Source organism: Phyllostomus discolor, chromosome 5, assembly GCF_004126475.2.
Source record: "Phyllostomus discolor isolate MPI-MPIP mPhyDis1 chromosome 5, mPhyDis1.pri.v3, whole genome shotgun sequence".
NCBI lineage: Eukaryota > Metazoa > Chordata > Mammalia > Chiroptera > Phyllostomidae > Phyllostomus > Phyllostomus discolor.
The window spans coordinates 42,288,033-42,360,121 of NC_040907.2; the positions used below are offsets into that span (position 1 = coordinate 42,288,033).

The following is a 72,089-nucleotide window of genomic DNA, read 5'->3' on the forward strand; positions in this document are numbered from 1 at the left end:
CATTTGAGCATGTCTTTTGATATTGGTGGAACCCTAAAGGAGACAAGTTTTTTTCCTGGCATTTGGGCGGCTGGCTTAACAGGCCAATGAAATCTCATCCTAATAGGAAAGCCCTTGTCTTTCTGGTCAACTACGGAACATTTACCAAGGTGACCACATTGTCACAGACCACTTATTTCTCATTCTGCAAGAAGCTTTGGAAATTATCAAGGATATTTGCAGGCTTAATTTACATTATGACCATATTCCATACTAGAAAATGAAAGCAAGTGACCCGCGCTGAAAACTGGGTTACTGTGGGTTTCCTGTGCCAAGGGGGCCATGAGTCAGAGTTAAGTGGCTTGAAACTGTGAGGGGAAGTAGGCCAATGGGTCTAGAGACCACTGAGGTCATCCGGCTGGCCTGAGTCAACCTCCTGCCTTTCCCACCTACACACTCCAGGGCTGTGTGGACTCTTCATTCATATACTTTTCTGGCCTGACACTGAGCAGCTCTCTCCTGCTGCTGGCCACATCACTGAAACGGGATTTCCAAGTGGCCCTCTTCCCATTGAATCTCCAGTGTTACACTGAAGAACCAGAAGCTCAGCCATGATTATGTTTGCCCCCATGCAGGTTTGCAGGGCCCTGCACTTTCATAGTGCTCTTTCTTTCCCTCCTCACCCCCGGCCCATAACTTGGTTCCATTCCTGTTCAAATCAGGTCTCCCTTTTCTAGACTGTGAGCTTGTTTTGTTCAGGAAATGAGTCTTTATTTCTTGGTACCCAGCTCATGGCCTGCCTTTTGCAAAGCCCTGAGTCAGGCATGGCAGGTAGGAGCACAGGCTTTGGTGGCAAAGAGATGAATCTTAGTTCCCCTATTCCTTTAATAATCAGTGTTGTCTTGATACTACTGACTTTAGCTAAGATATTTCATCTTCCCAAGTGTTATTTTCCTCATGTGTAAAATGGAGATAAAATCACCCTCCTCATCGAGTTGTTAGGGGGATTAAGTGAGGTAGTATATACAAAATTCTTGGTATATCAGCATACACAGAAACTACCATTGTTATCATTATTCTGCTAGATAAAATTTTCTGAAATTAGACATCTACATGTCTGGTTGTCTATAATTTCAAAACAGACGAGGAAATGAGAGAAACATCAGAAGAACTGATCAAAGTAGGAGAAGCATCACACTTCCATTGAGGCATCTACCTGTGCTCATGGAGCAGCCATACCATATCCTGAGGAGGGCTTTGGGTCTCAGGTCTCTGCCCATCACAGATTGCCAGTTTGCAATGGAGGCATGTCCATTCCACATCCATGAGCCTAGCGGTTTTTCTTCTACAAATCTGGTATATTTTCTCATTTGGATAATAATTGAGCACAAGACGCTATTTATTCTAGGCTGCAAATAGGGCCACAAATAGGACATGCTAATCCCTGACCTCACAGGGGTCACATTTTAGTTAGGGAAGGGGCAGGATAAGGCAGACTATAATGAGTAAAATAAATAAACTAACAAGCTAATTTCAGTCAGGTGCTGGTAAGTGTTATGGGGGAGTAAAAGAGGACACTGGACGACAGACTAGCTTTGTGGGGGGTCAGGCTGGGTTCTCTGGCTGGGATGGTCAAGGTGAAACTCAAGAGGAGGTGACTTTTGAACTTAAATAGGAATGAAGAAGAAGAACAAACCAAGGAAGAGTCTGAAGGGAAATTGTTCCAGGCAGATGGACAGCCAGTGCAAAAGTCAGAGGTTGAACAAGATCGTATATTTAAAATAGGTCAGTGTGGCTGGAGCACAGTGAAGAAAAGGGAGAGATAAGGTCAGAAGGTGATGAGTATAAAATAAGATGGCGTGACTGAACTGCCCAGAACAGTGTCAGACACAGGGGATGTGTTTAAAGGGTATCTTTTCCATAAATGTGGGGAGACATCCTGTGTGCCAGTGTAAGATACAAAAATCAGCAAACCACACTGCTATGCCTCAAGAGCTCATGGTCTAATACAGAAGAAAAGATATCCACCTTAAAAATAAACAGATTGAAACCAGGCAGATAATAACTAAAAACAAGTGATAATACCTGGGTAATGATGTAAATATAGAATTGATATAGATATGGATGTGGATGTTGGATGTGGAGATAGATGCTGGATGTAGATGTGAATGTGGATGTTGAATGTGGTTGTGAATATGGATGTGGGTGCTGGGTGTGGATGTGAATATAGACATTGGTTGTAGACATGATATTAGGTGTAATATGGGTATAGATATTAGCTATAGATGTGGACATTGGATGTTGGATGTTGATGTATATATTAAATGTGGATGTGGATATAGATGTCAGATGTTGGAAATGGATGTGAATTTGGATGTGAATGCCATATAGATACAGATATTAATGATAGGGTGAATGAACAAGTGATTGAACGAATAAAGGAAGCAGAAAGTCCTGGGGTGGGTGTTGGGAAGAGGGGCTTCCCGAAAAAGGCAGAGGTGAGCAGAGGTGGTAAGGATGCTGGAGGATGTAGTCACCAGAGGTGGAAAGAAACTGGCTGGGCTGGTGCAGAGAATTCCTGTGGGGAATGATGGCTGGAAATAGGAAGAAGATGGTTGTGGAAGATTTTGGATTTGCCCTGCTATTTATGGTTGTACATTAACAGGCATTTCAATAGCACATGAATGGACAGGCTGTCTACAGCAGTGCTGAGTTATATGAGCATATTTTATTTCCCCAGTTTCATCATGGGAAGGCAGAAGTGTAGAAAATGGCTTCACCTGCCCTTTCTCCCATGACCATTTTGAGTTTAAGAATTATATCTTAAACTTAACAGTGAAAACATAAAAAGGCTCATTTTAGGCTCTAATGGGGGAAAGAAGATGGAGGGGTCAGTGGAGATGTTTAAAAATGCCATACATTTATTTATTTATAGTAAATATTTTAAGATGTTAAAGTCTAAATATGAAACAAAAATCAGGCAGATTCAAAAATAAAATTATTATACATGTCAAAACTGGGGTGACACAGGACACAAATCTGCAGGCTTCGGGGCCCTCATGATTTCTATCAGTGAAATACCCATTTGATTCTTTGAAGCTTCACAGTTAGCACCAATCCCAGAGTCAGACCACAGGAACTCCCCACTTAGGTATCTTCTTGTGGGACTGTGTTTTGTAAAGGAAGTGCTAGGAGGAGCAAATACATACCATCAAATAGAGTCAGAATGATTCAGACCTGCACACTTTTCAAAGCAGGTGTTTCTATTTGTCCACTACAACTGCAAAAAATATTTTAATAACATACTACAGGGTATGTAGTTTTGAGCAATATAACTTGCCAATGAGTCTTACAGTTGCAAATTATGTCACTAAAATTACTGTAGAAAGAAAAAGAAGAGCTATTGTAAGGGTTATGGACTATGAGGCAATTATATTGTATTTTTGTAGTTGTCAGTCCAAAGTGGTTTTAGAAGTGCTGATATTAAGCTAGCTTTGCCACCAACAATTAGATCATTTGCCCATTGGAATAATACTTCAGCCAAAGAGAAGATCCTTTTCCCCAAGTCTCCACAGAAATGTGGCATCGGGCACATTTGTGAATTATCATCCAGTGCTATCTTTGCAGCCCTGGGGTCCACATGAGGAGGGCCCCCCAAATACTGAGCAATGCCAAGAGAAGTTTGCAACTCTAATGAAACAACTGAGTTGAGATGGTAAAACCCTGTTTCATTTAGTTTGTTTAGAAAATGTAATGATCTGAAGGAATTTTAAAATTCAGAGAGTGAGTCCATTTTGCTTTCCCTGTGGTGGGCAAACTGATTTGTGTTAGAGGCACTTGGAAGCTAAGTGATTGGCCCTGGTACAGGTTTTGGGTCAGCCCAGTGTCCTGCAGTTGACAAAAGACAGTCCCTCCACCAGCCCCCAAATCATTGCAGAGGCAACTCTCTTCTAGTGTTTGGCACTTGGGCCAGGATTTCAGTCTGCTCTAGGCCATATTTTCTGCACACACCCCTGCAAAGGGCCCCCACAACCAAATGCCCTGTGTTCACTGAGTGCATCTAGATGAAAACTAACCCCACAATTGGAAGTTTAGGAACTGTGGAGTAAAAAAAAAAAAATGACTCTTTTTTTTCCCTCATGTTTTTTTTTAGGTTTAAAAAAAGCAGGTGCAAATCACAACTGAATTTGAAACCCCAAAAGAAGCCAAAACAAATCGACTTAACAACAAAACATAGCTTATTATAGCAAAATGTAGAGAAAAAACTTCAGCTGCGGCCCCTCCAAGCAATTATCAACTCCCTGCCTGATTGTTCAAGCCCCCTCAGGACCTCATGTGGATTGAATCCCCATGATCTAGTCTCATGTGAGGGCTGAGTGGGCTGTTCTTGAGCCAAATGTCTGTGGTTGTGGGTAAATATATTGATATCCTAGCAACTCACAAAAGCCACAGTACCTTAGATGAGGGCTTGTTTTTGCCTTTTGTTAACAGAAGAGTAAGTTTGAGATGAGGATCTGAGGATATTCTGAGCCAAGCAAAGAGGTTCTTGGTAAACACACGAATTCATTTCCTTCTGTCATCCTGGCTGCCACTTGCAAGTTGGAGTTGTCTTCCCATTCAACTGGCCAGTGTCTCTTGAAATCTGAAGTGTGCTCTCTTTTTTTAAAATGTAGAAACCACTATCATACACTCACCAAACTCCCACTAGTTGGGGGTGCTTAGTTCCAGGCCCTGTGCAGGGTTATCAAAATAGAGTAGTTTAGAACATGGTTTCCACCTGAAGAAAGCACACTGTCTAGTAAGGAAGACTTACCTCAACATCCAAACGAGACTTGCTGCTTAACCCCCTCGGTGTCCTTGCATGCGCCTTTCCTCCACCTGCATGGAATGGCCTTGTTCTGCTTTCTTCTCTATCGGAGGCTTCCCCGAGCCCTACCCACAGCTGAGTTGTCCACACCTCTGTGATGTTTTGTTCTTTGGTCTCACATCTGTTTCACATTTCTCACCTAGCCTGGGAGATCCTGTTTATCACTTCTTTCAGACATATTCCTTCAGCCTGGACCATTTCCTGACATGTGATAAGCACACAATTATTATTGGTGGACTGGATGAATAAATGAATTCATGACAAATGTATAGCACTCTGAAGTGTAACTACCTCAGCTAAATGCTGGCTCCAATGCTTATGGTTCGGTAAAACTAGCCAAGTTTCTTTAGCCTTCTGAGGCTCACTTTTTCTATCTGCAAAATGGGAATAAAATGTACTTCCCAAGGCTGTTGTGGGAATGAACAGATTCTTATTATGTGCTTAGACAAATGACTGCCACCTGGTAAGCATCCTGTGAGTTGCAGCCATTAGGATAGTCATCATCAGTGACACACACATACCGGTTGCCCACCATGTGCCAGGCACTGTGCCAGGCACTGTGCTAGGCACTGAGGACAGAAAATGGATAGGGAAAAGTGCTGGATTTCAATAAATTACCAGCCTGGTTTGGGAGACAGATATGTTAACAGAACATGAAAGGCTGTTTTACTAGTAAGTGGAATTAGGAACACAGATGTGGCACCTGACTGAGTCAGGTGGAAGGACTGGATCAATGAGGAAGAATTCACAGGAGAAGTGATCCTGGGGATTGTGAGATCCAAATGGAAAAAACAAATTTGAGTCTTTAGGGTTTTCTCCAAACCTTAAATATTTCCAACATACTTCAGCATTCCCCTTCCCTTTCCATTTCTCTGACCATATTGTTGATTATTGTAAAGGGCTTTCACACACCATGTAATTGTTTCATTGGACTGTCCTAAGTTCCCTGCAGGTATTATAACCTCCAGTCCACAAGTGAGGAGATTGAGACCTGAGAAACCACACAGCTTCTATGTGATCAGCTAGACCCTGCTCCAGGGCTAAACTAAGTCTGATGCCTTCCCACTCCCACTGTCTGTTAGAGCCAAGAACAAATCAGGGGCCCTGACCTGTGCACCTTTGCTACATTCTTTCCCCACTTGAAATTCCCTTCCCTTTCTCTCTGTTTGTCTGAATCTTTGTCTTCTTGAAGTTCCTGCTCTAACATTCTTGGGAAGTCTCTCCCTGTTCACACAGCATGCAGGGGTCTGTCTCTTGAACTCCAAGAAGACTCACTGTCTAATCTGCAATTGGACAGTGACAAACTCTGGTACCATGCTTATGGCTCATTTTCATGTGCCTTGTTTGCTTTCCCCAACTGGCTGTGAGGTCTTGGAGGGAGAGTCTATACCTTGTTAATCTCTGTACTTGGCATATAGTAGATGCTTAGTAAATACCAGTTGATTAAGTGAATGGCATCCAGGTTGTTAGCCAGGCTTTCTTTCAGGCCAATGGGAACATATTTACAACAGACGCAGGTGGGCTTTTATGCAGAAATGAAAGTGAGATGGAGCATCAATGAGTACCTAGTCTGATCAAGGGACAGAAGTGTATAGATAATAACAGTGCGGATTGGAAAGTTCCAAACAGAGCGAGGTACAGGTGCAATGGGAAAAACCAGGAGGTATGGGGAGGAGAGAGTAGACATATTATAAACCAGCTGCCTTCTGATATGACATCCTTTCTTCTCCACTGTATTGTTCCCTGCAGCCGCCAGGCACTGCCCAGCACAGGCACTGCCCAGCACAGGTACATTAGCGCGGCCTTGGGCAATCGTGGGCTGTCTCCAGCTGATAGGCTATGACAGCACCCGGTCTCCTGGCATCTTCACAGTACTGGTGATCCAGAGCTGTCAACTAACGCAGCTGCAAAGCAATGTCAGTGATGGATTTATGGTGTAAGGCAACGACTTTGTGACCCACAGATGGAAAAGCAGGTGCCTTTAAAATAAGTCTGATCAATGGGGCAAGAGGTTTCTATTTTACTCTAAGGCAGCCATGGAGTTTAGCTGCAGCTTACCTTAGAGTAAAATAGAACCCATTCTGCCACTTCACTGAAACTTTAAATATTCAATGGATCCCAACATTACTTACAGGAAAAATACCACACTTTTTAGCCAGGCAAAGAGGTAACTGATATGGAGGAAAGAGGACTGACTTGAAAGCCTGAAGCCATGGAGTCTAGCTGTAGTTGCTACTCACTATCTGTGTGATTTGGGGAAATTCTTCTTCTTGGGTTTATTTTTCTCCATTGCTAAAATGACCATACAGAGTGTTTGAATAAATGAGTCAGCAAAAAGTCACATATCATCCGAAAATCATTTACTGAGGGACTCCCTTCTGCTGAGGTGACAGAATTGAACAAGACAGACCAGACCCAAACTTTGAAATTTCCAATCTGGGGGGGATTACTTGGGAGTTAGAACATAAAATAATCAAATAGACTGAAATAGTGATAAATGCTCTGTTGAATACTGAGCAGCAGGGATGATAGAGGCCTTCTCAGGGCCTGGGTTGTGTTGGGTGGCCAGGAGATGGTGACTGATAGCTAAAGTAGGCGGTGAGGCTGGGGAGAAACAATCCAGGCTGAGGGAACCACCAGAACGAGGTTCTACAGGGAAAGGTGAGATTGATATTCAATTCACTAAATATATATTTATTGCTCATCCCTCTGCTAGATTCTGGGGATGCGAGGACAACCAGAAAATCTCCAGGCTCCACCCTCACAGGGCTTGGAGTTAAGTAGATTGAGGAGCACCATGATAATGGGCAAGAACTGGGGATGCTTCTGGGAAAATGTGACAAGAGCCTCCATCCTAGCCCATGAAGATTAGTAAGGCTTCCCTGAAGAGTCACCATTGAAGTTGAGATCAGATTAAGCAAAATCAGAACCAAACAAAACAAGCCGGCATGGGACTTGAATTCTAATGTACTAATGATCTACCTGTCCATGCCCACTCTTTGACTAGCCACATCTGGGATTCTACTGGACCCTAAGTGGTGCTGCAGATACTCTTTATTCATGTGGAGGAATCCTGGGACATTTCAAAAAAAAATACATAAAATTTGCTAAAGCATTCACTAAAACATTCATGCTGTCACATTATCACTGATGGCAGTAGTTCTCACACTTCCGCTCACTTCAGGATCCCCTAGTGGACTTGTTGAAACATGGAGTGCTTGATCTTGCCCCCAGAGTTTCTAATTCGGGATCCTGGTGTGGGGTCTGTGAACTGACATTTCTCACAATGGTGATGGAGATGCTGCTGATCTGGGGACCACACTTTGAGAACTCTGCCTTAGAGGGATTGCTTGACTGGGGAGGACTTTCAGGGTCATGGGAGTGTTTTCTAATTCCCCTCAAAGCTGGTGGAGGATGAAAGAAAGAGCAGAGCTGGGGCTCAAACTTGCAGTCCTGTTTATCTGGACCCTTCCAGGATTCTCTCCAGCCTGGTTTCCCCTTCACAGGTTTTTTACCCTGTAGATGCCAAAGCATAAAAACTACTCTTGTTTTGGCATTTGTGTTCTAATATGCAAATGAATTTAGAGATTTTTCTTACTCTCTGAGAGAAACGTAGTGTCACCAAGCCAAATGCACATGTTCCAAATATACATATTAGCCTGTCCTTTCAGGTAGTTTATCCTCAATTCTTTCTCCCTCAGTCATATGACTCCCAAAGTCCATATTGATATTCTACTGGGTCAACTCCCCCAAACACCGCTCTGATGGGCCCTGGACAATGTACAGACAAACCCACTGGGCAGCGCACGAGGTATGACAATATAGCAGACCCCAGCTTTGCTGTCATAGTTCTGGGTCTAAATTCCAGGCCAGCCACTTGGCAAGACCCATCCTGAGTGTTGTCTAATCTCTTGAATCTTAGTAGAAAGGTGGGGGAGAGGCAGTAATAGCTCTAAGGGTTGTTGGGATAATTACAAGAGATGATGGATGTGAAGCCCCTGAAGCATAGGAGATGCCCAGCAGGTTAAGGACTCTCACAGCATTCTGTCATTTAAAGTGGAACTAGACATAGAATCCCTGACTCCAGGCCCATCACACTCTCCCATATTTCCCAAGACTCAAGAGCACACAATAGGGGACTGTGGGGCCCTCACTCAATGCTTACAATGCCTTCTTCCATGGCACAATTCCAGGCCTTTGACACATTTTGCCTGGATTATCGCAATAACCTCCAAAGTATTTCTCTGCCTCCAGAGCACCCCTACAGTCCTGCCTCCTCTTCATCATCAAGGTAACCTCTATGAAGCACCTGATCATGCCTGCCAAAAACCCTTCAGAGACCCTCTTACCACCCAGAGCAGAGATGATGTCCTCAGAGCCTACAGAAGCAGAAGGAGAAATGAGTGCCAATGAGGACCATGGGGATTGTGGTGAATAGTTCCAGTGAGGACCATGGATAGGCAATGGGGAGCCATGGGGATTGTGGTGAATAGAAGCATGGCTATTGAAAGGGATTCAAACTCCCAATTCTATAAAATCCTCTGTGGGCCAAATAAAGCTTGTCCTGATACTGGGTGTAACCTTGGACTGCCAGTGTGTGAGAGCAGGCCTCAAGCATGAAGTCCAAGCTCCTTGGCCTGGTTTACAAAGTTTAGCTGTCCTGTTGCTAAGCTCTGTCTGACTTGTAAGTCATATGATTATCAAACTGCTTGCAGTTACTCTTCACATGCCATGCTGGTCCTCAGTTCTGACCCCATAATAACTTCTACTCTTCATTTGGCAAAACTCTGCTCATCACTTTAAAACTCACTTTGGGCAATGCTTCCTCCAGGAAGCCTTCTTTGCAATCATTTCTGGTTCTGCCAGATGGGTTATGTACATTTTTCTGGCTCTCCAACAATATCTGTTGTCTTTCTCAATCATCATACTTCTCAAGTGATAATATAATTATGTCTTTTGCTTCCCCTGCTAAGGTATAAGCACCTAAGTTTAGGAACTAAGTATTAATCATCTTTGTGTTGAGTTGGCCAAAACATTAGTTCATTTTTCTATAAGATGGCTCTGATAGTGCTTAGTTGTCTTTAAATTCATTTGAAACAATTTTGTTAGATTGCATTGTGACAGCTATCATATTAGTGTGTATTTAAAAAACTTATCAAAATTGGGGAATTTTTGTGTAGCCATTTTAATATTGAAGATGGAAGGAAATAAGTGACATTTTTAGAATATTATGCTTTATTATTTCAAGAAAGACAAAATGCAGCTGAAATGAAAAAAAAAACCCCAATATGTGAAATGTATGAAGAAGGTGCTATGACTGATCGGACATGTCAAAAGTATTTTGTGAAGTTTTGTGCTGGAGATTTCTTGCTGGATGATGCTCCACAGTCAGGTAGACCAGTTAAATTTGATAGTAATCAAATGGAGACATTAATTAAGAATAATCAACAGTGCACCACATGGAAGATAGCTGACATACTCAAAATATCCAAATCAATAAAGTTATTGGTGTAAATGAAAAAATGCGGGACTTCTGGTCAAGATAGAGGTGTAGGTAAACACAGATCACCTCCTTCCACAACCACAGCAAAAATTACAACTAAACTACAAAATAACTATCAGAATTGTCAGAACATCAAGCTGTAGGGCAGTCTGACAACCAAGGAATTAAAAGTCACATTTATCCAGACAGGTGGGAGGGACAGAGGCACAGAGACTTTCAGACATGGAGACTGCAGAGACATGGAATGGGTGATGCCACACACGTGTGGTGGATAAAAATGAGGAAAGATGCCATAGGAGTGAGGGATCCCAGCCCCACACCAGAGCAATGAGCCCAGGGTTCCTGTACTAGGAAGATTAGTCCCCATAACTTATGACTGTGATAGCCAGTGGAGATTGGCACAAAAGCAGAAACTGTGGGATTCTCAGGCATCTCCTCTTAAAAGGCAAGCAACAGACTTAAGGCTTATGCAGACTCATACCCTCTGGGCTCCAGCATCAGAATAGCAACTGGAAGGGCACCAGTGGCATACGGAGAGAAACTGAAGTGTCTGGCATCAGGGCAAGCTTCCTCCCAGACAAAACTTCGGAGGCCAGGCAGCAACCATTGTCCCTTTTCTGAGCCCTCCCCCACACAGAGCCACAGAGTGGCAGCACCCTATCTGAGGTTTCATCAACATGGTTCACAAGGGTTGCCCCACCCTGGTGATTAATTAAGGCTCTACCCCATCCAACTTCAGGGTACATTTTTCTACAATAGGTCTAGCCACTAAGACAGGGAGTCAAAACAGCTCTACCTGATACATAGAAACAAACACAGGGAGGCTGCCAAAATGAGCAGACAAAAAAAAAAAATATGGTCCAGATGAAAGAACAGAATAAAACTCCAGAAAAAGAACTGAACAAAATGGAGATAAGCAATCTATCAGATATAGAATTCAAAACACTGGTTATTAGGGTGCGCAAGGAGCTCAGTGGGTACTTCAACAGTATAAAAAAGACCCAGGCAGAAATGAAGGTTACACTAAATGAAATAAAGAAAAAATTACAGGGAATCAACAGTGAAGTAGATGAAGCCAAGAATCAAATCAATAAATTGGAACATAGGAAGGAAAAACATTCAATCAGAATGACAAGAAGAAAAAAGAATTATAAAAAATGAGGATAGCCTAAGGAGCCCTTGGGACAACTTCAAACACACAAACATTTAAATCATAGGGGTGCTGGAGAAGAAAAAGAGCAAGAAATTGAAAACTTATTTGAAAAAATAATGAAAGAAAACTTCCTTAATTTGGTGAAGGAAATAGATATATAAGTCCAGGAAGCACAGAGAGTCCCAAACAAGATGCAACCAAAGAGGACCACACCAAGACATATATCATAATTACAATGCAGAAAGTTAAAGATAAAGAGAGAAACTTAAAAGCAGCAAGAAAAAAGCAGAGAGTTACCTACCAAAAAAGTTCCCATAATATTGTCAGCTGTTTTCTCAAAAGAAATTTTGCAGGCTAGAAGGGACTGGCAAGAAGTATTCAAAGTGATGAAAAGCAAGTAACCTAGATTACTCTATTCAGCAAAGCTATCATTTAGAATTAAAGGGCAGATAAAGTGCTTCCGAGGCAAGGTCAAGATAAGGGAGTTCATCATCACCAAGCCCTCATTAGATGAAATATAAAGGGACTTACCTAAGAAAAAGAAAATCAGAACTGTGAACATGAAAATGGCAATAAATTCACAACTATCAACAATTGAATCTAAAAAAAATCTAAGCAAACAAGCAGAACAGAAATAGAATCACAGGTATGGAGAACATTTGGATGGTTATCATTTGTGAGGGGGAAGAGGGAGAATTGGGGAAAAGGAACAGGGATTAAGAGTACAAATTAGTAGGTACAGAATAGAGAGGGGGATGTTAAGAACAGTGTAGGAAATGGAGTAGCCCAAGAACTTATATGCATGACGCATGGATGTGAACTAAGGGTGTGGATTCCCTGAGGGAATAGGGGGTACTGGGTGGAGAGGGGCAAAAGGGGAAAAATTGGGACAACTCTAATAGCATAATCAATAAAATACATTTAAGAAAAAAGAAAATGAAAAAGTGCCTTTTATTTTACAGAAAAACCTAAATGGACTTTTTGGCCAACCCAATATTTAGCAAAAAGGTATTGTTCAATCTGAACAGTGTCTGAACAGGAGTCTGAACAGTGGCACAGGGATGCAATCATTGGTGACAGACATAGGGCTGTTCATCCCATTCTTCCTTCCCAGGCATGAGTAACACAGGCATGCACAGAAGACAGTAAAAGCAACAGAACTGAGGAGCAAGAATGCCCTTGACTTTATCTCTTAGTGATTAGACTCTCTCCCCTTATTGCTAATTTGAATTCTCGAGACAGAATATGATTGTCCAATAAAATCACTTTGACCTCAATGGGACAGCTGTTCACACCAGACCACCTCCAGCTGCCAGCCAGACTGCTATTGGCTGCTTGTGGGCAAGGGTCCAGCTGGGACAAGATCATCTACTAGGAAACATGGTGCCTTCATGGATAGAATTTCTCTGCAGGGCCTTTGAGTGTGGCAGGTGTTCTCTGCAGGGTTCAGGGCTGAGACTAGAGTTAGGCAAGTGAAGGACCTACGGTACAAAATTTAAGGATGGTGGATCATAGAATTGTGTACTTGAAACCTATACAATCTTGTTAACCAATGTTACCCCAATTTAATTTAAGATAATAAAAATAAATATAATTTTAAAAATAAGAGCGAATTTAAAAAATTGAAATCACTCCTTAAATTCAAGAGTTGTGGGAATGCCTCACTTGCCTCCCCCTAATCACAGTGCCAATGGGGCTGATTTTCTGCATGACTTCAAGGAAGTCACTGTCTCTCTGACCTTCAATTTCTTCATCTATAAAATCAAAGGGTCAAACCATTTGTCCCGTTAGGTTCTTTCTGGCTTTGAAACTCCTTTATACCCTCCCAGCTTTGGAACAGCTCACCCTCCTCCATCTTACCCACTGGACTTTCTCCCTTTGTCTGAGAGAGGCCTGATTATCTCTTGATTAGCTTCCGTAGCCAAGCCTGGCTTGACTTCTAAGGGCCCAGCTCACAAGCTACTTAGCAAAGGCAGTCATGAAAGAACAACATAACATCTGTTCTGGGCTTCACGGAGGACATGCCTCACATTCCTCCTCTCAAAGCAAAATTGATTGGCCTTGACCTGCGGCTGCACCAGGGAGAAGTAACCCTCAGGGGGGCCTGGGTACCATTCGGTGCCCAGATGAGGTCAGTTACCACATGGTTCTGGGTAGCCCTGAGGAATGAGAGGTATTTGTCTCTCCTATTAATCACTCAGAAGAGTTTTGAATATCTTGGGTCAAATTGACAGTTTGCATCTTGGCAGACAAAGGGGCCTAAGCTTTGACTCCCACTTAGTTAAAGTCCATGTAGCTTTGTTCCTCTGAAATACAGTCAAAGAACCACAGAAATAGGAGCAGGGAGATAGCGGGAAGTGGGGAAAGGAGAGAGGGGGGGTGTTGTTCCTCCAGTCCAATCTCAACTCTGATACTTGAACCCAAGTTAAGAGGGTTCCATCAGTCATCCCCTCCAAAGACAGCTCATTTCACTGTTGGATGGCAAAGATTATTAGAAATATCTTTTACAATGATGAGCCAAAACATATATCTTTGGCATATCCATATATTAGTCAGTGTATGTAGAAGAAGAAGTCAATTTCTCATCCAAATAGTTACCCCTAAAACATCTGAAGATATTATCACATCTTACTGTCATTGCATATTCTGCATGCAAAAATAAAAACAAAAGCAAAACAAACAAACAAACAAACCCAATTTCATTTAACCCATCCTTATATGACGAGTTTTCCAGGCACCCCATCCCCTCTGGCTCATTGTGGCCCCCCTCTTCTGGAATCACAGTGCACTGGTAACCTTCACATGGTTGTGCAAGTGTGCAGGGCAGATCAATCATTTCAACTCACAGATGCCACTGGGTGATGACAGAGCCAACACAGACCCCAGCTGTGCTGATTCCAAGGTACCTGGGGTAAATGGAGAAATGCAAATAAACCAGTGAGAGAAGGGACTAGCCTTTAAAACACACAAATATTTTGCATGGAATTTACCATACATGAATCATCCCTCAGGGATCCTGTGGACAATGCATCTGCACAAAGCCAGTATGCGCATAGATGTGGCAACACTGACCAAATAGATGTGCTATCAGCTGACCCAAACCAATCACAATTACACGGTTGATGTTAAAAAGCAGGTAACATAGTGTAAGGAAAAGGCATGGATGAGGACTCAAGCCTCTTGACTTACACCCATGTCGCCTATACTTCCTTTTCTTGATTAGCAGCAACAACTATGTAGCTGCTCGGTTTCCCGTTATACTACACTTCTAGAAAACCCATACCTACATGTGAGCTCACTTTCCCCAACTTCCCTTAGCCTAATATTCTGGAATAATTATTTCTTTATTTCATATGATACCAGATTTTTTTCCACTTTTAATGGTTTTATGATTTTTCTCTTTAAGGTATATATTAGTCCCATTAGTATTGTACACTACTGCTAGGGGAATGGAAAAGAACTCTCTCCCTGACTTGCCCCAGTGGTTTCAGCTGCTACCTATACAGTGGCACCTCCCAAACTTTCATCCCAAACTTTATCTGGAGGCTTTATCCCAAACTGTGCGGTACACCTCTGCAATGGGACCTCTGCCTTTGGGAGTCCCACAGGTACTTGAAATTTATTATCTCTCCTCCCTACCCAAACTTTTCATAATCTACCATGATTAACCATCCTGTGATCACTGCCAATTGTAGTACTGTGCTGCTGAGAGAGAAAATACATATTTCTTGAGTATCCACAACCGTGCAGTGCAAATAGTATCCCTGTTTTATAAATAAGGGAACTGAGGCACACTCTCTCATGCCCCTGATTCTCTAACAAATACAGTGAGCTCTACTTTCAAAGGACATCTAGAATTCTAGTGCATCTTACACATGTGCAGCATACCTATCTTGGTTCCAGCCACCATCATCTCCTACTGTTGCTATTGTAATAGCTTCTAACAGGTCAGTCTGCTTCTACACTTGCTCCTCTAAAACCCAACTTTGTAGAGTCCCCAGGGAATAGGCCAAGTGTGTTAAAGAAACTGAATCAACAATTAATAACCTTCCAAAACAGAAAGCTCTGGGCCCAGATAGGTTCATTTGGTGAATTCCACTAAATGTGTTTATCTCTTTCAGAGGATAAAATCAGAGGCAATATTTCCTAACTCATTTCTATGAGGCCAGTATTACTCTAATATTAAAGATAGACAAAAACATTACAAGAAAATTACAGAAAAATATCTCTCCTGATCATAGATATAAAACTCCTCAACAAAATATTAGCATATTTAATACAATAATATGTACACATAATTACACACCACAATCAAGCAGGGTTTACCTCAGTTATGCAAGACTGGTTCAGTAATAGAAAATCAATTAATGTAATCCATCACATCAACAGGCTAGGGATAAAAATCACATGAGCAAGTGATCACATTAATAGATGCAGAAAATCATTGACAAAATCCAACACCCATTTATGATAAAAACTCTCAGTTAAACTAGGAATAAAGGGGGGCTTTCCCAACTTGATAGAAAATATCTATAAAAACCCCATAGCTAACACCATATTTAATGGTGAGAGATTCAAAATTTCCTACTAAGATCAGGTACGAGGCAAGGATGTTCCCTTTCACTACATACAATACAATAAGATAAGAAAATAACAGGTGTGCAAATTGAGAAGAAAGAAAAGAAATTGTTTGTTTGCAGGGGATATGATCATCTATGTAGAAAATCTGAATCAACAACAACAAAAAGAATACTCCTGGAACTAATAACTGATTATTACAAAGTTGTAGGATACAAGGTCAATATACAAAATTCAATTGTTTCCTACATGCCAGCAATGAACAAATATCATTAACATTAGCACACCCAGAAATGAAATATTTAGATATAAATCTAACAAAACACATGCAAGATTTACATGAGAAAAACTATAAAACTATGATGAAAGATATTAAAGAAAAATTAAATGAATGGAAACATAGTTGATATTCATGGAAGGGAAGATCAATAATATCAAGATATCAGTTCTCTATAACTTGATCTATAGATTCAGTACAATTCCAATAAAAATCCCAGCAAGTTAATTTTGTGAATATTGACAAACTGATTCTAAAGTTGATGTGCAGATGCAAAAGATACAGAATAACCACCATAATAACAAAGGAGAAGAACAAAGTTTAAAGACTAAAACTAGCCCACTGCAAGACTTACTGTGAAGCTACAATAATCAAAAGAATGTGATCCTGGCAAAAGAATAGACAAATAGATCAATGGAACAGAAAGAGAACCCAAAAATAGACCTCCATAAAGATACCCAACTTATTTTTGATGAAGGAGCAAGGGCAATGTGATAGAGCAGATTTAGTCCCTTAAACAAATGGTGCTATAACAACTGGACAGTCACATGTAAAAAATTAAACCAACATACAGCCCTTATCCCCATCACAAAAATTAACTCAAAATGTATCATTGACCTAAATGTAAAACGCAAAACTATAAAACTCCTAAAAATAACATAGAAGAAAACCTAGATGCCCTTGGATATGGTGATGCCTTTTTGAATACAACACTAAAGATATGACCCATGAAAAAAAATTGATAAGCTTCATTACAATTAAAAACTTCTGTGCAAAACAATATCCAGATAATTAAAAGGCAAGCAACAGTTTGGGAGAAAATATTTTTAAAAGATATAGCTGATAAAGGACTGTTACCTAAAATATACAAAGAACTCTTAAAACTCAATAGTAAGTGAACAGCCCAATTAAAAAATGGGCTAAGATTGTAATAGACACCTCCCCAAGGAAGATATGCAGATGGCAAATAAACATATAAAAATATACAGATGGCAAATAAACATATGAAGAGGCATTCCACATTACATGTCATCAGAGAAGTAAAATTTAAAACAACAGTGGTATATCAGCACACACCTATTAGAATGGGCAAAATCCTGAACACCAATAATGCCAAATGCTGATGAGAATGTGGAATAACAAGAACTCTCATTCATTGTTGGTGGGAATGCCATTTTTGAAGACAGCTTTGCAGTTACTAATAAAATGAAACATACTCTTACTATGTAATTCAGCAATCTGACTGCTTGAGTATTTACCCAAAGAAGTTAAAAACTATTCAAACAAAAACCTGCACATGGATGCTTATTGTTGCTTTATACATAGTTGCCAAAACGTGGATGCAACTAAGATGTCCTCAGTAGGTAAATGGATAAATGGTGGTATAATCCAGATAGTGGACTGTTAACACTAGAAAGAAATGAGGTAGCAAGTCATGAAAAGACATGGGGGGGGGGGGCCCTAACTGCATACTTCTAAGTGAAAAAAGCCACTCTGAAAAGGCTACATACTGTGTGATTCCAACTATATGACCCCCTGGAAAAGGCAAATCTATGAAGACAGTATATTAAAAAAAGCCAGTGGTTGCCAGGGGTTAAGAAATGAATAGGTGGAGCACAGAGGATTTTTAAAGCAGTAAGAATGCTGTATATAATATTATAATGATGGGTCATTACAGATTTGTCCAAACTCATAGAATGTTGTCCAAACAACATCAAGGATAATCAACGGACTTCAGGGAATTGTGATGTGTCAGTTTAGGTTCCTCAATTATAACAAATGTGTCACTCTGGTGGGGGGTGTTGATAATGGGGGAGGTTATGCATGTGTGGGGGCAGAGGTATATGAATCATCTCTGTATCTTCCCTTCAATTCTTCTGTGCACTTTAAACTGCTCTGAGAAAATAAAATCTTAATTAAAACATTCTACCTCTCAGAAGGGATTGTTATGAAATAATGTGTGAGATAAACCATGTAGAGTATTTAGTAAAATTCTTGGCACAGAGTAAATTACCAATGATTTTTAACCATAGAATGATGAAGATAATGGTTATGAGGATATTCTGGATCCAGATGACAAAGCCAAGGACACACATGGCTAATAAGGTCAGCTTAGCAGCTTCTGTTAAGAAACTATTCAGAGTAAGAGCCAGGATCTGTCCTTCACAGTCCCACAGTGAGAAGTGTTTCACCTAAGGAAGGCCAAGGAGGAAGGTAAAGCTGCTTTGCAGCCCACAAGAAGGGTTTGTTTTTATTTTGTCCTAAATCCTTTTTAAATGAATTGTCTTCCTAGAGGAAATACTATGGCCTTTGTCTGGGGACTGATCAGGATGCCTATACATTTATGCATTTAAAAACATTAGTATAATACCCATTTTAAAATTCCTTTTGCTTTGGGGTGCTGATCTGCACTGTGTGTGTGTGTCTCAGCTATGCTCTGGGTGGCTGCTCTAGTGTTTCTGCTGAGGCAGGCAGGATACACCCACCCAAATGCATTTCATTTAAATGTGATTTGGTCTGGGACATCTTGGTAATCAGGGAAGACAAAGCAGATTGAAAGCATGTGAGAGGCCAGTTTCCCAATGGGCTGAAACATGCTGTGTTGATAGAAACCACTTCACACAGGGCATCAGTGGGACATGGAGGGGGGCGGAGGGGGAAGCATTGGGTTAGGTTGTGATGAGGAGGTGGGAGTTTGGTCAAGCCAAGGGGTCTGTCTGGGATCCAGCCATGAGCAAGCAAGCTTCAGCACAGACGTCTGATGTGGAAGAAGCCCACATATTTATATTTCAAAACCAATTTCCTGGGGTGGGGGGATTTGGGGGAATTTACAACATATGTTAAGGTTAGACAGTCCTTAGGGATTTAGTGCCTTCTCCCAGGATTCCATAACATCCAGTATGAAGACATAACCCAAGAAAATGACCCCCTTTGACTCCTAATTGTGAAATGGCAAGGGGAAAGTGAAAGGGTTACATTTGTTAAGAACCTAACACATGCTTTTCTTAATTTTTCTCTAATTATCACAGAAGTTACCATGGTTCTGAGAGGAGCCGTAATTAGTATTTGAAGGCCCAAAAGTCCAAGAAGGGCCATTGACATCCACTGGGGAGTACAGATGCAGGGAGATTACCACTTAAGGTACCTTCTAAGTTGTAAGCAGGGCACTGAAACCTGAGCCAGGGTTCACAGACAGCCAGTGAACAAGGCCGGTTTCAGATCATCTCGGGGAGTTCCACTCCAGTTCAGAAGGCTGTTCCAGGTTCCCTCACTGGTGATTTCGGAGGCCCCAAAAGACCCCCCACTAAGATGAGGGACGAGAGGTCATCCCTATTCCCTTGCAAATGATTCAGTCAAGCCAATCAGGTCAACCTTTGGGGCTAGTAAGCAAAACAGTAATAATACCTATTGAGTCTTTTTGATGGAAACTGCCATCAGTTGTCCTCATTTTGTTGTACTGGAAGTAGATTTGCCAGATGAACTACAAGGTGCCCAGTCAAATTTGAATTTCAGACAATTAAAACTTTTTTTGCTATGTCCCAAATGTTGCATGGGATATACTTACACATACAAAAAATGACTTATCGTGTATCTGGAATTCAAATTTAACCAGGTTTTCTCTATTTTTATTTGCTAAATCTGGGAAATCCTTTCACAAGTCACTAGATAACTTCTTATAAGTGCATTCCCTTCTAGGTGACAGGAGATAGCGTGACATAGCACAACTTGCAAAATGAGGATAATGATAGAATTTGTCCCTGAGAGGTAGTGAGCCTTCCATCACTGAGAGTTCACTTGCCGCTTCCCAGACCTTTCTTGCACTTTCAACCCCTCACTATTCAGCTCCTGGGGACCAGGAGCATAAACCCTGAGGGAATTGCTTGGGTTTGAACCCTGGTTCCATAGCTTATTAACTGTATGACATTACATTAAGTAATATAACTTCTCTGTGTGTTTCTCACTTTCTCATTATGAAATGAGGAGAATAATAGTCGCTGCCCTATAAAGTTGTTTTGAGGCTTGAAAGTACTTAGATCAGTGCTTGGCCCATGGGAAGAAATAAATATTATTCATTATCATTATTCTTTTTATTATGATTCCCTGGTAACTACTTATAAAAGGAGTTGGGCTGGTGGGAGTCCTGTTGTCACCTCAAAGCTGGGACAGAATTTTAAGTCTTGGAAGCCTTTGTAGAACCACTACAGCTCAGAGAAGAAAAAGACTGCAGGGATATCTAGTGCAACCCTCTGATTTTACCAGTGAAGAAGAAACTCAAGGCAGAGAAGCCAAATGGCTGGCTCTAAACTTCACAGTGATTGAGGGTGAAATCTTGGGGTGAAAAGGCAGATACAGATCAAAAGAACCCTAAGGAATAGGGCTAATGCTTGGGAGCCTTTTGCAAGAATCACAGAATTACAGGATTTCACAGCCACCAGAAATGACCATGCAGAATTTGCATCAGAGTTAGCTTAAGTCAAGATACTGACAGGAGCCCAGTTTTCTTGGAGTTCTAGTCTTAGTTTTGTCCTAGTGTTTGCTACATGTTTTTTGGCAAGTCCTCACCTTCCCTGGCCTTCAGTTTCCCATCTGCACAATGGAGGTAATCATCTTAGATCTGTCTGTTTCCTAGGGCTATTGCAAAACTTTTGGAAAAAATGATACCTCGCTATGTCCCAAAACTTCACTAGCCCACTTTGCCCTTATGGCCTTTCTCCAGCTCATCAGAGTGCTGCCTTTCTTCACGTCCTTGGCTCCCAGCCATCAAATGCCTGGGCTATCTGGTCTTCAATGCACTGATGACCAGCAGCAGATGCCAGTAGGTGGGATAAGGGTGGAGATGGTTTCTTCTTGCTGTTTGGCTTGCATTATCCATCATCCTAGATTGAAGCCGCGCAAACAGTCTCTAAGCTCAGCTCTCACCCATTGTTTTTTCAACTGAGCTGAGTGGCCTTGATAAAAAGCAAATCTGATCTCAACATTTACCGACCTAACACTGTGTGTTGGTGTGACACTCATCCAAAATCCACTGCCATTTATTACCTCTCACCCACACTATTGAACTTTAGCTTCTCTGTACCCAGTTTCCCCTGCTCAAACCCATTCTTTATGTAGCCACTAAGAGGTTCTTCTAAAATAAAATCTAATTAAGACACCACTTTGCGTCAAACCCATCATCCATTAAAGAGAACAGACTTCGGAGAATGTGTGAACAACCTGAAATGTACACCCTAGTTCTGTTTGTGTGCATATTTACTTTAATCAGATTTTTAGAGGAGTCTGTGACATTCCCTATCTTCCACCCACTCCCCTAAAAAAATTTATAAACCTCTGCTTCACAGGATAAAGTCCAAACTCATTAATCTGTAAGGCATACAAAGCCCTCATGATACAGTTTTTACCAACACCAGTTTTATTTTGGGGTCTCTTGGTCCATCCCAATTGTTCAGATACATTTTGCTATTTCTCACCTCCTTGGCTTTGCTCAAACCGTGCCCTCTGCCTTGAACATCTTCTTCCTATCCTTCCCACTGAACTCCCTCACTCATCTGGCTGAACCCTATGTGACTATTACAACTCAGTTCAAGAGTTCCTTCCACAAAGCTTCCTCTGACCCTCTTCTCCATCCCACACTAGACAGAGGCCCCTCCATGGGCTGTCACCATGGCGATGCATCCACCTCTACTACAATTGTGCTGGTCCCATTGTGCTTCTTTGCAATGAAAGCTCTGTGAGGACAAGACTATGGCTCACTCATCCTTTACCTCATCTCTTTCCCTAAAGACAGTGGATTTCAGGGGCCAGCCGCATCTACAATCATCTGGGATTTTGCTAGAAATACAAATTCTAGGCCCCACTCTAAGCCTATTCTATCAGAAACTCTGGGGGTGGGGCCAGCAAGCTGTGCTTTAACGGGCCTTCCAGGAGACTCTGATGACCACTCAAGTCTGTGAGACACTGATTGGAGACACTCCCCTGTCTCTTGCCTGGTCTACTAAGATAGCTTCTAACTGGGCTTTCTCATCCATCATCTTCCAATCTATTCTCCACAGTCCAGCCAGAATTACCTTTTTATAACAAAGGGCCTTGCTCAAAAGCCTTCGATATCTTCCTTTTGTCCTTGGAATTAAATCCAGGTTCCTCACCATAGCCTACAGAGCCCTGTATGATCTGGCCTTGCTTCTTTCTCCAGCCTCAACCCCATCTCTCTTCACCAATTCTCTACGCTGGCCTGCTTTAACTTCTTAGACCAACAAGTCCTTCTGGGATTGTGTGCGGGTGCGGGGCAGGGTGGGGAGGAACATGTGTGAGTCACCTTCTCTGTCCTCGAGGAGGAACAGTCCAGTGAGAGAGAGAGATATGGACACGTAAACATGTCAAGTGCAGGAAGCAAAGTACAGAGCTGTGCACATGGTACAGAAGCAGCTAAGATGAATTCCATTTTGGGACTTCCATTCTGTGGCGACTTCCAACAATTTCTAAAGCTCACGGGTATAGGTTTCCCATGCAGATATTCCAACACCAGTCATTTCATCACCCTGAGTCTCAGACCCCATGTCTGAGAAACAGGGGTAATGCCTACCACGAAACGGCATTGGAAGGGTGCATCAGAGTATGCATGATGCACCCTGGAGTTTAGCGCAGGCCTATACTGGGGGCTGAGCAGGTACTAATTCTCCCCTCATCTCTGGGGCAGGTTCAGGTTTAGACCTTGAGGAGACCTAAGCTTCAGCAGGAAATTTAGCATGTCCTGAAAAACTGAGGAGTTAAGGAGCAGCCATGAGGTTAGGCTTTAAAAGAAAGGAAATTTCCCCTCCACATTGAGAAATTTCAACGTGGGTGTGGTAGCGAATGTGAAAGTGGAACCTCCCTCCAGGGCCCCCGCATTTACCAGAAGGGGCAGCAGGGCTTGCAAAGGCCTTACAGAAACAGCAGCAGCTGAACAGGAACTGGGGCCGCCGGTTCTGGGAAGCTGGGGCTTCAGGGTCACAGGCAGCAGGCCCAGTGTTTACAAACTCAGGAGCACCTGCACCCGGACTGTGTTAGACAGAGTGAACCACGGTGAGCTATTGGCACAAGTCCTCCAGAGCTGGAAAGTTGGAGAGAAAGCTGGGATCATTTCTCCAGGCCCCAGGGCTCCAGCTCTCTACACAGACAGCTTCACTGTGAGTGCTGGGAGGAGATGGGGAGCCCAGAGCACGCTAAGTGGATTAAATGTTCATTTGTTTATTCGTTTGTTCACTCCCTAGTTCCTCATCTGTGAGATGAGGAAAGGAATCCATTCCCAGTCTGTTTGGGATGTATACAGTGAGTGGGCAAGGGTGGAGGAAGGGTCGCTATGGAGATCAAATGAGATAATTAATTCAATCATCCATTTATTTAATGTATAGTACCTAAGCACCTGCTATAATAAAAATAATAACAGACACTTATTGAGTGTCTAGTACGTGTCCAGTGTGATGCTAACTACTTTAACCCTCACAACCACTTTCTCAGGTCGCTGCTATTTTTCCACCAACAGATGAGGAAACTGAGGCACAGAGAGATGCACTCATCTAAACCACACAGCTAGTCGGTGGTGGAGCAGAACTTTGATCACAAGCTGACTGCTCACTGGTCCTGTATTTACAGCCACAAATGGGACCTAAGTCTTATCTACTGCATTAAAGTAGGGAATCTTCAGGGTTGAAAATTATCTACTAACTTCTGAATCTGCACTGTCTAGACATGGCCCAGCATGTAGTAGCTGCTCACTAAATGTGGGTGGGCCAAGTGAATATCTATAGAACAAAGTGAAATGCAGCAGTCTGGTGGTCAGACAGAGAAGAAAACAGACAGCATGTGAGATAACACGGGGGTGCTGTGAAGGGTCCCCTGGGGTTTGTGCTGGGTCAGTGTGTATCCGTCAGGGTCTCAACAACCCACCAATGGCTCCCATGAAATATTTAGAGGAGGGCTTATTTGCAAAGGTGCAGACATAGAAGAATCACAAAGGGAGAGAATGGGGTGATTAGTAGCAGCCAAACTTTTCCTGTAAGGGGAGGGAGAATACTACAGAGTTGACCAATCACTCAGGGGGAGCAGCAAGGGACTTGGCCAGCTCCAGTGTCCTTGCAAGGAGGGAATCAAAGAAATACATTTCCTTTCTCCCTCTGGTCACCTTCTGAAGCTCCCAGCTGGCAAGAAACCCATGATGGCTGATCAAATTCCTGGGCACAGAGCAGATGGGGAAAGGTGGAATGTGGTTCCAAAGCAGGAAATGAAGGATATTCTTCAGACCAGAAGAATGAGCAGGTGTTTTCTGGAAAACAGAGCAGGGAAGGGCTTCCTGTCAAGGGAAAGGATGCACAGTCCCACTGTCCAGAAGGTTTGGAATACTCTAGGCACATTGGTATAGCAGACATTGGGGATGAGAGACAGAGCGGCTGGACATGAGATTGGAGAGAGAGGCAAGGGCTGGGTCATGGAGAGTTACGGCAGAGAACCCTATCTTGCTGGCACTAAGGAACTACCAAAGGCATTTAATCAGGGCAGTGTCTCAGGTGGGTTTGCATTCTGGAAGGAATTTCTTTGTCCACAAGGTGGTGAATGATTTGAGGTAGGAAGAAGGGGTCTAGAGACAGGGGGACCCTTTGGGGATCTATTGCAACAGCTTTGAAGAGACAAAGATGAGGGTCTCAATAGGGAGAAACCCACCCTCCTTCAAGTAAAAGAAAGACATACCAGACCCTTGTGCACCACAGGGTCTCGACCTGCTCCCACAAAGCACCTTTATCTGCCTTCAAGGGTGTGCTTGGAGCAGAAGGGGCCCAGTGCTGAAAACCAGAGTGAGGCCACAGTGTCTTGGGGAGAGCTCTGGATTCCATTTCCTTTTTGTGTGGAGAGAGGTTGTAAAGAGGACTCTGGGAGAAATTGCAGATCTCTAAGGGACAAGGGTGCCTTGGCCAAATGAGAGAAAGAGATGGAAAGAAAATGTCAGAAGATGAAAAGGAGCTGCCTTTGTTGTTAGAATGTGTGGGAGGCTATGCTCAGAGGAAGAAATGGATTCTGAAAAGGGCTTCAGACACTAGGAAACAAATTGGAGGGAAATTGGTAGGTCTCTATGATCATTTATTTTTATTTTTGCTGGTGTTGATTACCATGGGGAACTGGGAGAGGAGAGGGGATTAGGAGAGTGGGAAGGATCAGAAGCAAACATTTCTGGGGAAATTAACAATTTGAAATGCCAAGTGGCTGGGGAAATAAGCAAAGAGCTTCAACTGAAGAAGAAGCCTAGAAGAAGACTTCTATAGTCAAGGTCCATTGCAGAAGGGCTGATGTTTCGAAGGTGGGCCATTTTTAACTTCCAGGAGTTATTTTGGACAGTTATGTCTTCTTCACCACTGAAGTATAATTATGTCTGAATTCCTTACACTGAATAAAGTAGGTGACAGAATAACAAGATGGGAGCTGGAATAGAGAAGAACACTACTTTACAGAACACCTTCCTGGCATCAGAACAGCTTCCGCTGGCAGAGATTATGGCTGATGGAGGCTCACAGGTGTCTAACTTCTTTTAAATGGGGAAATAACTCCCTCCAATTACATATGTATTCTCCCATGTCCATTATTTTATTCGACTCTCCTAACGGTATTTTAGGTACCATGGAGAGGAACAGTATAGGGCAGAAGTGGCCAAACTCTTCCTATGCAGCATCAGATAGTAAATATTTTAAACATTGTGGGGTCACATATGATCTCTGGTGCCTATTTCTCTTTATTTTTTATTTGTTAAACAACCCTTTAAATATGTAAAAATCATTCTTAACTTGTATTCCATACAAAATCAGCCACAGAAAAATAGGCCTCTGTAGTATATTTTAAAAAGTATAGTCATTGGATTTTTGACCTGGGTTTAAATTTTCGTTCTGTCCTCAACAGACTGAATGATTTTTGGCAAGTCATTTAATGTTCTTTTCCTTCTTTTGTAGAATGACCACACCTGCTGCACCAGCCTCTTGGGAGGACAGAAAGAGATACTTCCTTGGTTCAAATCCTAACTCTGCCATTTACTTGCATTGTGTTTCTCACCAATTAAACTCTGTGCATCAGTTTCCTTATCTTAAATGAAGATAACAGTAGTCCCAATTTTCTATGAATGTTGCGTGGATGAAATGCTGTAAATGTAAAACTCATAGAATAGTGCCTAGCATGTATAAGTTGTCCGTATTATTAATTAAATTATACAAACACTTAAGGTACCTGGTACAAGGTAGATGCTTGCCAAATGGTAGCTGACTATGGCAGCTACTCTCCAATAAGAAAGCAGATTCTAAGAAATTAAGGATGGCCAGGGCATAATGCAAAGGCCTTGTTTTGCCAGAGTTCAGCTACAGTTCACTCTTGATTTCTGTCCTGCAGGATGAAGCGACCATGACTGGCTGCATGAAAGTGAGCTCTGTCTCTCTGTCCCATGTGCAGGGCTCCCCCCACCATCAGATAAGCACTTTCGTAACCTAAGTCCATTTTGATCTCAGCAGAGATCTATGTACACATGCACGCACTTGGCAGACGTGGGCTGCAGACCTGGTGCGCTTGCTTGTGATTTGAGCTGTGTTATCAATACTTGTGAGTGTAAACTTGGGAGATCAAAGCTATCCAGGTCGGGAAGGCTAATATTTAAATTCCAGACTTGCAGGCACAACTCTGAAATTCCATGGCTCAGAATCAAGTTCACGTACCAAATCAAATCAAACATTTGTTTGACAGAGTTGTAGGGCTCTGGAGTATGGGTGGGGTTTGCATTTAGAGAAATTGGGGGTCTGCCCAGAATGGAATTTCTGTGAAATTCTGGCTGAGAATAGTTTTTAGGTTCAAAGCTCTGTGTGACCCTACTTGGAGCAAACACATTTTCACGGCCCAGCTTTGATATCACAGAGGACATGTTTTCAGTCTCTGGAAGCAATACATTCTACTCCTCTCAGGCAGTACAACCTGGAGATACCACCAGCATGTACCTTGCAAGACATATAAAAACTAGACATAATGGACATATATTTCCCAAACATAACAGGGTCTCAACACATGCTAGCTCTATATTTCTAATTGTTTCTTCTATTTCCATTGTTCTATCCCCCTCACCACTGCAAACATTCAGACCAAAGCCTATCTCCTCTGGAGATATCAAATCATCTTTTGTCTGCCCACTTCAATAAGCCTCTGGTGAGTGCCTTTCACATGCTAGCCAAAATGGAAGGCCCTCAAGGAGAGTAATCTGTGCTGGTTACAATACAATGCAAATGACTTGGAAGTAGAATGTACCTAGGTCTGTGGGTTCATGGGTAACAGAGTCATTCTTCCTAGTAGCAGTGGGCTATGTCTCATGGAGCATCTGGACCTCCAACCTCTTCCCAAATGCAGTGTAATAAATAGCCTTAAATCCCATAAACCTAGGTTCAAATCCCAGTTCTGCCACTTTTTGAACTGTGTCATTGGAGCATATAATCTAACCTCGCTGAACCTCAGTTTTCTTGTCTGTAGAATGGGGATAATTATACTATTTACCTCATGGAGGTGTTGGAAGAAATAATGAGATAATCCATTTAGAGCACTTAGCACTGCTCCTTGTAAAGCTAGCACATAGTAAACCCTTTTAACTACCCTCATTTTAAAAAGGAACAGACTTAACCTTTCATCTTAAACACAGGGTATTCTATCTAGTTCTCTTGACATATAACCAAATTAATCATATCTTACATTCATGTAATGTTTTTAACATTTTTATAGTAAGCTGAAACTTACAAAATTGCCAATATTTGATCAGATTTGACCTATAAAAATGGCAGCTTCATGCTAGCTTGTTAGAGCACCTGATCTCCACAATGACTCTGTGAGAGTGTCAGCATCTGTGGGGTTTCTTCCCACAGTCTTTTCCAAAAGCTTCTCCTCCCCCAATTACATGGATGCTGAGGCAGCACCCCATTCCATGACTACTGTTGTTTGGTCCAAGGGTAAGTGTGTGGACTAGCTGCACGGAAGAGTCCTTTCCCTGAGTTTTTTTTTTTTTTTTTTTTGAGCAGAGTCCTAGAGAGCTTTGTTAGCCTTTCTCCAGTAAATGAAGTTATTAACTATTAAGCTCTGGAGCAGATGATGGTTATGTTTTCTACCATTCACTTATCCAGTTAGTATTTATTGTGCACCTTCTCTGCTCCAGACACTGTGTTGGATGCAAGCGGTTTAGAAATCAACAAATGAATAAGATCCTTTTTCTCAAAGAACTTAATTGTACAAGAATAGATTGAAAGCAAGCAAGAAAACAAACAAACATGTATGTGTGGCAGAGTATGATCAACACTGTGCTGGGGCTGCATGGAAAGAGCTAGACTACAAGGAGAGAGACGCACACAGCCAGCACCCTGACAGAAGCAGGGAAAATGTTGGAGGGCGCCCTAGCGGAATCTGAGCCTCTGGTTCCAGCTGCCCCAGGACCTGCTCTTTCGCTCTCCTCCCAGCACCTAGGTTCCCCAGTGTTCCTTGGATCTCGTGAGCTGCAAACACATTTCTCTCATTGTTGTAGTTGAATAAAACTGAGTTTCTTTGATTTGCAGTCATAAGGGCCCACTCTAATAAGCAGTCTAGATGGGGACACTTATTCTTCTCCCTGAAAAAATTAAGCAAGTAAGGACTTGTTTGGGAAAGTGGGTCTAACACTTGAGCCACACACATCCTTTTTGGATATGTAGCTTAAGTGCAAATCATGTAACCTGGAATGTTGCATGAGATTAAAAAGATAATTAATCAACTTTAGTTAGGCTATTGCTGTCTTCACCATCTTTGACAGCTTTTGATGACCAACAGTATGGAAAGATTGATAGGATTAGAGTGTCTGGAAGCTGAAAAGAACTTTAAGGATCATGAAATCAGACCTCATTTTACAGATGTGGACATAAATGCTCAGCACTGATATACGACCTGTTCAAAGTCACATAGCTTGTGAGTGATCAGATTAAAGTTGAACACGGGACTTCTGTCTCTCAGTCCATGTTCAAACTACCATCGATACATTCATTCACTCATTCAAGAAACATTTTGAATGCTTATTATGTGTCAGGCCCTGTTCAAGTTTCTGGGGTCACAGTGATTCCTGTCCTTGTGGAGTTTTATTCTAATTAAGAAAAGACAGATAAACAGACAAATAGCCAATCTGATGGTTGATGTTCAGAGGAACCTAAAAGAGCATGAGAGAGTATGACTGCGTGGATGAAGGGCAGAAGTCTTGTCATTTTAAATTGAGCGGTCAGGGAAGTCTTCTCGGAAGGGGTATCACTTAAGTTAGGATCTGAGTGGCCAGAGGAATTGACCACATGAAGATTTAAGGTAAGAGGGAGATTAGAGAGGTGAATACAAAGGCTCCAAAATGAATTGACCCATTCAAAGAACAGAAAGAGGAATAGTGTGGCTGAAGCACCATGAAAAAAGGTGAGGAACTGGAGGGTGATATGAGCTGAAGGTGGAGAGGTATGCAGGGGCTAGACTATGTGGTCTCCAGGGCCAAGGTAAGGAATTAGTCTTTTATCTTAAGTGTAACAGAAAGCCATTTTGGCAGTTTTAAACGAAGAAGCAACATGATCTAATTTCAGTTTTAAAATGATTCTGATCACTTGTTAAACAATGAGGGGTGGAAATAAAGAGCCAGTTATGCAGGCAAGAATGCTGGGGATCTGGATTAGGGTGGAGCAACGGAGGTGAAAGAAGAGGATGGATTTCAGATGCACCACGGAGGTCGAATGGACAGGACGTGCTGGTGGCTCGGGTGTGGGGAAAGATGCACCTGATCAGGACCAGTAGTTAAGTCATGGAGTTTTGCCTTAACAAGCTGAATACATGCTGTTGCTATTCACTGTGGGGAACTGGAAAAGATGAAGGATAGTAGAGAAAAAACAAACTACGAGTTCTGTTTTGTGTGTTACTCTGCGCTCTTGCATGACAAGAGGTCCATAACTGACAAAGTAAACCTGAAGAAGAATCAGTAGGAAACCTTACAGGACAGGGATCATTGGTTGCTGCTCAGCTGCTGCACAGCTGGCCATCTGGTCCCCTTATCCCTTATTGATTAATCAATGTGGAGCAGCCTGAAAAGTAATCATCACCATTGTGGCAAACCATAGAGAGGGATGCAGAAACTACCAAGAGATCCAACCTAGCACTCAAAGGTACCAGGTCACACACCACCAGGAGATGCAGAGTTGGATGGGGAGGGGTGGTCCAGGCAGAAGGCTCCAACTGTTCAGAGATGGGCAGGACCATGGAGAGCCAGAAGAGACAGTCAAGGGCACTTGACTGGGTAGACTTACACTCTTAGACAATAGATCAGTGCTTTGTGTTGTAGGTGAGAGGTAAATAAAAGGAACAGCACCATGTAATCAAACTTGAAGGAAAAGCATTTATTCATTCATTCATTCATTCATTCCATAAATCCTTATTGAGCCCAATCTTTGTGTAAAACTGTTCTAAGTACAAAAACATAACAATAAATGGAACAAAGACCCTGCTCTCAAGAAATTTACATGTAGCAGAAAAAGACTGACAGTAAACAAATAATGTAACCACCATATGTCAGGGCCAGCTCTGTGCTGTGGGGAAAGGCTAAGCAGTTTGTGTGTTTTGTGCACTGAGCATTTTGCGCCCTGCCCAGTGCAGGTCAGCCTATAGAGAACCTGTAGAGAAACACAGTCGGAGGTCTGTTCACAAGGTCTGCGCAGCTGCTGGTGGCGTTCACACCAAGGAAGCCTTCTTCCTCCTTGGCACAAATCACTGGGGCTGAATGTACAAGGTTGGGGAGGGCATCATGAAATCAGAGAGATAACAGGGCCAGTTCCTGTGGAGCCTTGTAAGCCATTGTCAGAAGCTTGGGTTTTACCCTGGATGTGATATGTTGCCAGGACAGGGGGGAAGGGAAGAGCAGATAGAGGCACCCTATATATCTTCCCAACCCTACGTCATTCACCTGGCCCTCCCTGCCCCTGCTTCGGTTAGTACGTTCTCTGCAGGTGGGGAAAAAATCAGAAACTTTCATTCTCTTTCTACAATGACATCTACAAAACCTCTAACTTTGTGTTGGTCCCTTACAGAACTCCCACCAGAAATTTTCAGGTTATGTTGGGGAGAGAGGTAAACCTACCATCTATTTCAAACCAAATAACCCACTTTATCCCTAAGGTGGTTTTCTTGTTGGGAAGGCTCCAGGATGAGGGGGAGAGATATCAAGAAACCTGGTCTTGGGTCTGCCCCTGTCTCTTTGTGTCTCCTTGGGTAAGTCAATTCCCTTCTTTGTGGGTGGGATTTGGGGCCCAAACTTCATTCTCTTTAAAACACCTTTCCCACTCTAGTATTCCTTGAACCCTCACCAGTCTTTTCCTTCTCAACATTTCCCCACCTTCAGGCTTTGATATGTGTACACTGTGGAAAAAGGAGTGGGAGGTCCAGGGTGGAGAGGGGACTTGGGCTGAGCCAGTAAAAGGCATCTGGCCCATCCTGGTCCAACACTGAGGAGGCCTGGCAGCTGGAGTCACGGGGGTTTGTCCTGGTGACTGCTGGGGAAAGTACTAACTCTCATTGCAGAGGGGTCTCTGACAGGCTAAATCCAAACCAGATGTGCACCAGAGAGAGCAGGGCCTATTACAAAGTGTTGTGAAATGGCCCAGGGGAGGTAAATAAGCAAAAACAGGCCAGTTGCCTAGCAGCACTTAAAACAAGCAGCAGCTCAATTGCCAGTGGCCAGGGCAGAACTGCTTTCTGCTTGGGGGAAGAAAGGACAGGGAGGGTTTGAGTTTGATGAGCACCCAGGGGGCCTGTTCCCAGAAGCCCTACCCCACTCCCTGCAGGCAGCTCCTGCTCTCTGGGGTGGTAGGGCTTGCCGCTGGCCCTGCCTAACTAGGATCCACAGCCTCAGGGGCTTTGCACCCAGCCAAGCCCGCAGGGTCAGGGTGGAGGCCTCTTCTCAATGCTGGGAATTGGGGTGAGGGAGAGACCCCACCCACTCTTGAGAACTGTGCTCTGGCAGCATGTACCAGGAAGAGGAACAGGAACACAGCTACAGAGATCTGTCAAAGGTCTCCTGCGTGCCCAATACCTATGTTGTACATGTGACCGCTCATCATTCATTTCTGCATACATAATGCATTTCTTGAGCACCTATTATGTCCCAAGCACTGTGACTGACCCCAGGGATAGACAAAAAAGAGTAAAAGAGACACACTCTTTGCTTTTCCCATGTGGGAGGAGACAGACATTAAACAAGGAATTACATAATCAAATGCATGATTATAAATCATGCTAGGGGCTGTGAAGGAAAAGAGGGGCATGAAATATGAAAGAGGCAGGTAGGATTTAAACAAAGTATTCAGGGAAGGTCCCTCTTAGGAATGTTAGTTGAGATTTAAAGAATGAGCAGGTGTCAGCCAGGGGAAAGAGGGGGAAGAGGGGAAAGAGAGGAAAGAGGGGAAGGGAGTCTCAGGCAGCTGGAACAGCAGGTGAGAAAGCCCCGAGGTAGGACAGACCCTCTGATTAGGAGGCAACGGCAGAGGGAGAACTGGGCTGCAGAGCCTGTGAAGCGGTAGGAGGTAGAGAGGTGGGCCCTTACACGAAAAATATGGGGATTTTGTCCTAAGTGCAACAACAACAAAAAATCCCTTGGGCATTGTTTGTTGATAATGATATTGGGGGAGTGTCAGGACCCCTGAGTTGATCTGATTCTCATTTGTAAAAGATTGTTCTTGGGTATAACATGGCAGTTCTGAAAGGGAACCAAAAAGGGACAAGAAGGCCAGTTGGGAGTTTCCTGCAGTAATCCCAGCTAAAATGCCAGTGGCTTAGATTTGGAGGAGGAGAGAGGGAAATAAAGAAGAAGAGAAGTTCAAGGTATGTTCATTATTGACTCTGCTAATACAAATCAGGTATTTCATCCCATTCACAAGGTTGAGTAATGTGTCCAAGTCACATAGTCCCCTGGAGGCGCAGCTCCCAAAGGGCAGATCTGGAGTTAGAGCTCAGGCTGTCTTGGCTCCTGAGCCCGTGCTCTGTTTGGAATACTGTACTGCCTACAATACCATATGATTTCACTTATATGTGGAATCCAAAAACACGAACTAAGTGAACAAACACAGCAGAAACAAACCATAGATACAGAGAGTAAACTGACAGTCACCAGATGGGAAAGGGGTTGGGTGACTGGGTGGAAGAGGTGAAGGGATCAAGAGGTACAAGCTGGCAGCCACAAAGTCGTCATGGGAATGTGAAGGGCAAAATAGGGAATACAGTTGATAGTTCTGTAATAACTGTGTATGGTATCAGGTGGGTACTAGACTTACGGGTTACCTCTTCTTAAGTTACATGTCTAACGATCATGTTATAAACCTGGAGCTAATATAATATAATATGTCAACTGTAATTGAAAATTTAAAAAAAAAATTCAATGACCTGCTGAGGATGCAGAGCCAACCAGAGGGGTAGAATCACAATAGGAAGGGGGGGGGGGGTAGTGTGTGTGTGTGTGTGTGTGTGTGTCTGGGGGTAGGAGAAAGTGTGCAGAAGGCAGTGTATATTTGCACAGCTTCCCAGCACACTGACCACCTGTGTGTGGCAACTTCAAAAGGCATCTTTGGTTACTGTCATAATTAGCCCCTTTCAGGCCAGCACTTGCTTGTCTCCCAGCAGTGATGGAGACACACACCTCCTCCTTGGGGAACAGCTGAGGCAGCTTCCACAGCCCAGTGGCAAGCTGGCCTAAGAGTCAGAAGCCCAGAGACACCAGCTTGGTGGTTACTCCAAGGATCTAGGCTTGGATCACAGATCTGCCTGTGACCTTGGGCTAGTTTATGAACTTCTGCATTTTCAGTTCTCTAACCTGCAAAATGGACACAGTGATACCTGCCTTGTACTGTTACCATATTTAAGGAGATACTGGTGCTTAACTTACTGCCTTACACAGAAGCAGCACTCAATAAAGAATGTTCATTTTTATCATGGCAGCTGAAGACCCTTGTCAAAATGTAGCATTTGTACTCCACATCCACAGTGGCTGTCTCTCTCTCCTACCACAATCTGCTGTTTGGAGAAGCACTGGCCTGTGAGTTGGGAGACCTGAGTCCTTCTGACTCTGCTGCTGACTTACTGTGTGACTTTGTGTGAGATCCTTCCCTCTCTGAGCTTCAGGTACTCTTACCTATAAAATGAGAGGTTTTTGCACCAGGTGGGGTTCTAATCTAGGGCATACAAAGAAGACCCTGCTATTTACTTGGGAAGTAATGGAGAAGCAAGACACACAAATTATATAAATATGTTTTGAATTAAATGTGGGGTTTTTTTCCATGAACACTTTTAACATCCCCCAGAGATTCTTCAATTTGGGCAAACCTATCCTACACGAGTTGTCTGTAGTCCCACAGATGGGTTGTCTGGTCTCTTGTTCTCCTTTGTATTTCTTTCACTCAGAGACAATTTATCATCCACAAGAGTGTCAAATTATTTTTCCAGTGTGCAAAGCTCCTGTGGGGTTTCTCACAGGTGGAGAAAGAAGTAACAAATAAGCAAAAGTAGGAGGCCAGGATGAATCCTGTGGAGGTGGGTTGGATGGAGACACCAGCAAAAGCTCCCATTTAGTTTAACGAAGATACACAGGGGTGGAGGTGAGTGTTTGTTCAGGTAAGTAGACACATATACCATTCCCAGCTCTGTTCACTGAGAGGGTCTAGAAGCAGGGACATGCCAATAGCAACAAGTACAACTTTAGTGTGCAGGCTTTGGTTTCTAAACACCAGTCTCCCATAAGAGAAACCAGGACTCCTTGGAGAACTGCAAATGAGCCAAGAGTATCAAATAGCATCAGGGAAAAAAAAGCAAGTGTTCAAAAGAAAAAAAAACAGGTGGGGGGATGAGGAATGTCAAAAAAAGCCCATAGGAACCAACCTGAAAAGAGCTCCCAACGGTCAAGGCCAGAACAATTTGAGCAACACAATAAATGACAATTGCAACAAAATAAATAACAAATTGCATTGGATTATAACCCCCAAATAAAATAAATACCCATGAGTCCATACTGACATAGATAAATGATTGACTGAATAATAAATAAATGAGGGGGAAGAGTCAATCCACCTTAAGGAACATTTCCAATAGTACATGCACAAGGCATGAGGGAAAGAGAAAATCAGCATTAGAACAGTACAGTAATAATTGCCTCAGGCAACATCTGCTGATGAATGCTGAAATGGAGGAGAAACAAAATACTTGCCTAGACCTAAACTATCTCCCCCCTAAAAACATATTAATTACTGTGGTGGTTTTAACATATGTCCTGAATTCCTTGATACTCCTCTCTCCAGAAGTGAAACAATTTCCTGCCCTTGAGTGTGGGTTAGACTTAGTGACTCACTACTAATGACTAGACGATGGGAAGGGAAAAAGAGGAGCTTACCAGTAGAGAACCCTGCCACCTTAAACGGCTCAAGGTTAACATTGCCAGTGATAAGCCATGTTGAAACGAGGTAACCACTAATGTGACATGATGAGATGGCAAATCATCTCTGTATTCTTCCCCAAAATCCATAACCTCAGTCTAATCACAAAAGAAACATCAGATTAACACAAACTGAAGGACATTTGCCCCATGTACCTGATCAACATAAGGTCAAGGTTATGAAAGACAAAGAAAGAGAAACTGTCACAGGTTGATGGAGATTAAGGGGAAATCCCAATCACACCTGTAGTCCAGTTATTAGTAATGTACCAGAGTTAATTTCTTGGGACTGACAAATGTACCATGGTGATGTAAGAGGTCAACACCAGCACAAGCTGGGTGAAGGGTATATAGAAATCTCTGTACCATTTTTGCAACTTTTCTGTAACTCTAAAACTGTTCCAAAAAGAAAAAGAGAAACTTTAAGAGTGTAAATTGTTCCAGTGGAAAGGTCATACTGTGTACTTTTTCCTCTATCTTCTCGGAGTTCTTAGTGGTGCCAAATATGCTCAAGGAATCTTTGCAGACAAATGCTCTTTGGGAGCACAGAACATGTCCCAATCCCATCTGATTCCTCAGTATGAACTAGTGATGGCATGCAATGACCCTGGGAAGCAGGAGAACAGGGTTCTGATTCAGGCTTCATGATGAATGACTGTACACCTTAGAAAGCTCAGTTCATCTCTGAGTCATATATGTCTTTGTCTGGAAAATGGAGACAGAAATACTATTTGCTTCATAGAGCTATGAGGATTAAGTGAGACAATGCATTGTGGGGAAAAAGCTTTGTAAATTGCAAAGCCCTGTGTAAATGTTCTTTGTTATGTTGACACACAGATAATGATCAATCACAAGTTCTACCTGAATGGGTCGGTGTTTCCCCAGCTCTCCACCCGACACACCTCTGCATAGTCAGGGGTGTAGCCTTCCCTTCCAGTGTCAGCTAATCCAGACACCTACCCCTACACACCTTGGCTTTGTAAGCACATACAGGTCCAGACTTCTTTCTAACATGGACAACATCAGTTTCATCTTCTGCTTGCTTCTGTTCATATGCAGGCAAAGAGAAAGGAGGAAATTCTGGCCATTTTATAACATCTAAGCCTTCTTTCCAAAATACTATAACTCTACCAAGTCTTAATATGGTGAAATATAATAATAATAATAATAATAATAATAATAATAATAATGTCTACTATTCACTGTTCTAAGGATTAGCTCAATGTTTCCAAGATTTTCATCATTTTTGCTTCCCCTTCATTAGTTTTGCCACATATGAGTACCATTACCATCTCTAATTTGTTTTAACATGCTTCAGTATAGAGTCAGTGAGCTCAGTAAATCTGCAAGTTTATTTTGTTTTATGCCCTGAGATGTATTGTTTCCCTAAGCAGGAAAACACGCTCCAGGGGCACATAACAAACATTTAGTCAAGGGTATTTATTTAGTCAAGAGGTCACACTTCAGAGACAATGTTTCAACTATCTTTAACTCCATTCAATACCGAAGTTTTGTTAATTAGCATAATATATATTTGAAATAGGTTTTAATTCATGAAATTAGTAATTTTAAAGATGTGTGGGTTAGCTAAACTATTGTGGAGACAATTCTCACTTTTGTGTAAATGGTATACAAGAATCTGGCAGGCTTTACCCCTTTCACTCTTTGGAGTGGTGAACGAGGCTTGATTTTTAAAACACTTGAATCCAGCTCAAGCATTCTGATTGTCTTCTACCGTGGTGGACATGAGAAGGGGCTTCTCAGATTGCTGACTGCCTGGAGCATAAGGACCCACACTGCTGGGCTGAGAAGGCCATCACTGCATTCGGCCCTGAGCTGTGCTCTCACCTCTGCCCCCAGCCAGTGCCTGAACACCAAGTTGCTGGGAGACAGGGGGCCCCTCTGATGAGCACCATTGGCCCAGAAATCCTCAAAACTTTGTCAAACTTCCCTTGGGACTACCTGGTAGACTAAAACATTTCCACCCAACATTTCCTTCCTTAATTCCCTCTCCTTTACTTTGGGTCAGACCAGCATCAGGGTCTAACACTCTCTCCATGTCCCCCAGGATCCTCCTTATTTTTGCTTAGAGACACTTTCATCCCTCACACATTGAAGCCCACCTGTATACCCAGAGGACCCAAATAACATAAGTGGGACTGAAAGTAGCCTAAAGAAAGATACAAAAAGATGGGGACTTTAGACTGGCTCATCTACCACATGCAGCAGGAAAAGGGGACATAATAGCTGCCAGGTGAGACATAGGTGGGCCCTGGAACAAGGTGCTGACTCAACTAATAAGAGTTTGTCTGTGGTGACCTGGGAAAATACTCTGGTAGAGGGGATGCCATGATGCCATGGCAGATTCAATGATGTCAACACTTGAAAAATAGGGAGAGCAAAGCCTAAAAGACCAGGTTGTTAGCTGGTTATGACTACATTGTACTAACACCTTGCAGAAGAATAATGAGAGGTAGAGGCATTTAAGGAGCAGTTAGTAGGTGTCAGAGTCATCCGCCTCTGTGCTAGCTCAGAGCAAACCTGTGACTGAAGAATAAACCCAGCTGAAGAGCACACACACGGAAGCCCCCCTGGGAGAACACAGAGCTCCAGAGATGTCTGACTGCTCAATCATGGCAGGTCTGTTATGGGAAGGACGGGGTCTGCATGTGAAAACCTAGGACCCTGAAATATGGGACAAGGATTCTGCGTGGGAGCCCTTGGCGATGTTGACTCTGCTGGCTTTTGAGCCAGTGTCTAGTGTAAATCCCTGTATGCCCCAGCTGGAGACATGTTGGGCCTAGTAAGGGAGGAAAGTGGTTACACACTTAAGGAGAAGAGCTTTCGAGGAGCTGTTATGTACCAACAGCAGCCAGCAGACTACCCTTGGGTTTGGATTTTGAGGCTGCTTGATCAAAGAAGCTAGAAAACAATACCAGATAAGCAATAACTCATCTCCTTGGAGGCACATTTTGGGGATATGGGATTTATCATTCCAGGAAGGACTCCAGGATGACGCATACTCATTGTAGGAATAGCTGTTAGAATCCTGGAACAATGATGGTCAACTCTCTAGGAGGTGAAACTGCCCAAATTGTCCTAGACAATGGTAGAGGAAGGAGCAAAGAGGCTGAGAGATGTAGCATGATGGAATTAATGTAATATGTAAGGCCAGAAGCCTGACCAGAAGACACACTATTCTTCAAGGCCATCAGATATGCACTGGGTAGAGGAACATGGCATTGGTACAAAGGTCAGATGGCTCTGCGGGCCAGGTATAAGGGCAGGAGAGGTGATCACAGAGAAGGACTCTTTAATAGCCCTGGGGGATGATGGCCCACCCACCCAACCCACCCACTCAGATAATAGAGGTCAGGCGATCGTGTTTAACCACCAGAAGCTAGGAGTGCACAATCACTGGAATGACCAGCAAGGTCAAAGAGGTAACCAAGGGAGCTTGACCCACAGGGAGTTGAGGAGATGGTTAATCACACATGATGTCTTTAGGAGCAAGATAGATGGACAGTCAACAAGGTTGATACTTAAAATCTATTACCAGGAAAAAGCAAAAATTGAGGGATAGGAGGCTGAAGGCAGTCACCTCAATAAAAAGCTGTGATCCTTGTTCAGTTCCCATACCTGAGCCAATTTTCAGATCCAGGACCCATTGGCTAAAGAGGTGACTGGGTCCCTAGGAGGAAAAACCCTGCAACACCTGGACAGGTATGTGCTGTGATTCTCCTCCCAGTTCCTTCCTAAATGGACCTATGACCACTAACCTGGGTGACTGTATTCTGGGTGAAAAGGGAATATCCAGATGTTTGGAGCACTGATGGACACAGATCCGAGTTGACATCAATATACAGAGACCTTAAGAGTCATCCACAGCTCCCCGTTAGAGTGTGGGTCAGATTCTCAGGCTGGCCATGTGACCAGTATAGCCACATGAGGCCACATACTTAGAAGGGCCTGCTCTGTGATTGCTGTCTTGAAACTCTTAATAACTTTGTCTTTGAATTTTTATAAGTGAAGACTAATGGGACAGAGAACCTCAGCATGACCCTCACCCCCCACTACCTCCCCAGGATGAGTTCTCTGCCACCTGCTTCCCTGCTCGCTCACCCTCCAGAGCCCATCAAGCCTACTGTTCCATTCTGTGCAATCATTGCTGTCCCCTGACCTGGAAGGGACCTGGGCACGGGCAGAGGGAGGGTTGGGACCAAGCATCCCATAGCATCTTGGGACAAGGCATGGGAGCACTTGGTGCTGTCTCATGCTGGTAATACTGCAGTGTACCTGGCAGGTGAGGGACCAGAGGTTGTGTCTTGCCAGAGGCAGAGCTCTTTCTTAACCCTGACCCAAGTGCCATGTATGTCCTGGAGTAGAGGTTTAAAGATCCTTGGAGGTTGCCTGTCTTCCATGAGCTGGGATGGCAGGCTTTGGAAGTTAAGATGCCTAGCTCGACTTCCTCACACCCTGTCCCCCTAGTCAGGACAAGGCACATCAGTATAGTGGTGGTGAGAAGGGGAACCCCATCAGGCCAGAGTAGGGGAATGTGCACCCTGCTTTGCAAGACCAGCTTACACTACTATGAAAATATCTTCATGCCCAGGAGCGCTCTATCTGCCTGCTCCAGGCTTGGGGTGAGTGGGGAAGGGAGATTCCTCTTTTTCTCCCTCCAGCCTTTCTGAATCTAGCTTAGATTTGCCTCTTGTGGTCATCTTGAGGCATTCTTAGGGACAAGCTTGGAAATACAGATGTGTAATTTGGGTGATTCTACATACAGGGTTAATACTTGATGTTTGTATTTAAAGCTGGCATGATGAATAAAGAAATTAATGCTGATAATTTCAAGTTTTTAGTTTTATTGACTTATACTGAATAGGAAAAAAAACACCATGACAAATTGAGATACAAGGCAAAGAAGAAAGGAAAATCTTTATTTGCACCATTAATGGCACTTTTTTCCTGCTTTTTGAACAAGGATCTCTGTATTTTCATTTTGTGCTGGGCTCTGCAAATTAGGTAGCCAGCCCTGCCTACAGGAGACAGGTAATAAATAAAATCATGGCTAAAGCCCGGCTCATAGTAAGCCCACTGAGCCCATGGACACACTGAGTGGTAATTTTCTCAGTCCATGAGTGTATAATTGAAATTTATATATTCAGCAATTGGAGTAACCACACATTAGATCCTTGGATGGTGGGGTAAGGGCTATCATGCCAGGAAAAGACAAAGAGACAAACTCTGAAACTGCTTGCCACCCAACCCAGCCAAGACAGTAAATCAAAAATAATCAACATCCTGGGTGAGTGGGGGATCAGTCTCCCATTTAAACACTTGAAAACTGCAGGAGTGGTGGTCCCATGTAACTCATAGTCTAGTCCCTGCAGAATGCTGATAGATCCTGGAGTTTGAAGACTACTGAAGACTTAACTGGGTAGTAGCCCTGACTGCAGCAGCTGTGCCAAACACAACAACCCTGCCAGAACTGATTCACAGGATCTCAGGGATATAATAATATGCCACCATTGATTTGGCGAATGCATTATTTTCCGTTTCAATTTAAAAAGATTAGAGATGGTTTGCATTTACATGGGACAGATGATAATATTCATACTCTCAGGACTATGTTAACTTACCTGACTCTGTTGTAATATAGCCTGAGTGAAATGGAGAACAGAACGCTGGTCCCTTGCATTGATCATATCATGCTGATTGGATAAGAGGAACAAGCAGGGGCTAGAACACTGGAGGCCTGGGTAAGACACACACTTCAGAGGGTGGGAGATCAACCCTAGACAGGATTCAGGGACTTGTCACTTCAGTGAAGTTCTTAGGCATTTAGTGGTCTAGGACATGCTGGGACAGCTCCTTCAAAGTAAAAGACAAAGTGCTGCCTTTCACATCTACTACAGTTCAGCAAAGGCAATGATCTTCAACTGACCCTGCACCTAGGCTTTATCCCCTTAGCATCTGAAGTCCAGGGCTAAACATCTGATTGGGCCAGCATAGGTCAGTTGTTCATGATCTAGTGCAGAGATTCCCAACCAGTGAGACACCTGTCTTAGAGACAACTGGATAGGACCTGGGGACTTTGTTCTAAGCAATGTCATTTGGGCTCTAACTCTCATGCTGTTTAACTCAGGGTGCTGATATGCATGCACATGGTGGGGCAAGATACTAGGAGGCACTCTTCTAGCTGCTTTGGGTGGAAGAAGAAAATAATATATTCTTAGGGGGCAAAGTCATGCTCCTGCTCCAATTTAAGAAGAATTTCCTCACTTTAGACAACCCCCAAAATGCCCATTCCACCAAGGCATTATCAATTCAATAGCTTTTATCTTTTAAACACTTACTATATGCTCAATGTTCTACCTCTCTAAATAAACCAGGTCCCTCTTGTTAATATGTACTAGGAGTGGTTAAACTGATCTGAATAATTTGAACTGTGTAGGCATGATATTTCTTGTTATCGTCATTTCTGGTCATTTTACTTTTTTGCTTCTATTTTTTGTCCATTTGTTTGTTGTTTTTAACCAAACTTGGACTGATGACCTAATTGTATAATTCTCTGCCACAGATGTGTGGCCTTCCTTCAGAATCCCAGGAACCTGCACTGTGATTCTCCCACTGGAGTGTGCCATAAGATTTGTAATGAAGTTTTTCCTACCCTGTTCCTTCCTACATCATATCATCTGCCTGGACATATGGCCCAAGGGGCAGTGCTGCTTGCACTCCTGAGAATCTCAGTCCTGTTTCAGACCCCGTTTAAAACTGACAGCTTCTGTGTCACCCAGTATATGAACAGGAGCGCTATGTCTATATGTGGAATGTGCTGCTACGAGAATCCAAGGAAGCCAATCTGGTGCTATGCTTTGGACATCCTTTGGGGACATCATGGTTTTCCATCAGGGCTACCAGCATGGCATTGAATATTCAGTGAAGGCAGGGTCAGCGGCAACATCCTAAATAGACTGTCTGTGTGCAAGCATTGGGCTCTCTCCTTCCCAAGCCTCTTGCTTTTGCCTTCCTATTAGTTTTATGAGCTAGGCACATGGTTATCTAGCACATGCAGTGTCTTTGTACAAATTGCTGGAAGATCTCTTGGTATATCACTAGAAAGAAGCAAGCCTTTCTCCAAACTGAGTATAGCTTCCATTCCTCTCCCTCATTCAGGTGCTTTTCTGCAAGACACAACCCGTACAACTCTACTTAGTAGCATTAACTATGCAAATACCATTTCAGTCTATTTCTTTTTTTACCTCATTGAACAAGAATTGGCTTCTGTTTGTGGCAGACATTGCTATATATTCACTAAACCTCACTTCCATTTTCTCCTGAGAACATAGCTAACTACATCTCCAAGAATTCCCTGAAGTTCTTTAGTTCCATGTACTGATCTCTGGCCAATAGGGTATGAGAAGAAGTTATGATCTTCCAGGGCTAGCCCATATAAACCTTTCACACTGTCTGCTATTGTTTTTTTCCCCAGCTGTTCACTAAAGTCACCTAGAAGAGGGCAGAGCCACAAGCCCAGGGGAGCTGAACTCCTGGTTTTTGAATGAGTGTGTAGAACAGAGTCTCTCCCCCTCCATATGCCAAAAAATGAACTTTTATTAGGTTAAAGTACTGGTTGTTTGTGCTAGCTAGCTGTTAAAGAAGTTAATTTACAGTGGCAAATTTGTTGTTTGCAAACAAGAATCCTAATTATTTCTGGTCTCCCTTGGTTACTAAATTTTATCCACATCTTGTCATCTCAGTTACCTCATAATCTTCTTAAAAAATGAGACCTAGTGTTTTTTGATGTGCATTTTTTGTTCATCTGGCCCATTCATCTACCCCATTTATTTTTGTTCATCTAGCCCATCTAGCCTATTTATTGGGTATGCCCAGAAGTAAATTAGAGCCAAAAGGTGTTTTAGAAATATGTAGTTCAGTTTTCCTTGTCCCAGTCCACTCTCCACCAGTGCACTTTTCATGAACCAAAAAAAAAAAAAAGGGAAACCAAGGTTTGGAGAAAATGAAATAGTAGAAACTAAATAAATATTCAATTGAATGAAATTATGTATAACTGTTGATTCTTAGTCCAGTCTCCCATATTCACTGATTTAGAAAATAAAGTTAGAAAAATGTTTCCTTTTGTCCTTCCATGGTTTCTCAATAAAAGGAACTTTATCAGTCATTTATTGCTTTATAACAAATTACCCCAAAACTTACTGGTTCAAAACAACACACATTTTTATTGCAATTTTGTGGGTCAGGGATCTGGGTGTGGTTTAGCTGGGTGCCTCTGGCTAAAGGTCTTTTCTGAGATTGTAGTCAAATCATCAGCTGAGGCTGTAGTCTCATCTGAGGGCTAGACTGAGGAGAGGGGGACAAAATGCTTCGAAGCTCACTCAAGTGTTTACAGACTGTGCTTCCATACCATGTGGGTCTGTCTACAGGACTACCTAACCTACATGGCTGCTAGCTTCCCCCAAAACGAGCAATCTAACAGAAAACATCCAAGATGGAAGCCATAGTCTTTTTTTATAACCTAATCTTAGAAGTGCAGTTTTATCAATTCCACCATGAATACCAGAATGTAGGATCAGGGGGCCCATCTTAGAAGCTGTTTACTACAGGAACATTCTAGAATTTTTTAAGGAGCTTTCATAAAGGACTACCAGAGTTTCCTTAGCTCTTCTCTGCACAAGTTCTCCTCCTGTTTCCTCTCTAAACCTAGTGCAGTATATCAGTGAGTGGATTGGTTCAGGAGACAGTTGGGAGACAGAAAACACACCAGTTATTTTAACATAGAGAATTTAATATAAAGAATTGTTAACTTAGTGTTAAAGCATTAATATAGCAAAAAGAGTAATGGAAGGTATCATAACAGGTACAGGAAGCTATTACCACCTCTAGTACCACTGGAACAAAGGAAGAGGTTGGAATTATTAAAATGTACAGAGTTGAAGACGAGGCCCTCAGGACTGAAACTCAAGGGGTGCTGCTCAGTTGGTGCTAAGGTCTTTGAGCTTGGAGTTTAGAGGTGGTGCTGCAACCCAGACCCCTTAGGAAGGAGTGCCAGTAGCTAGTGCTCTTGTCTCTGAGCAGGTGCAATGAAGTTGACTTCTCCAAGATTGGAAAATTGCTCCCAAGAAGGAAATGAGGCTATTGGGGTAAAGAGGCAAGGCTGGGGTGACACTGACAGGAACAGGAATGAGCAAGCCTCTTCTTCCTCTGCCAGTTTTGCAGTGTCTCCGTAGCATCCCCTATTACCAGATCGTAAAAGGGAGCTACTGGCAAAGGAGGCATTTGGTTTGTAGAGTCTCAGCCCAGTGTCTCAGAATAGAGTACTGAAGTGTGTGTATAAGGGGGTGGCGGGAGAGGTGGAGGAGGGTTGTAACTGAGAGTCAGTATCTTCATAACTTATATATGGAGCCAACTCCAACACTGGTGACAGTTGCTTGGTATATTTATTCTTTAATCTTCTTAAGTGGTCCATTAGAAAACAAGTGCTGACATTTGCACATATTGCTAGAGGGGTTTTTTCATGTTTATTATCTCATTTAATTTTATGATAATGATAGGAATTATTCTCTCCCTATTGAAAATAAAGGTGCCCAGATAAGTCAAGTACTTGTTTAATGATGTACAGTATAATTGGTAGACTTGGATCTCTCTGATTTCAAGTCCAGTATCTTTTCCATGCTGTCTTTTCAAAATTTGTCCATGAAGCAAATGAATCAATGACCCTCTCTTTATGTGTAAATCCTCAATTAACCAGAAATTAATTCATGCAACCATTTTTAGTGATTATCATTTTAATTCTCCTTGAGTAAATTAAATTTCTTTTACTTATTCAACAAATATTTGATGAGTAAATCTTACGCTGTGGAAAGGGATAATTAAATGGGATAGGGTGTCTGTCCTCAAGGATCTCTGGTCTAACATAGGAGACAAATATCACATTATGTGTGTAAGAAGCATTATTACAGGGGCAATATAAGATCCAGCAGGGAGAAGAGCCACGCTACTCCACTTGGCAAGAGGAAAGGAGGGAAGATCAGTGAAGGATGTGGGAAGAAGACAGAATCAGGGATGTGATGAAGGAAGAGGGCATAACCTATAAAATGTCCAGAGGTAAGAAAGCTCAGGGTTTATTTGAGAAAACTGCTTTTGTAAGAACATCAAGATTTCATCCTGTTGAATTGGGGAAGGGAAAGAGACTGGGAAAGAAGGAAAGGTACCAAGCCAAGAATGACCATCCTAGTTTGAATGCAGTCCTGAGGGCAACGGGGGAACCTTGTCTCAGGAGTCTGCTAAAACAGCAGCAGAGCCAGAGTGTGCATCTGGCCCTCTCATCTGTGTGCCTCTCACCTGAAAGCCTTCCTCTCTCCTGGGTCTCCTGGACTAAGAGGATTCTGCTGTAGGTAGCCAGAAACAATTGGTCCAGAACCCCTTGATGAAGAAATTCTCATCTCTCATGGTCCCCTTAGATCACTCTTTGATGTCACAGGGCATTTTTTAGGGAAAACATATGCCAAACTTCCCCCCTAATATCTAGGCAATGCCCCCAAAGAGAAATTAAAAAGGAGAAAGCCCCTATTTGGAAAACCCCAGGTGACCAAATTTCTGACACATTGTGTTTTCATTCTCCCTCTCCTAGCCTGGTGAAGATCCCTGTCTGAAGTCACCATAAACTTTAAATCCCCATCTGAGAACACAACACAAACAACTCACTCCTCTACTTAATAAGCCCAAACTCACTACTTTGTCACCTACCATGCTGACGTGATGCAGTGATTGACCTGGAGAACAAACTTTAATGCCTTTCAAAAAAGGTCCTGGAGGCTCATTGAGCAGGAGCAGCTGAGAGCCATTTTTTGGTGGGTGGTCATAGACTGAAGTACTTTTTATACCATTAACAATCGTTTTTTTCCTGGGTATGGGGTTACAGGGGCACTTCCACATTCTGTTTTTATATTTCTCTATTGTTTTAAATTTTAACCACCTGTATGATATGTGTGATCGAACAAATGAGTGTGTAAATATATACTTAAACCCGCCAGAGACATTATTCATGCCACTAAAAAGAGTATGAGGTATGCAGAGTGCAGGGGCTGGAGGCAACTTCTGAAACAGACCATTACTGCGGTCCAGCAGCAAGAGCACCACCAGAGAGCTTGTTGGATGTGCAGACTCTCAGACCAGCCCTAGACCTACTAAATCAAAACCTGCATTTCATCAGAGCCTTGGAAATTTATATACACATTAACATTTGAAAAGCCCTGATCTAGTCTAGCCAACTTCCGGATTTTTACTGCTAAGGAAACTGGAGGAGTAAGGGGAGTCATTTGTCAAAAGTTCACACAGCTTGTCAGCACCAGGACTAGGGCTTCAATTCTGGTCTTTAGACTTCCAGACCTGGACTCCTTTCATGCCTTCAGGTTCCCTAGCCAGCTCATGGTCTTCCTAGAATCTCATTGGGTTTTGTTTCATTTTATTTGGTTTGGTTTTGGGGGTTTTTTCTTTATAAGTGAACGCATTCTAGGTCTCAGGCAACATGGAAGGTGAACCTTAGTCTCTCAATAAAGGTCAACACTTCTGGGTAAGATAAGGCACTCCAGTCTGGGAATTGGATCCACCAGCCCTGGGTTGTTCCAAAATCATATTCTAATAGTGTTTGCAAGAAAGCCCGAGATGGATTTAGAAATGAAGGAGGGTGGGGAAACCAATAAGGCTGTTGATATCAGGGCATCTCTGGAAACTCAGCGGCTGGGGAAATGTTTGGGAATCCCTTAGATATTGGTTCCCATTTGTACAGGTGCTGGAATGAGTCAAATGCTGGCTGTTGTGTGACGAAGAAGGGAATCACCTGTGATTGTGTATGGAGAGCTTATGCCTGCGTTAACCAGTTCAGCTGTTTAGAATTAGAATTCAGCCCTGTATATACTCATTCAGATTAGATCATCCCAGCCTTCTGGCATGCCTGGGGGGAAGAAAAGCTGGGTCTTCAGTGCTGGCTGCTCCTATTGACCTGAAGACATCCTTAGACTGAGGTTTATCTGACTCAGGTAACACTGAGTCCAGCTCCAACAAGCAGAGGACCAGATCAGAGGAAGGCCTCCCCTGAGCTACTTGTCTGAAGCCAAGGAGTCTCCTTCAGAGGAGGTTCATTGGGAGGCCAAAGTGCAGGTTGAGGCAAAAATACACAAGAAAGGGATAGTCTTAAACATAAAAAAATGCATCTGGAAATTAGCTAGAGTGCAGGCAATGAGCACCAGGGAGAAGCTAGTAGGCAAGCAGAGTGGTATGGTTCATACCTAAGAAGTGGGCCATGAAGAAGGGTTTAATTCTGCTTCCATCAATCTCTACATGTGTGATCCTGGTTGAGTGCCTTCCTCTCTCAAAGTCATTATACATCAAATTAGTTTGTATTATTTCAAGTTAAAATTATATCTTTTTGTTCAAAATGAGACACTGATTTTTATAGAGTTGAACATAAAGCCACCTCCTCCTATGGTCTGAATGTGTCTCCTCAAAAAATCATCATTTGAAATCCTAATGCCCGATGTGATGATGGTATTAGGAGGTGGGGCCTTTGGGAGGTGCTTTGGACTCAAGGGTGGAGCTCTCACAGATAGGATTAGTGCTCTTATAAGAGACTCCACAGAGATAGATCTCTAGTCCCTTTTGCGGTGTAAAGGCACAAAGAGAAGTCAGTGACCCCAAAGGAGGTCCTCACGCCTGACGGTACCGGTACTCCCATCTCAGACTTCCAGGCTCCAGAACCATGAGAAATGAATTTCTATTGTTTATAAGCTACCCAATCTGTGGTATTTTGTTATAGCAGCTTGAACTTTTCTTTTTTGGGAGGAGGCAGGGGAGGGAGACAACATGGCTTTGCATTCCAGTGAACTTACTTGGGGTTTTAGTTTGTGTTTGGCAGAGTGGGATTCAACACAGTGTCATATCAGAGCCCAAGTCCTTAGTCACGAAGCTGTGAGATATGTTGCCTTCAGGACCAGGTTCGGGCATCAGCTGCCCAAGCCCTCTCTGACCAGTGCTCTCTCCTTCTCCATACACGTGAAACCTGTTTAAGCACCCCTGCTATGCCTTCCCTCAGGACTCCAGGCTTTCCTTATAGAACTTAAAACCCCAAGCTACCAATATTCAGGAGAACTCTTTTAGGGTGAGGATTGTGTGATACTCACCTGTGACCACAGTACTTACTGCGGAACCTGACACATAATAAATGCTCAGTAGAAAACATCTGTTGAATGACTATCTACTTTCAGGATATGATAAATTTACTTTGTCATATGTAGTGGATTAGTACTCAAAATCCATCCCACCCTCCCTCTGGTGCACAGGTGGCAAACACAAGGCCAACGGGCCGAATCAGGTCCTCCACCTTGTTTTATCCGGCCCAGCACCTTGTTTCTACCTGGCGGCAGTGCCAAGCTCTTGCTTAACTGTTAAGGAGTAGTTACATTTATATAGTCCTAAATTACATTCGGCCCTTTGAAGGCAACTGTGAGGCTGATGTGGCCCCTGGTGAAAATGAGTTTGACACTCCTGCAATGCATATCCCTATGATGTGGGGGCTAGGAAGGTAAAAGTTACATGTCCTAGACTCCTTTGCAGCTAAGCTTTGGATGTGGTTTAGATTTGGCCAGATGCCCAAGCATGAATTCTGGAAGGCAGATGTGAGGGGACAAGCTCAGTGGTAAAGATATCTAGTTTTTATGTAGCCCTACTGGTAGAGGGTCCAATGTGGTGTTGCTTGATTTGGGATCAAGAAGTAGGGCACAGGGCATCCATTCTGTTGGTGCCGACCATAGTTGGCATAACTTGGCTCTTCTAGTCCTAGTAGCACTGAGGTGGTTTTGAAACCAAAACTTCCATTTCATAGAGGGTCCAAGAAGAAATATAAGATCTCTGGATTTCCCAGGAATTCGGGGCCATTTCTAAAGGTTCAGTCTACCCTCTGTTTCTTCAGTCTTCCCATTGGCTCCTCAGTCATTCAATACTTGGTGTTTTTAGTTAGGACATTGTTTCAGCTGGTTCACCAGGACAAGTATGGTGACTTAAACAAGGTAAAAGGCAGTCCAGTGAACTGTGGTGGTTCTGTGCCTCAGGGCATTCAAGGATTCCATTTTCTTCTTGTTTGGTGCCCTCTCACTCCCTAGAGTGCTGCCTTCATCGCTTGGTTGTAACTGCTCACCCCCACCATGCCCCACACTCCAGTATGTGGAAGGTGGGAGAGAAGAAATGGTGAGGAAGTAGCTTTCTTTTAAGGAAATGAATTAAAACTTCATGCATCCAAAGCCTAGTCAGCTGGATACTTGCCGGATGATCTAAGAAATGGTTCTTGACCCCAATCATGCTAAAAGCATGTTGGAATCAGATAGATCTGTGTTGGAGATTCAGTTCTCCCCCTTATGACTCTTATTACTCTATGACCCTCGACCTGTTTCTTTACTTCTCTGTGCCTTGGTTTCCTCACTGTAAAATAAGAATAACAATTATACTTATTCTACTGGGTTATGAGAGGAAAAATGAGATAACACATTCATTGTTGTTGTGAAATGAGGTAACTCAGCAAGGTAATCAGCACAGTGCCTGGTACAGAATAAACACTCAATAAAGAGAGACTATGGGTGAGGAAGAAAAACACAGAAACAGATTTCTGTAATAATGAGGCAGTGGGAGAAAGGAAGAGACCGACTGGATAAAACCATTTAAACCCAAACCATCAACAAAAGTGATTTGCCTACTCAAATCCGCAAGTATGAATTGGGCAACTGTCCTTTCCCTAAAGAGGGGATGCAAATAAGTTTGTCTGTCTGTGGGGATTGCATTTCTCTCTCCTTCCTCTTCTCTCTCCCCAAACAGAACTGCTCTGGGAGAAGGAACTTCAAGTTTGCTGAATACCTACCGTGTACATGACCCTTTATCAACATCTTTCTTTTATATTTGCCCAACACCTCTGTTGGGATGTTCATTGTATTTACTCCATTTTATAGAGGAAGAACCAGGAGTCAGAGAGGTTGAGAGCCACACCCAACACAGTGATAGATCTTGGGTTCAGCCCCACCTCTGAAGAACAGACCCCAGAGCTCTGAAAGTTTTTTTCAGTGTGCTTGAGGCTCTCCCTGGGCCCAGCCAGAACCCACCTTGGCTTGTGTGATTACACCAGTTAGCACCAGGTGGTCTCAAAAGCACTTTGGTGAGCACAGAATCATTCTCCTACAAGCTAGGTGGTTAAGTTTTATTAGCCCTACTTCACTGGAGAGGAGGCAATTGAGCTAATTGAGCTGAGAGCCCTGTAGTGGTATCAGCTGAGATAATGATCACAGTTCCTGCTGCCAGCCCCGGCCAGAAGCCTTTGTTAACTATCTTCCCTCAGAGAAAGTCCAGCACTCAATTGCTCATTAACATGATTTGGATAATTTTCTCAATAGCCCTCCAGTGAAACAGCTAAAGAAGAAAACTATAAAGCCCATCAGTACAGATGCTCACCCCCCCCTCACCCCCCCCCCTCCACACACCTTATTCTTTCTTTCCCCCATAGTAGAGAAAGACAGGTCTGCATTGAAATTCTGGCTGGGACAGTCACTTGCTAGGTAATAATGTCTTAGCTTGTAATGTCCTCTCTAGGCCTCATTGTAGAATAAGAATATAATACCATATAATTCATTAGTTACTTCAAGGACTAAACTAGTAGAGTTTGTAGAGAGGCTTTGGGTTGTGCCTAGAGTTTAGGTGGTGCTTGATGAGGGAGAGGGAGAAGAAGGAGGGAACCAGGGCAGGAAGGAGGGAATGAAGGATGGAAATAAGTAAGTTTATTGAATGCTTACTGGGTGGCAGGATATGCATAAACATTATTTTATTTGATCCTTACAACAATTTTATGAGATAAGAAGTCTCACCCTCATTTTACATATGAGGAAACTGAGTCAGAGAGCTTTATTAAAATTGTACAGGTAGCAAAGGCAATAATTCAAACCAAATTTGGGTTGACTTCAGTGTGTGATCTCTTTCTCTTTCCATTTCATTCACATCTCTCTCTTTCTCCCCCTTAATCTTCCCTTTGTCACTCTTACTTTCCCCTTTTTATTCTTTCATTTTCTCTCTCATTCACTCGTATTTTCTCACTCTCATTCATTCTTGGACTCTTGTCAGACCATGTTATTTCTCTAAATAACCAACTACAGAAAACAGCAAGGGAAAAGATATGGAAGCCAGAGAAGCAGAGGAGAGGTCTGAGCCCTGGTTTTGCGTGTGAACTCTGAGCCTGAGGGGGGAAATTTAGAGAGAGGGTGGGGAAGGTTAGGAAGGCAGACAGTATTTCCGCTATAGATTTACATCCTAAGAGTCAAGACCAAACCCAAGGCAAAATTCAACCTCTAAAATATCTTTAGTAAGCGAGAAAGAAAAAGCTCAACTTTTTCATCTATCCCGATTTCACAGAAGAGGCTCGAATCTCACCTAGAGACTTGGTTCAGATCTCCAGCCTTGCCATTTTGTCACTGAAACATTGAACAAAGCCCTATATGCTCTCTGAGCCTCAGTTTCTCATCTGTAAAGTGGGCATCATGGAAACATCCTTGCCCCTGGAATTTAGGTGATGATTTAACTACACTGGGTTGATGCAATGCTCTGCCCCCTGTCTGGCACCCAGCAGGTACTTAGCAAGTGTTCAACAGTGCTAATGTTGCTGCCAGCATTAACCCAGTAATAGAGCTATGTTCCTGATTTCCTCAAAACTGCTGTCTCTGACATGCAGGTCTTTTGTAAACATGAACTTTTCCTTTCTGTAGACTTCCCATGGTGATCTGGCCCCTTTAACTGCAGACGTATCAAAGAATCTTTGTGAATCAGCCATCAAGTGTAGGCTGCTTGACGTGACTGTGGGGTTAACTTACAAGTGACTGATTTTTGGAGGTGCAATTTTGTACCTTCCCACTGGTGGCACCATGGCTGGGTGTAATTACTGCTGATGAATTTACTGAGAGGCTCATTAAAGTGTCGGTATTAATATCCATATGAATATGTTCAACAAAACCTTTTGTTCTTGGAGTAGGGGGTGTGGGAGGTAGTTACAGGAACTGTCTTGCTTTTCCAAATTTAATTGTCTCAATACAATGCTGTCTCAGCAATGCAGGACATTTTTTTTCACTCACTCTTTCTTCACAGGGCTCTGCCAAAAGCCTACTTTGGCAACAGGAATGATTAGTTTGTGTTTCACTATACTTTCTCCATCAGAGTCACTTTACCACAGCAGGGGCAGGGGCGTCCAAGTGAGCTCTCCTTAACCTGTTTGAGCTGTTAATTATTAGAGATGAGTCTGTGTCAGGGGTTGTGGGAGTTTGGGGTGAAGAGGAACTTAACAGCTCATAAGCAAGTCATCTTTTTGCAGTCACTACTTTGGACTAAAAATGAATGTCAGGGTCACAGTCTACTTAAAGACAGATCTACCCCGCTTTGGGCAGTTTGAATTGAATTAATATCACTAACCTTGCTCTGAGTATTCAACATTGTGAAAGCTTTGCTAAACTGATTCTCACAATAATGCAGGGAAGGAAGAACAATTATCAGCAGTCTCATTTTGCAGATGGGTAAGCTGAGTCTCAGAGAAATTAAGTAATTTGACCATTTTACACAGAAATCACGTGATAGCATCAGCGTCAGAACCCAGGTTTGAATGATCCCTGAGCCTAAGCTCCTAACTTCACCCCTCTGCTGTTTGCAGAACTTTTAGAGTTCCTGACACCCCACCCTCTGACTTGCACAGGGTCATAGAATTTTATAACTGGAAGGGACCTACAGGTCTTGGTTTGCTTGAGAATGAGAGGGTTCTCATCATATGGTACTTTCACTTTAAAGCTGGGACAGTCCCAGTCTCATTGGGTTGAGTTGGTCACCCTACAGGCTGTAAGATTGACAAAACTATCAAAGAAATAACAAGTGCAAAAGTTTCTAGACTACAATAAGGTACTAATTACTTCTTACTTTCTAAATTTGTAGATGAAGAAACTGAAGGAAAGGGGAAGTGACTTATCCAAGGTCATGGCTCCTTAGTAGACAGAGCAGGAACTGGAAAACAAATCACGAGACTCTCTTCCAATATGTAAAGCTGCAGAATTCAAGTCAAGGAGCATTTATTGAACTCCGACTGTGTAAGAAGCTGTGTTGTGGGTTAGCAAAAAAACTAGCAGAAATAAGAAGAATCTCTAAGCAGTGCTGTGCAAAAGAACTCCCCTGGATGGTGAAAATGTTTTATTTCTCCAAGATGGAAGTCATTAGCCATATATGACTAGTGTGACTGAAAAAGTGAATTTTACATTTTATTTAATTTTTAGTTAATTATTTTTAAAATTTAAATTATTTTATTGTTGTTCAATTACAGCTGTCTGTATTTTCTCCCCACCCCTCTCCCCGACCCCCTTCAAACCCACCTCCCTCCCTTGCTTCCACCCTCCCCCTTGGTTTTGTCCATGTGTCCTTTATAGTAGTTCCTGAAAACCCTTCTCCCCTCTGTACCTTCCCCCCTCCCCTCTGGCTATTGTTACATTGTTCTTAATTTCAATGACTCTGGTTATATTTTGTTTGCTTTTTTCTTTTGTTGATTATGTTCCAGTTAAAGGTGAGATCATATGGTATTTGTCCCTCACTGCCTGGCTTATTTCACTTAACATAATGCTCTTCAGTTCTATCCATGCTGTCACAAAGGGTATAAGCTCCTTCTTTCTCTATGTTGTGTAGAATTCCATTGTGTAAATGTACCACAGTTTTTTGATCCACTCATTTTCTGATGGGCACTTAGGTTGCTTCCAGCATTTGGCTATTGTAAATTGTGCTGCTATGAACATTGGGGTGCATAAGTTCTTTTGTATTGGTGTTTCAGGGTTCTTAGGGTATAATCCTAGCAGTGGAATTGCTGGGCCAAAAGACAGTTCCATTTTTAGTTTTCTAAGGAAATTCCATACTGTTTTCCATAGTGGTTGTACCAGTCTACATTCCCACCAACAGTGCGCCAGGGTTCCCTTTTCTCCACATCCTCTCCAACACTTGTTTGTTGATTTGTTTATGTTGGCCATTCTGACCAGTGTGAGGTGGTATGTCACTGTGGTTTTAATTTGCATCTCTCTGATAGCTAGTGATACTGAACATCTTTTCATGCATTTCTCACCCTCTGTATGTCTAATTTTTAGTTAATTTTAGTGAAATAACCACCTGTGGCAAGAGGCTACTGTATTGAAAAGCATTGGTCTAGCCCTGACTGGTATGGCTGAGTTGGTTAGCTATCCTCCAGCAAAGAGAAATGTCACCTATTCAATTCCCAGTCAGGGCACATACCTGGGTTATGGGTTTGGTTCCCAGTCAGGGTGCACAAGAGAAGCAATCATTTGATGTTCCTCTCCCTTTCCTCCTCCCTTCCTTCCCCTCACTCTAAAAATAAATAAATAAAACCTTTAAAGAAAAGCACAGGTCTAATGGATGCAATTAGTATTTCAGAGGGATTTTCTTTCACTGATTTCAGGGGCATTTTCAGAGAACAGATTCTATAGGGGGCTCACTCTTAAAAAGACAACCATTTCTTTTTTTTTTTTTTTGAGAAGGGAAGATGGGAGCAGAAAGAAAGCATGATTTATGGATGGCAGGCTGGGCACCAGGCCTGCAGTAAACATTGGTGCACTTATTCTGGAGCACTGTGGCCGGGGAGTCTGCATTTCTAACAAGTGATGCACAGGTGATGCTAAGGCTGTTGGTTCAGGCACCGCACTTTCGGTAACCAAACCCTGTCTCTCTTAAAAAAACAAAACTTTCTCCTTTTCTTCCACTGTTAAAAACCACTTATCCATGTAACAAAGGAGAAATTACAAGTCATTAGAGAATTGTTAAATTTCTGAGGAAGAGAGAGTTCACTTGTTGACCTGAAAGAGGACACCTTCACCACTGGTGATTTGAGGGGCTCCTCCTCAGGTGAGCTTCCTCCAGCACCCAGTCACATCTCAGTTCCATCAGATGCTACACCCAACCAGGAGAAGAGGGTATTGAATCAGAGGGTGGCAACTACAAAGAACATGTGCTTTGGAATGAGGTCTGTTTGGGGGAAGGATTCCAGTTCTGCTCCATACCAGCGATATGATCTTGTGCAAATCACCATCATCCATCCCTCTGAGCCTCCATTTTCACCCTGCACCCTGTTGAAAATAAGGTTGTAATTCATGGCGATGTGGTAAGGACTCAGGGCAATAGTGTGTAAAGTGCTTGATAGAGTACATACCTAATAAATGAGTGTTTGCTCCTCCCCCTCTCCCTCCTTCTCACCCTTCCTGTTTCCTCATGTCTTCCAGGAAGTGTCCTCCAAAGGCCACTTTGGGTGGTGGAGACACATAGCACCTGGGGTCTGGCTGAATCCTTCTGGACTTGATTCCAGACTGCTGCTTTCCACTCTGAGCTGCCACCACCAGCCGAGAACTCTACCGGGAAGGCCAGGGACTAGTGACCCCATCCCCGTACCCCAGGGTCCACCACAGACATCTCTCCAGGCCCTCTTCACCACCTCATCTCTGCATCCAAGGCCAGATTGCAAACCCAGAAAAGAGAGGGAGAGAGCAAGAGTGCACATCTAATGACTAAAATGAGTCTGTGCTGAAATCCAAGTCAGTTTAGTTTAAAAAAAAATATGTGATTTCTTTGACAGGAAGCAGAGTTCATGTCAAGGGCCCATGTTTTAACTGACTATGATGATTTTTTTGTTTTGCTCCTCTGAACAGTCTTAGAGGCAAGACTAGAATGTTAATCTAAAATGAGTGCAGCTTTCTTTAGCAACCATTTCTGTGAGAAAGGTGATCCCAAACTCCCTTTCAGCTCTTCAACTCCCCCATGTGTGGGGAGAGGGGGTCTCTTCCCAAGGGTCTCTCAGACTCTCAGCTGCTGACTCTTGCTGTGTAAGTAACTCTAACTCTTGGTTATCCATTACCTGTCTGAGCTACCTACTGAACTGTAAGCTTCTGGATTAGCAAAGTACAATGCATCCCTAGCAGTGTTTGGCATGTACTTGGAGCTTAATAAACGTTTGTGTAAATTTACTGGTTGTTCATTGTTTTGATAATACCTACTGTGCTAGATTGCAACAGTCATTCCAACTCTTCAACCCACCCTATCCTACATCTCTTCTATGACTAAGCCTCCATCATACCCCTATTCTGCCCCCAACACTACACACACACACACAGGTTCTGCTGCTGTAGATCTGGGGTGAAGCCAGAAAAATCTCAATTACAAAAACAACTTGAGAAACTAAAATAGATCCAAATCATACATTCTTCTTTTTAACAAGAAAAAAAGGAAAGAAGGCATTATTCTGTATTGGCCCTATTTATTTTCCTTCTCTGAATGTATGTACAAAGAAGAGCACACTAAGACAAAAGCTGGACAGAGGCCACCCAGAAATGATAACTCAGCTTTTGACAGTTACTCATCTTACATTTGATTAAAGATTGCACTCCAATTGAAAACTGTTTCTCCTACCAGGCCCAGTAAAATTCACACACCCCTATGCTAGGTCCTTTGCCTGAGAGTACAGGGTTCTTTTGGGGTCCAGAGTCCAGGCTGGGGGCCTGGAGATTCAGAGCTCCTGTTTTTTCCCTCCTGCCCTCCCTTCTTCCTTCCTTCTCTTTTGGCAGAGACTATATCCTGTTGCTCTGAACAAGGCCCAAGAGAAAGGCCAGCAGCAAGTTATTGTGCTGGGAATGAAGACAAATGGGTCCCTTTTCTGTGGGGCTCCTGGCATCCTGTTGGAGGAAGGAAAGGACAATGCTTTGAGCGAGCTGGCTCTGCTGACCCCCTCCTGAAGGGCTCTCCCGCCGCCCCTTTCCGGTGCAGCGTTTGTCAGTCCCAAAGCCTCCACTTCCTGAGGAATCATTAGATGCACGTGTGAGGTATGTGGTGCCCCCCCCACCCCGGGCACACCCCCCCACCCCGCACCCCTCCCCCTCGCTTGTCCCCAGGCAGATTCCTGGCCCAGCCTCAGGAAGTGTAGCTCAAAGAGCCCTGGGCAGGGACCCTGGAACAGAGAAGAGGTTTGGCTGCTTCTTTCTCTGCCCTGGTGGCCTCTGCTATATCACTTCACATCCCTGAGCCTGTTTGGCATTTTTTAAGTGCTTCCTGTGTGCCGGAAAGTGCCGCCTGCATCAATGGTTCCCAAACTTTGCAGTGCAACAAAATCACGTGGGAGACTTTGCAGCCCTCCACCCTGAAAATGCTAAGCCTGCAGTCTAGGCACACTGAGCAGATATTTCAGTGGACCTAGGAAATGTTCTGTTGCAATTACAGGCCTCCTGGAATAAGAGGACTCTTCCTCTCTCTCCCCCAATCAAGCTCTTTTCCATCCCTATCTAATGAATAGGTGGGTGAAATACTGGAACATACAAGGATACAAGAAATGAATTGGTAAGGAACAGCAGTTAGGAGACAACTTCAGAGACAGGTTCCTGGCAATTAAAACACAGATCCACTGCTAGGCAGGTGGCCCTAGGAGTACTTACAACCATTAGGTACTTCCTTTTATTCATCTAAAAAATAGGAATAATAATAATAATCATAATAATAACTTCCTAGGATTGTTGTAAGGGTTGAGCTGATATGTTCAAAGCACTTAAAATAGTACTTGGGCCTGTTGTAAACACTTTATAACTGTTAACTAGTACTATTATCCTAAAGGCTCAGAGGTCTATTTCTTCTTCAGTAAACATATAATGAGCAACTTTTCTGGTTCTAATAGCAGGCCAAGCCCTGGTGATTTCGGAATGAATAAAGTGAGCTTCCTGCCCTCAAGAAGCTTAAAGGTTAGCAGAGTCTCTTCAGCTCATAAAGAATAAACTATAATACAATACCATCACAGGCTGAGTCCCCCAGGAAGCAAACTCAGAATGTGTTTAGCCCACAGGACATTTTTAGGGAGTGCCTGGGGATTAACACCTGTGGAAAGGGGCAAGGTCAGAAGCAGGACTGGCAGAGTGAGAAGCAGTCCTTGATAACAGGCCCCAAAACAAACTTGGCCAACCGCACCCAGAGCTCTGGAACCAGAGTGACCCTTCAAAGCTGTCCACAGTTAGATTGAGATGGCCAAGTCTTTATACCTCTGCATTAATCAGTCACTGGATGTGGGCTGCTCCAGGAAGAGGTGTGACCATGGGGAAGGTGACTCTGCAGCTGAGGTATCTTTGAAGGCTGTTTAGGAACAGCACTCCCAGCAGCTGGGGTAATAACGAATTCTTCATTGAAAGGGAATCTCCATGGCACAAAACAGCACCCATGCCAAATATGAGGGCAAGGGGCAATTCTGATGAAATAAGAAAAAGTACAGATGAGTATTTTAAAAGATGAGTAGTTAATATTTTAAGTCCCTGGTATTTCTATGGCATTTTATATTTTTCAAAGCATTCTCTCATATAAAAGCTTACTCATGCCTTCTACTCTGGGGTCTTCAGGCAGGGAAGCCATATGATGTAAAGGAAAAAAAATCATTGAATTTGGAGTAAGAGAGGACACTGTGAATCCTGGTTCAGCCACAGTTTAGCTGAAGGTCATCAAGCAAGGTTCTCATGTCTTCTGAGTCTATTCTGTGAAAAGGAAATGATCATACACAATTCACAAATCTCCTGTAAGGATGCAATTAAGTAATAGACAAAACAGAGTGTCTGGCACATCGTCAGAACTCAAAAAATAGTAACAACAACAATAAATATTGTCTTCCCTATATTACGTACAAAAATACTGAGACCCAGCCATGGCCAGGCAGCTCAGTTGGTTGAAGCATTATTCCATACCCCAAAAGGTTACAAGTTCAATCCCCAGTCAGGGCCTATACCTAGGTTGTGGGTGTGATCCCTGGTTGGTGCACATATGGGAGGCAACCAGTTGATTGATGTTTCTCTCTTTCTATCTCTCAAATCAATAAGAACATATCCTTGGTTAAGGATTAAAAAAAAAACAGTTAAAAAATACTGAGACCCATAAAGGTAAGACAATTTTCTAAGATAGTTTCTATAGGAAGATCCCAGGCTCTAACTGACCTACTGAGTCCAATATTATGTGACCCCCTAGTTTGTCATCTTACCTATAGAACCTGTAGAAGTTGAATAACCTTGGAGGGGTCAGTTCAGGGTTTTTCTTAATGGTTAACATTAGAAGGAATGTTAGAGATCATCCTATCGTAACCTTCATAAACCCAGGGTTCAATGTGGCCTCCTCTCTATGTTGAATTGACTATAAATAAGCATAGTTCAGTAGTGATTAAGGACAAATTTCTATTTTTTTTCTTGTGTCCTTTGGGAACTTTAAGGAAGACCAGTTCTTCGCAGCACTACTCAAGAAGTCTTTCCTTTCTCACTAATTTATTAACTTACACTGCCCCAGAACCACACCCTCTATGGTTCCAGCAAACTACACACTGTGTGTTCCCATGTTCCAGCAAATACACAGACACTATCTCAAACGTCAGCCTTCAATGTTTTATTCCTTTCCTGTCTCTCCTTCTTAACTCTTTATTCCATAGATCAACTCAGTTTCTCTTTCCTTCTGCCTTTCTATTTCTCTCTACCCATTTTCCCGATTCAGCAGAGCACATAAATGAAAAACTCATATTAGCAAAGTTAGCACTTGCATAGATGAACTGGGTCTGTGAGGGAGAGAAACAAGGAGGCTAAGGGCAAGGGAAGTATTCAAAATTGTTAACAACTGATGCAGCCCAGAACCCCATGAATCAGGATAGATTGTCAAAGAACTGAACTAAGTTCCCAGAGGCCCCCTAATGTGCAGTGACTTTACTCTTTGGTTGCTGAAGGGCAGGAGTCCGCGGAGTCCTGGGGAAGGGTTTCCAGTGGCTGGAGCAGCAGAGGGCCTACTTCAAGGGGCTCAGGCCAGCAGCGATCTATGAATTAGTATAAAAATGTTTGTTTCCAGTATTTTGACAACCAGTAAAGTCTACAAGTAAGTTGCAAACTATCTTGTCTATCTCATAAGCTCATCTTACCACCAACTTCTGTACCTCAAAAGGCACAGAAGGACTTTGGATATGGAAAACCATAGCATTCCCTGTTTTCTCTCTCTCACAGGCGCTATAGTGTGCTGAAGAGAGTTGGGATCAGAAGACCAAGAAAGTATTTGACTCTGCCCCTCACTAGCTTAGAGAACTTGGACAAGCCTCTTTCCCTCTGAGTTGTAGTTTCCTCCTTTACTTGGTGGAAATAATAATGCCTATCTCTTGGAAGGTAGTGAAGATTAAACTTCTTTATACAGGTAAAAGCAACTGGCCACATGCTTGAAATATAGCAGTGTTCAATAAATGCTATTTTCCCTAGTTTCTCTCTCTTGTGACCTTTCTCTCCTTGTTTCCTATCCCCTATCCCTAATCTCTTAGGTTCATGCCCCTAAAGTGGAGACACTCAAGATTAAAAAAATTAGAAAATCCTATGGAAGCATGACAGACTACCGAGCCCTACAAATTCCTGCCCAGAACTGAGAGTTTTAAAAAGTGGAATCCCATGATCAGTCCTTTTCTGCCCAAGAAGAGTGGACAATCCCTCTTCTCTAGCTGAAGTGGAAAGCAGGATTTATCAGCTTTGGGGGCAAGGTTAACTGCTTCAGAAAGATCATTGGAATGGCTATAAACTGCTTAAGACTTACTCTATATGTTATACACCCACATATTTGTTTCTCTGTAAAAGATTTTATAAGACATGCTAGTCCAACTCTCTGAAAACAAAATTAATAACACTTGGAATGTTGATGATTTGGACTAACTGCTAATATTGCTTGGTGGTCATCAGTATTCTACATCAAGCAAACTCATAGCTGTTTTGATTCCTTGTTTCCCAAAAACGATTACTGCTTTATAAAGAGAAGATCTCCTTGTTACTAAGAGACTAGACAAGAAGATTTCCATATTCCCAATTCAGCTTACCTCATTGATTTACTCAGTAGGTACAATTCAAGCAAATCCTAGTTTTTAAAGAAGTCTATTATGTGGGAAATGGTGAAGTCTTTATCATTCGAACAGTTAGAGAAGGTCACTCTAAAATGCATTTTGTTTTTATAAAGTTATACATTTGTGACACCCAAGTATGCAAAATTACTCCATCAGTTAAATATATTTAGTAGTAGAGATCAGTAAGAAACCTGCTTTACTAAGAACAAACAAGAATGTTCTGTAAATAATAAGAGACAATTGCCAAATACTGAGCACTTATTATGTGCCAGACTACCTAATATTGGCAGTGCATGGAGAAGAAATGAAATAAGACAGAGAATGTTTTACTAGAACACCTTTTTGGGAGGGCTGCTTGTATTCAGAAGGAACTTTGATAGGCTGCTTGGGATGGAGTGGAGCTGACATCCCTACAGTAAACTGCCTCCTAAAAAGGGTCAGCTGGATATCAGCATCCCTGTGGGTTTACTGAATAGGCTGTGCAAGTTTAGATGAAAAATTTGGTCAAGAAATAAAAAGGGGTGAGAGACTGGGAGAAAGAATTTGAAAGTTTGAGATTAGAGCTCGACATGGTAAACAGATGAATGAGTTTAGGGGCAGGACTAAAAAATGGATTGAGGAGAAAAAAGATGCCAAAGGAGGATTCCAAACACTTGTTCTGGAATGTGAACTAATATATCACCTCCCCTGTCTCCCTGATAAGATTTCCAGGAAAGTTTGTCTTTGGTGAGAATGCATTTCTTCAGGAAAGTAATGAGGCACTGAGGCTTGTGTTAAGATTGGTCTGAGGCAAGGATGGGGCTGCAGCTGTGGACTGCTCCTGTTTAAGAAATAATAATGAAAAAAGATAATAACAATAAGCATCTTCTGAGCACTCCTTAAATTTATGCTTGTTGTAGGTTTTATCTCAGTTAATCTTCATTGCTAACTCTTCATTCAATGAATTGTCCCCCATGATATAATTAGGGAAACTATAGCTCAGAGAGGTTGGATAACTTGTCTGAAGATGTTCAGCAGTTGGTGGAAAAGCTGGGCTGAGAACAAGGTCTGTCTGAGCCCAAGGCCAGTCTGTCCTCAGTCACTGCTGTGCTGTCTTCAAGAGTGGAGGTGAAGTACTATCATCTGGATACATCTTCTGTTTGGGATAGTCACTGTGTTTGACCACTTCTATCCCTGGCTCTCCAGTCTCTAGTGTCCCAGGGTAGCCTACAGATTTCCAGGTCGCTTCCTCATTGGGTTCTTGGGAGAATTAAATAAGTTAATATGTGTTTTTAAAAATGCTTAAAGCAGTGCCTGGCATAGGAAGTGTTCAATATATGTTATTTATTATTAGATCTTCATAGGCATTTCTCATTTAATTCTCACAAATTTATAAGATGGGTACAATTATTCCCATTTTATAGATAATAAAACTGAGGCTCAACGAAGTTAATTTGCCCAGGTTCACACAAAGAGTAATTTATAGAGCATGAATTCAAGCCCCAAATTGAGGGACCCCCAATTTGTTGTCACTACATCTACTATCTCCAGCTCCTTCCCTCTGACTCTAGCTCCCAAAGATTCTGGATTTGGGAAATGGCAAGCCCCACGCTGGTTCTAACGCTGAAGTCCACTTATGACTCAGGCATTCATGCTGAATCAATGCACACACTATGGGTTTTCTAATTCTGCTTCACTCTATATTGCAAATGGCCAGAGATTGAAGCTGGCAAGTCTGACTCCTATAACACCCCATTTGCGGTGTGGATGTGAGCATGCAATGTTTAGTCTATTGTTTGTTTCCAGCAAGTCTGAATTTCAAGCCGCTTTAATGGAGGATTAGGACTTAGGAATCCAGAACAAATGGCTTTTCCAAAGTACTCCTGGTCACATATTCTGTGTGTATTCATGCTAAGATGTTTTATCATGTTACCCATTCCAACTGATGCAACCAGAAATGTCAAATATCACCCGTGGCTGGGATTAAGTGATAGGCAATTCAGAGGTGCTCTGTGCATAGGCATGTGAAACATACTCTCACTCCCAAAAACTACTTTTTGAAGTTGAGAACTGTTTGCAATGACTACATTAAATGTTCAGAACTACTCATTACAGTCACAGTTATTCTACATTTTAACAAGGGCATTTGGAGCTTTGTAATAATGAAGTCTGGAGTCTAGCTATTGATTCTAAGATGAATCCCAGCTACATTGCTTACAAGATGTATGACCTGAAGCAAATAACTTCATTTGTCAAGGCCTTAGTATTCTCATCTATAAAAAGAAAATAATAATAGCATTATTATACTTCATTAGGCTATTGTGAGGCTTAATGAGCAAGTGCTTGCAAAATGCTTAGATATGCCTAGACACATGGAAATAGCTCACTATTGATTGACTCTAGTTATCTGAAGTCAATACCCCACAATTCCTTTGGGGATTTAATAATTTGGATAAAAGCAATTAGTATAATGCTTGATACAGAATTAAGTGCACAAGTATTTATCATAGATAGCATTGTTGTTGTTATTGTTGATGATCATTTATAGTTGGACTTTTTCTACCTTTTTTTCACTTGTTCATTCATTCATTCATAAACCCAAAATCTGACATTGCCCTCAACACTGGAAAGAGGCAGGCACTGGGAAGGTCACAAAATCATGGGGGAGGCTAACTGATCAAGAGAAGGGTTTTACCACTTGACAGAGTATTCTGGGGCCAGCCAAGCAGAAACTGGTGGAAGTAGTGACTTCTGGAGTAAAGAGCAGGAAAAGCTCCACAGAAGAAGGCACTGAGCTGAGGGTTGAAGGAAGTATGGGTATTCACTGGAGAGACCAGGGGAGAGGAAGACCACTCCCAGCATGGAGCCCTGCTACGTGAAGCAGCCTGTGCTGAACTTGGGGAAGTGCAGATGGTTTAGAAGGGCTTATGCTTAGGGACAAAAACATGGTGAAGGAGTTGAATGAGAGAAGAGCTGGCTAAGGCAAAAGGGTGGAGAGCCTTCTATGCATGAAAAGGACTTAGGCTCCACCTTTTTGTAAGTGGAGAGACTTACAAAGCCCATTTGAAAAGTAGGAAGGTCTATGAGGCTGACCTCTAACTCTAGAGAGTTGGAGGGGGAAGGGGAAAGGCACAAGTGAGAGATGTAGGAAATAAGACTGGAGAGAAAGGCAGGGCCTTAACACTGTGTAAGAGGCCCCAGTTTCCTCACTCCCTCTTGTAATGCTCTGCCTACCTTGAGAGCATCCTGAAGGCCACCGTCACACAGACTGAACCCAGATGTGACCTCAAGTGTCCCTAAGAGTGGGAAGCCTCCACGACTCTGTGCTGGTAGCTGCAGGTGTCACTCCCCTGGCTCACAGGTTCTCTGGCATAAAGGGCCCAGGGCTCCTTCCATTACCATATGTCGGACTCTCTTTACCCTCTTCATCCTCGTACATTTAATTTTTAAAATGGGGGCGTGCAAACATGTGATTTGAAAAAAGGCCAACATTGCTTTGAAGGTTTTGTATTTCACTCTAAGGATGGAAAAAGAAAAAGAGACCCCCCACACACACTTTTTATTTGGAAAATTTCAAACTTACAGAAAACTTGCAAGAATAATACAATGGAGCACAGCCCTTCGAGCAGCCAAGTGTTCCCATCTGGCAACATTTGCATTCTCTTTCTCTCTCTCCCTCGCACGTGCTTTTTTTTATTTTAATTTTTTGCCGAACCAGTTCAATTATGCAGACATCACAATAGTTTGCCCCCAAATATTCATCATGAATCTCTTAAGAACAAATAAACAGGAATAATCTTCTATATAACCACAATCTTCACACCTAGGAAACTTACATTAGTAATATACTGTGCATAATGTATAGTAATGTAATATACTATACATATCATCATATCATATAACATGCAGTCCGTATTCAAACTTCCCCAATTATCCCCCAACTTCCCTGTTTTGTCTAAGATCCAATCAAGGATCTTGCTTTTTTAAAAAAATACTTTTTTTTTTTTTAATTTGAGAGAGGGGAAGGGAGGGAGAGAGGGAGAAAAACATCAATGTGTGAGAGAAACATTGCTCGGTTGCCTCTCACAGGAGCCCGGAGCCCCAACCAGGGACCAGGTCTGTAACCCAGGCATGTGCCCTGACCAGGAATCAGACCAGTGACCTTTTGTTTTGCAGGATGATGCTCAACCAACTGAGCCACGGCAAGGATCATGTGTTTTATCTCTCTCTCTCCCTCCTCCCTTCCCCGCCACCCACCCTGCCCTCTGATTTACCTTCATCTAGAATAATTCCCAGCTTTTTTAAAAGTCTTTTATTCCAGTGAAATGCTTGAAGAATCTAGGCCAGTTGTTGTGCAGAATGTCCCTCAGTTTGAATTTGATTATTTTTGTTAATTAGATTCAGGTTAATCAGTTCAGTGTTGTCATGAATACTACAAAGATGATGTTGAATCCTCAGTGCCTCACATCAGGGGCTACAGGATGTCCCATAGTTGATAATGTTTTCTGTGATCCGTTCTCCACTGGAGGTATCTTTATGCCTTTGTAATTGATAAGTAATCTATAGAGTTGTACCTTGAGGCTGTAAATATCCTGTTACCCAGCATTTTTTCACCTAATGGTTTTAGCATCTGTTGATGAATCTTCTTTGAATCCAGCATTGTGATGGTTGTAAAATGGTGATTTTATATTTTTAGCTTTCCTGCCATATTTCTTAATTGTTGTTCTTTAGTAAGGAAGAGCTTTCCTTGCCACCCCCTTCCAGGACATGTCCACTTCTGAGAGTGTTAATTACACTGTACAAGGTTTCAATCACAGTCCAATTCAAATCCGGGTGGTCCACCTTAGGGAAAGGTGATGTAACTCAATTCACCGTTCCACTAAGACTAAGGGAAGGGGTCATTCATCAAAGAAAACTTGAAGTGCAGTCATTAAAAGTGGGAGCTAGGCAGGCAAATGCAACAAATACCCATTACAGCAAGGAGGTAACATTGCTAGGACTTCTTCCCATCCCTGCATGAGATAGCCTAGTCCCCCCAAAAAACATTTGTTTAAAAACAATAAAAAAAATCTTACATCAAAATATCAGTAAGCTATTCAGGAATGGTTCAGGGCTCATAGTGGCCCAGAGACCTTCTATCCTACACTTCATTTTTTATGGTTTTCATTTGCAAGGATACCTCTTGGTTCCTGGTAGCTCCTCTAGCTCAAGTTTTTACCACTCTTTCAACCAAAGGCAGGGAACAAGTAGTAGTGGAAATCATACTTTTGCCCTATAAGGATATTTTCTGGAAGTTGGACATACCATTTCTGCTAGCTTCCTACTTACTCAAATGCCCATGCCTGGCTACAATGGAAACTGAAGAAATGTGGTCTTCCTTCCAGAAAGCAACTTGCCCAGCTGAAAGTTGGGGATTCTAGTAGTCTAACAGAAGGGAAAACCAGACTGAGGATAATTAGCAGCATCTTCCACAGTTCCCACAGATACATGATCATTTTAAAGGTGAGAAAAAAGAAAGCTCAGTGAAATTGAACAACTGGTAATGGTCACACAGGCAGTAAATTAACTCATTGTGTCTGTTTGATTCCTAACAATGCTATGTTGGAGTGACTTTGATTTTGTCTCATTTGATTCACATTCTAACTCCATATATCAATGGAGTATCATTTTGTTAAATTGCCTTCCTTGTGGACTGAGTTGCAGTTTCATGGCATAATGACTCCAATGATTTGGTATCAGGTCTTTCTTAGACATGTGCTGTTCATTTCTGGCCAGTGTTCCCTAGACCATCAGTATGGACAGCTGAAATCCTGATATGTATGTGACAGTGACAAAAGATGCAGATAGAAAATAGAATGACAGTGGGCGTGTGTTGGAAAGTACCCCAGCCTGGGCGCCTGGATACGAAGTTTCTAGTCCCCACTCAGTCACGCATTAACTGTGTGCTCCCAGCCCGATCAGGACCCACTGTCCCTCAGTTCCCGCCTCCATGTGTTCCCTCCAGCTCTGATTCTCTCTCATTTGAGGTAATATTGGCTTGCACGATGACTCAAATTGGAATCTGGATTATAAAAGTATGCAAAGCCTCCACTTCCCTATGTGGTACAATTTTAGAATCTTGAATTGCAGGGCCTGGCTTGCCAATTGACTGCATTTTGACTTTGTAAAATCTCCTATGATTAATGGAAAATGTTCATTAATCAGAAGCTCTATGAGAGTAGGAATCATGTTTGATTTTCTCGCCATTCTATCCTCAGCAGTAGTCACAGCTCTTGGTATATGGTGAGCTCTGCCACATTGTCTGACTTATTACTGACTGACCTAGGCAATGTCCTTGGTAGACAAATGTGGCTAATTATTCCCCTCCCGCCCTTTCTCAAGGAGTGAGTACCAGCCTCAAGGGAAGGGGTAAGGAAACTATGACTTACACAAGACATATTTTGCAATTTATCTCATTTACTTTTTACAATCACTCTTCAAGAAATGTATTATAATACCCCTTTTTTATGGATGAGAAATCTGAGATTTAGAAGGATAAAATCACTTGTTTAAGATTACATTTCTAATGAGAAATGTTCAGAAATCATACAAAGAAAACCACAAAACATACCTGAAAAACACAAAAGTAGACCTGAACAGCACTTATGACAGGTGCTATTATTGCCCCAAACAAGTCACAAAGGCATCCCAAATTCAAGGGGAGAGGAAGTAGATTCCACCTTTTGCCAAAGGAGCAGCAAACAATTTGTCTGGATGATAATCTCCCACAAGTATGCGCATCCCCATATATGGATGTGGAGTGACTTCCAGGAAGAAAGCAAAGTGCAAAAGTATACATGTAGGGCACTACTTTTTATGTCAGGAAGAAGGAGAAATAAGAAAACACAAATATATCTATCTTCTTGCTTTTTCAAAAAGAAACACAGGAACAATAAACTAGAAAGCAATAAAACTGGTTACCTATAAGGGGTTGAGGAAATGAGGTAGAAAGGTTTAGGGAGGAAGAACACATATCTGTATTGTCTTGAGTTTGGAAGCATGTTAATATTCAAAATATTCAAAAATAAAATCAACAAGAGAAATCCAAAACCGAATACAAACAGAAATAAATGTATCCCATAATTACTCAAGATACTCAAGGGGAAGAAAAACTGCTATGTAAAATATTAATAGTACAATTGAAAAAATTGGAATACAGACTATATATAAAAGTATTCTATTAATTTTAAAGTTCCTGAAACTCCACTGAGGTTTTATAAGAAAACATACTTGTTCTTAGGTAATACACATTAGGTTCTAAGAGCTGTGATGTATGGAGCATGATACATGCAATCTATTTTCAAATGGTTCCAAAAATAAATTATACATTAATATTACAGAGTATCCCAAAAATCTTAGTGTGAGTTTAAGGCTTAATAACTTTAGAAGTATAAATGCTGCATACTTAAAAGCAAGTTAGGGAGTTGAAGGAGAATCTCTGTCTCCACACTGCCCCTCCAAGGGTCTTTATGTTCTGAGCCTTGCTTCTCTGTGTGGAAGGACAGGCTTATGTGGGGAGGGTTTGGGCCACCAAGAAGCATGGGTTGAATGCCAAAGCCAAGCAATCCCAGGAGAACTTGAAGCCCTCAGACAGAATGGGCTTATCCAGGATGGTCATGTCTGGAAGGGTGGAACTAAAAGCAGGCCCAGGCTTCCTGACTTCCCAGCCAAGGCACTTAACATGACATCCCAATGTGTCCCTGGGAGCAGCCTGGCTGTCCCTAAATGGGCTCAAACAACCAGTCATTTTAAAGTTTGCTTATATTCCTTTTACATTTATTTAGTTTTGTAACTTGTGAAGAACATTTTAATTTTCATTTCAGAATGTCATTTTTTGTTGTTGCTGAGTTTATCCTCTTCAATCAGAAATACTTAAACAAAAAATTAAAAGAGGAAGAAAATGAGAGAGAAAATGTGGCAAAATGTTAGAAATTGGTAAATCTGAGCAAAGGATACCCAGGAGTTTCCTGTTCTATTCTTGCAACTTTTCTATAAGTTTGAAATTACTTCAAAATAATTTTTTGAAATATTTTATTTATTTATTTTTAGAGAGGGAAGGGAGGGAGAAAGAGAGAGAGAGAGAAACATCAATGTGTGATTGCTAGAGGTCATGGCCTGCAACCCAGGTATGTACCCTGACTGGGAATCAAACCTGCAACACTTTGGTTCGCAGCTCGAGCTCAATCCACTGAGCTATGCCAGCCAGGGCCTACTTCAAAATAATTTTTAAAAAAGATTATATAGTTGGTGAGTGAGTTCTCCATGTTTTATTCCTAGGATAGTCTGATATCAAAGCTCAAGTTCATTCTTTACTGCACACTGCCTTTCATTTTGAATAAGAGACATAGAGTCACACTGACCTGTGCTCACTCTCTTCTAGTCATTGGTCCTGGTTAGAACCATGGGCACCACTGGCCAGGACTGGGTAGTCACCCTGCAGCCTTGGAACAGATAAGGAGAAAAATCCCCTGATGCCCTTGGCTTTGAGGGACTCACACTAATCCACGGAGCTAACCAACTCCAGACCTTTTCCTGCAGAGAACCGTGTAATAGCCATGTAAAAGCAATGAAGGGAATTGCTTTGAAAACTTGTGTAAATAACTCTTTTGGCAGGGGAAAGATTGCCAACACTTGCTTTTTGTTTTCTGGCATTTATTAGAGCCACCCTGTGAGGGACCTCTAAGCTTCCTGGATCTCATTCATTTATCTGAGTTCATTCTTGGTTCAGGGTTCACATTGTCAAGGGTGTAGACAGAGTTGGCAAGGATCAGAAGAGGGTCACTGACTCTGGGCTTTCAGTAGTGAGTATGGTTCAGCTCCAGCTAGACAATAATGATCTTGAGGCCAATTCTAGTTGCTCACCATACTTTCCCTAACCCATTACTTTCTACTCTCCTCTCCTTTCCTCACAGTCATTTACAAATTTACCCATCCAGCTGTCTATCTATCTGTCTATCCACCCATCCACTCATATAGCCAATAATAATAATTAGGCACAAACCACGACAGGCATTGTGCTAGATGCTGGGAATACAGTGATGAATAAGACTGGCCCTTGCCCTCAAAAAGAGAAAGGGACAAACAATTTAGTACAGCATGGTAAGTGCTATGATAGTCATCGATGCAGGGTATCAGAGCAGATAGGCACCTCGACAAGCCTATTATGGTCAAACCAGGGAAGTCTTGGGGGCTGGATCTAAAAAATGGTGGGAATTGTGGGTCAGGCAGAGAAACAGCATGAGCAAAAAAAGGTAGGGGAACCTATACCCTTGGTACTCAAAAGTGTGGTTCATTGATCTGCAGAAACAGCATCACCTGGAGCTTACTAGAAATGCAGACTATTGGGCCCCACCCCAGACCCACGGAAGCAGATTCTGCATATTAACAAGATCCGCAGGAAATTCCTATGTACATTGATTTTTGGGAAACATTAGTCTAAACACCATTTCCTGGGGAAATTACCAGTGGTTGCCAGATGTGTACTCCTGGTCCAGAACTCACTTCTCTCAGCCACAGCTGCCTTCCACTGTAGCCTTGAAGATTAAGCACTGGGCTCTCCTTCCACTTCCTAACTTGTTTCAAAGGCCAACATCTCCATCTTAATGTTTCTGGGAAATTAGAAGTTCCTTCCCCTGGAAGAGTTGCTAGGTCTAGGTTTCTTCTGGCTGTATCACTGTCTGTAATTTTTGACCTAGTAATTCCACTCTGAGGTCATTTGCCCAAGGAAAAAAAGTCCAAAAGAAAATAGCCATTTATATTCAGATGTTAAATATTTATAGCAGTGTCATTGTCAATCATAAACAATCAAAGGAGAAATAACCCAAATGCCCAGCAATCGTGCAGCCATGGGGCAGAGAGCTGGTTGTCTGGTTGTTTCTTGAGCCCATTTAGGGACAGCCAGGCTGCTCCCAGGGACACATTGGGATGTCATGTTAAGTGCTTTGGCTGGGAAGTCAGGAAGCCTGGGCCTGCTTTTAGTTCCACCCTTCCAGACATGACCGTCCTAGATAAGCCCATTCTGTCTGAGGGCTTCAAGTTCTCCTGGGATTGCTTGGCTTTGGCATTCAACCCATGCTTCTTGGTGGCCCAAACCCTCCCCACATAAGCCTGTCCTTCCACACAGAGAAGCAAGGCTCAGAGCATAAAGACCCTTAGAGGGGCAGTGTGGAGACAGAGATTTGAGCAGAGCTGACAACTGTAGGCAGAGAGAGAGAACCAACATCTACTGA

General features: G+C 42.5%; 1 long non-coding RNA gene across 1 annotated transcript; it reads left to right on the forward strand.

Moving 5' to 3' along the window:
• The first annotated feature begins 10,421 nt into the window (after nucleotides 1-10,421).
• On the forward strand, nucleotides 10,422-32,967 carry LOC118500433. The gene is made up of 3 exons (XR_004902991.1): nucleotides 10,422-10,538; nucleotides 24,958-24,966; nucleotides 32,956-32,967. It is a non-coding gene; the product is annotated as an uncharacterized LOC118500433 (long non-coding RNA).
• Nucleotides 32,968-72,089: the final 39,122 nt, after the last annotated feature.